General features: G+C 45.4%; 4 protein-coding genes across 5 annotated transcripts in view; 2 read left to right on the top strand and 2 right to left on the bottom strand.

Moving 5' to 3' along the window:
* The window catches only part of LOC120711261, a 6638-nt gene extending 1237 nt beyond the window's left edge, over positions 1-5401 (bottom strand). Inside the window, exons 1-5 of one of the 2 annotated variants that reach the window (XM_039996730.1) lie at positions 4966-5400; positions 4767-4862; positions 4335-4644; positions 3771-4049; positions 3543-3684 (exon numbers count right to left, since the gene is read on the bottom strand). In XM_039996730.1, coding sequence (XP_039852664.1) covers positions 3636-3684; positions 3771-4049; positions 4335-4644; positions 4767-4862; positions 4966-5398 — 1167 coding nt within the window. In that variant the 5' untranslated portion in view covers positions 5399-5400 and the 3' untranslated portion in view covers positions 3543-3635. Of the gene's footprint in view, positions 4050-4334; positions 4645-4766; positions 4863-4965 lie in introns of both variants that reach the window. The other variant, XR_005690221.1, reaches the window with a different exon arrangement.
* A 13621-nt stretch (positions 5402-19022) lies between these two features.
* LOC120639312 lies at positions 19023-19388 on the bottom strand. Its single transcript, XM_039915280.1, has one exon. The coding sequence runs from the start codon at positions 19386-19388 to the stop codon at positions 19023-19025; it is 366 nt and encodes a 121-aa protein (XP_039771214.1).
* Positions 19389-19892: 504 nt separating this feature from the next.
* Positions 19893-20312, top strand: LOC120639311 (glycine-rich RNA-binding protein 10-like). The gene has a single exon (XM_039915279.1). It carries the CDS (start codon positions 19893-19895, stop codon positions 20310-20312), a length of 420 nt encoding a protein of 139 aa, XP_039771213.1.
* A 34300-nt stretch (positions 20313-54612) lies between these two features.
* On the top strand, positions 54613-66434 carry LOC120639310. The gene is made up of 8 exons (XM_039915278.1): positions 54613-55017; positions 55089-55416; positions 55502-55582; positions 55652-55889; positions 63108-63403; positions 63493-64025; positions 64143-65720; positions 65889-66434. Exons 1-8 carry the CDS (start codon positions 54613-54615, stop codon positions 66432-66434), a joined length of 4005 nt encoding a protein of 1334 aa, XP_039771212.1.
* The last annotated feature ends 5398 nt before the right edge of the window (positions 66435-71832 follow it).

Below are 71832 nucleotides of genomic sequence, written 5' to 3'. Positions count from 1 at the left end.
TTAACAGGTTCTCCATATGAGGTAAGCCAGGGCACATGTATACTTTCAAGTACCTGAGACCTCTGAGGGATCGGAAGCCCTCCAGCGTGTCGAGCGATTCACAGCAGCAAATCACCAATTGTTCCAATGCTGTGCAGAAACGCAGCTGTAGCGATTTCAGCCTTGGGTTCCACTCCAGTTGTAATTTCCGGAGGCAGGTGAAGTTCCCCTCTAGGGCGATGAAGGCCTTACAATGTTGAACCGTCAACTCTTCGAGTGCTGTGCAAGAATACAGCTGTGGTGATTCCAACACTGAGCTGTCCTGCAACACTAATTTCTTGAGGCAGGTGAGATTCCCCGCCAGTGTGGCGAGGGATTCACAAGTAAGAATCTTCAACTCCTCCAGTGCTGTGCAGGAACGCAGCTGTAGCGATTTCAGCCTTGGGTTTTCCTCCAGTTGTAATTTCCGGAGGCAGGTGAAGTTCCCCTCTAGGGCGATGAGGGCTATACAATTTGCAACCGTCAACTCTTCGAGTGCTGTGCAAGAATACAGCTGTAAAATTTTCAAACTATGGCTGGAACATATGTCTAGCTCTCTGAGGCAGTTACGATCTTCGAGAAAGCAGGGCTGCAGCGTTTCTGGGGTATGGGAGATCTCAAGTATGCGGAGTGAATGCGGGAGAAGCCATCTCCCGTTTCCTTGGTCGTTGTTTTCATATTTCTGCATAAAAGACGGGATCAGCTTGGGGCATTTGAAAATTTTTAGCTTCTCGAGGGAGGTGAATCCAGAGAAGCCTTCCCTGTTCCCGTTAAATGTTAGATCATTGCACCATGTAATCATTATTTCCTTGAGAGAGGAGACGAGATTTGATGGGATGCGCAGGAGTCCCTCTGGAGTTGAGCTTGTCAGTGTGTCATCTGGATTTCCTGCTAGTGAAGCCTGTGTAGTACAGGTGTGATTTGATAAACTTCCCCCTTTCCCTTCAATCAGCAGTCCTGATATCCGGTCGCAATGTCTCAGATACAATTTCTCTAGGGCCGTTGCATGTTGCAGCATCATAGATAGCCACTTCCCAGTTATTCCACATGACCCAATCTCGAGATGCTCGAGAGATGGGAGGGCAATGGAACCTGCGTCTGCCATGTCCTCACCGGCATGCTCTGGCAGAACATCTGAAGCAAAAAGACCTTTGCAGAAATTTATTTCCAAACTCTTCAAGTTGATGAGCTGCCTTAAACCTCGGAGTGAAATACACGATAGATTCTGGCAGCCTCGTATTTTCAAGCGAGTTAGGCCCCTCAGATTATGGAATGACAAGATTTTGTCATCCAGTTTCGTCAGCTCATTGGAATCCTCATCACTGCAAGGGTAAGGCATTGGAACTTTAGCCATCCCAATTATCAGTTCTGCATTGGATGATGCCTCCATTGTTGGAAGGGTCGAAACTCTTGAAATGGATAACTCACGGGTGCTACTTGAAGGTGGCAGAGGATTTGATACTATTAACTGAGGACAATCATGGATGGTAAGCACGCTAAGATTGGATAACCATGACTTTTGCTCCATTATGAGTTTTTCACAGCTCTCAAAAAGAGGAAATACCTCCAACACACGGCATTCCTCAATCGTCAGTACTCTTAAGCTCGAGGTCAAGTCCCTCACTGAATTGCAGGAGCATCTCTCCAATTTTGGCATCTTAATCAACACCAGCTCCTCCAACGAAGGAAGTGTTACTTGTCTTACTTTCCACATGTTCCTTAACTTCAGCTTTGTAAGGAGTGGAAGCCTTTCTAGTGAGGGAAGTACCTGCAATTCTCTACAATCCTCTAAATGAAGTGTCTGCAAACAGGTGACTGAGACAGTTCTAACAAGCCAATCTGGGGAGGTACCGCTGCGATACCCAGAAATCTGAAGATGCTTTAGATTTGGATGTGGTTCAAGACCCTCAAGCACCTCTTTGCTTGTCTGTGTTTCTACTGCATCGAAAGAAGGCTCAGAGCTCATAATGTCATGTATATACCCTGACAAAGGCTCACAGCTCATAATGTCTGGCAAAGTATACTTCCATGACAAGTGCAACTTTTCTAAGTGACTTTTTTCTCTCAGTTTTGCTCCATATGCCTCCTCTCTAGTTACAACATTTTCAAGTTGAGAAACACCAAGCTGAGCAAGCTCACTCAAGGATTGAAGTTGTGCTATCTCCAAGCTGGTGCAATTGAAGTCATGTAGTTCCAGAAGAGAGGTCATTTTACCAATGTTCCTGATTGAAGAGTACACTGCCTTTGATGCAACAAGATGTCTTAGACTGATAAGATTATTCATACCATTAGATACAGTAGAACATCCATGCAAGTCTATATCTAATACTTGAAGATGATAGGATTTTGTCAGAGCTTCAGGCAAAGCTTGGTTGTCCTCTTTTGTCCTAAGTTTTAGATATCGAAAATGAGTGTTATTTATCAAATTGCACAAAGAATGACCAAATCCAGCATATGATGCAGAAATATGCAGCATTCGTAAATTTTGCGCCTTCTGGAATATGCCTTTTAAAGATCGGAATAAGAAGTAGTCATATGTCCCAATCAAGACCAATGTTCTCAATTTTTTTGTTGACTCGACTACTCTTCGCAATTTTCCTTCAAACTTCTCATTACGAGGTATGTTCCCATGTTGATCTTCATGGTATGCAGAAGAAGTTAGAATTGACAAATGGCGTACATTTGGGACTACTCTGCACGCAAGATCATCTATAGCAGCACATTCAGTTCTTGAAACGAGCCTGGCAAAGTCATGCATAAGAGGAGGCATAAAGTATAATGTTTTATTGCCTAGAATTGGATCTTTAGTTTCGACTTGCTCAAAGAATCCAGCGTTCAGCAAATCAGTAAGATAGTTGTGTCCTATCTCCTCCAATCTTTCAGTCGAATGGCTACATTTAACAAATCCCTGTGAGATCCAAATACAGACCAGCTCATTGCTAAGAAACTGATGATTATTGGGGAATATAGAACAATACAAGAAGCATTGTTGCAGATGGTAGGGCAGCTCATCATAGCTGAGTTTCAAAGCATGCATGATGCCTCCATTGAGTTGCAGGGATTTCCATTTTTCATTCTTTAGAATGTTACTCCAATGGTCAGTTGTAAGATGCTCTCTTAATAGCATCCCTGCAGTTTGTGCTGCTAGTGGGTTACCCTGTAAATTGTTTGCTATCTTCTGACCAATGATGGTTAGACTTGGGTGCTCTTTGCAAGTTTCATCACCAAATGCACATGCTTTAAAGAACAGCCAGAAATTATCATTCTGCAAAGGACCTAAATTGATGTGTTCGACTGTGCCTATCCTTTTTGCAACAGACAGTTTTCTAGTAGTCACTATAACCACATTACCCTTCGCATTGTCAGTCCTCAAAGGAGCCAACAGTTTATTCCATTGAAAATCATCGATGTCATCCCAGACATCATCCATAATAAGTAGAGTCCTCTTTGACGTGACGTAAGTCATCAAGATCTCCTGAAGTCTAGACAAGTTGGTTGTACCTACACACTTTTCTTGAGCAACAAAGTCTAACATCTCCATTGTAAGTTTCACTTCGTCCAAGTTGCTGGACACCCAAATCCATATCCTGTTATCAAATTCGTTTTTCGCAATTAGATCATTGTATATGACTTGAGCAAGAGCCGTCTTCCCAATACCTCCAATGCCTACAATAGGAAGAACAATTACACTGTCAGGGTTGTCTACTGTCATATGCTTTATGATGGAGTTCTTCTCATCAATTCTCCCATACATTTTGTGTTGCATGAGACTTGACGTTCTTCGGCATGAATCTGCAACTGTATTCTGACATAGATTTGTTGAACTTGCAATATAACCTGATTGAACCTCACTGATAGCCTTTTGCAACTGATGAGTTGTTTGTTGGATTCTATTGCAAATTTCTGCCTTGTCCCAGAGGATTGTGTTAGCTGCAATGTTGTGTGCTAAGATCTCATCACTTCTCATTCTTTTTCTTCTATCTGAATCATGAGTCGAAATGGCGGCACCATTTTGAGCACCATCGTCAGCACTGCAGGATGAAAAGGATAGTGGTCTGGTTATTGCAGGTTTATAAACTGTAATAATTTTTTTGTTAGATTTGTAACTGCAGTTGAGAACTATATCTGGCATAGTTTAAATAAAAAATACACACTGATTGTTTTTTGTTTGCGTATCATCATAAGGTTAAGGTGCTGTTTGGGAACATTGCAAGTTCAGTATTTTTGTCCACAACTAATCATAATTCGATATTGCAAAAGTGTGCCAATGCAAGGATATGCATTCCGCATGGATCCTCCTCAAGATAAATAGTTACCTTAAAGGGTTTGGCGTTTGTTCAATTGATGCACGTTTTCTCTTGCAGTTCTCACTCTTGAGATGATTGTGCAAAACTGATGTCCCTTTGGTAGTCTCGCATCTAACCTGTGTGCCACAGTGGATACACTCTGCTCTCACAGGCTTTCCATCAGCGTCTTCTTCTGTTATGCTGAATTCCTCCCATGCCTTGGACCGTTTCTTGCGATCGTTTCTATTCGGTATGCCAGAGTTGTCCCTCGTTCCATCAACTAGCTGTGCTCCGCCATTTACACCCGTGCCTTGGTGCTGATTATCCCAAGCAATCATACCTGAGCGAGCCATAACAAAATGGGACCAGCACATCAAAATTAATGCTGCCGCAAAGAGCTTTGTTATCTACCATCGAACAATACAAGCAACGATTTGCAGAGAATAGCGACATCACGCTTACCTCCCTCGACCTGGTGCTGGAGCCTGTAATTGTCCCTGGATCCATCTACTTGCTCTGCTCCATTCGTGCCATGGGGAGTAGCACAGCTAAATGTACCTGCCCCCAAGAGGAAACGTTACAAACGTACAAGGAAAAGTAATAAAGGTGTGTTACGAGAAGCTTAAACCATTACGAGATCTGCAAGAGTACACATCTATACCTCCTTGGACCTCATGGTGGAGCCTGCAGTAGTCGAGCTCGTCGACCAAGTCGTCGGCTTCATACAGGAGCTCCTTGAGACGAGAGAGCCGTAGGGCAAGCAGCCTGCTCCCGGCCGCCATCCCCTTGACGGAGGCAGCCAACGCCTCGACCTCCTCGACCGCATACTTGAGCTTCTCGATGTCGTCGGCGAGCCCAACATGGCGAAGCCATGCGTCGAGCTTGTCGAGCAGGAAATTTGCAAGGATGGTTTGCGCTAGCCATAGCATCGCGCCCTCGACGAGTGTGGCCTCTACCGCCTCCATCATCAGATCCAGATCGAAGGAGCAGTGCTCTGGCGATGGAGGAATCGAAAGACAAGTGGTGTGGGGGAGCAGAGCCGGTAAAGCTAGCCGAGCAAACAATATACAATGGCGCGGGAAGGTAGGCGGCATCGGGATGAGGGTGGGAGTGGGAGTGGGAGTGTGGGACAACGTTGAAAGTGAAACGCCTGTGCTCGCTTTCCGCTTGCTTTCCAGACGAGCACACCACTGACTGCACCATTAAACAAAGGAAAGGTGTCGAATCTTTAATCTTTAATCTTTAAAGGACGAAAGCTGACCCTGCTACCAGGCCGAAATCGAGCGCACATTAGTCCACGTCTACAATAAAATATTATCCGTGATCCAACTTATTTAATCGGACGGCCAAGCTACTGCAAGGACTCGGTTACAATAAAAAAATAATAAGGAGATGACACGCAATATCTATTTTGGAGGCATACATACATTTTCATGGTCGAGCGTATGACATGTGGGCCCCATCTCCCGTGATTCTAGAAGATCTTGGCTCAGCTCTTGCGTAGCTTCCACGAGAGAGCACCGAGGTTTGAACTAATTAATCTTGAATTATTAAAGATATGGCTTCTAGAAGGAGAAAACAAAATAGAGAGCCTATGTCTCACGAGATGGCAATGGGTGTGTTTGGAGAACTACCTCTTGGCTATTTGGGCTAGAGCTATTTAGCTCAAGCAAATAGTTCTCCAATAAAATAGCCCTTCACATGTTTGGATCCAAGGGCTATTTAGTCTTTACAGCACCATTTTCCAATCATTGGAGCCCCATTACCTCTCTTGTTGTGGTGGGCCCCATCTGAAATAGCCCAAATAATCACCACTTGGGTGGGATAGTTTTTTGGGTAGACTATTTGCAAATAGGCAAGAATTAGCCCTCATGTTTGGAAATTTTAGACTATTTTGGGCTAAAAAGGGGTGGGCTAGAAATAATCCCTAGAATCCAAACATGCTCAATATCTATCTTGTGGATATGGCTGGCTCATATACATGCGCAGCAGAAGCTAATTAATTAATCCGGTGGCCACTCAAGATGGCCCACCTATTATTTTCCATATGTGCTCTAGATTTACCGGGAACCATGAGCTGGTTAGTTTCATCGTAGCTATCCTGATCATGTAATTTGGAGATAAAGCCAGCAAGCAAGTTGGAGATAAGATCTTGATTGGTTCAAACAAATGAGTACGTGTACAACACGGAAACCACATCAGGTGCTGTACGCGAGTTGTTTGATATAGAGATAGAGTTAGTTTAAACTCCTTGGATTTTACTTGGCGAAGGGTCAAGAGGCCTCCTCCTCTGCCTATATAAATCCACCGAGACCCCTGGCTGGAGGACAGACGCACAATAATCTGCAGAGCAAGCCAGAGGCACGTAGCCACGTACACGCCGAGACGCACGCTGTAGCCTCGCTGTCGCAAGTTGCACTTGCACCTCGCCGCCGAGTATAAACCACAAGCCACGCCAACCCGCTGCACCTCGCCGTCGTCAAGAAGCAGACGCCGTCGTGCCGACAAGCAGCAGCCACTGACGTCAACAAGCAAGCAGCTAGCCGCCGGCGACGAGAAAACCACGCCGGCTGACGTCGTTCTACGTCGCGATGTGAGCATGCACCCCAGATGCGATGAGTATCTGCACAAAACTCTTTTCTTTTCTCCTCCTCGAGCGGTAGCTCAATAATCTATACTATGGCGGGTGCTCTCCAAGCTATACTTTAATGATCTATACTATGGTGGATGCCTCTCAGATTGCATAGCAACGGTGTCCTAGAAGGAAACGGCCACGTCCACACGCCCGATTTCCCTGGGATGACAAGCTATATTCAGATTGCATAGCGACGGTGTTCTCAAAAGGAAACGGCCACGTCTCACACGCCCGATTTTCCTGGGATGACAAGCTATATTCAGATTGCATGCCCGATTTTCCTGGGATGACAAGCTATATTCAGATTGCATAGCGACGGTGTTCTCAGAAGGAAACGGCCACGTCTCACATGCCCGATTTCTGGGATGACAAGCTATATTCAGATTGCATAGCGATGGTGTTCTCAAAAGGAAACGGCCACGTCTCACACGCCCGATTTCCCTGGGATGACAAGCTATATTCAGATTGCATAGCGACGGTGTCCTCGGAAGGAAACGGCCACGTCTCACACGCCCGATTTCCCGAGATGATACGGCTATAATTATTTCATGGAGGGATGACTATGGTTCTCTCAGATTATTTTCCTCATCAACGACCCGTTATTATACGGTAGCGAGAGAAGCAAATAAGTCCATGATGTCTACATGTACACACGAGATGTGCCGAGAAGCAAATAAAAAAAATTCCTGGCGAGCTGCGTGCATGCTGCCCATTCATGAAGAGGAATCCGTTAGTCTCTGATTATTTTGGCTAAGGCCTACCTCGAGGAGTTAAAAAGAGCACCGGAAGGCTGCCAAATTAGTTCATCTTACGAGCATCGTCCAAGCATGATCCTAATACCGCAATTGGGGTAGACTTTTACATGTCTAGTACCGACGAGGCTAGACAAATTTTTGGCTAAGTGCCGACGAGGCGAGGCCACGATTCCATCGACATGTCCCAAATGACGGGATTGGATACTATTTTGCCGGGTACCGACAACGCGAAGGCAATACACATATATCCATGTTGAATGAAGCTAGGCCATATGACTGGGCACCGACGAGGCAAAAGTCACCCCTTCATCAATATTTTCCGTCTATCACCGACATGGTGACATACTGTCGTGACCGGGTTTCGGCGAAACAAAGCCACCCATACTTTTTCTATGCTCCATATATTGTATATGGACGATGAGCAGATGATCTGATGATGACTATAAAAGCGCAGCTTAATCGGAGGTGTTCTGTAGACTCGCTTTACGGATGTAATTAACCGGACGCGCCCAATCGGCCCCGGGAATCGGCAAACTACGCAATCTCTGAGTTAGATATCTCCTTAGAAATCGACGCAGAAGACAGAAGACATGTATTTATGTATTTCGTAAAAGATCAAAATTAATGAAATATGTGTTCTCGTAAATTATGCATGTGTTCCTTGTGTGCAATTTATTATTTCCCTCATCGTTTTCGTTTTGTTTTCGCGAACACAGTCTCAAGCTGTCACGTGGCATCATTAATCTTAGAAAATTGTCCATTCCCACGGCGCGTTACTCGAGTCGCTCAGCACCAAAAATCTCAGGAACTCTTCCCCTAGGCAGCTGTAGTGATTTCTTTCTCCTACAATGCTTCTTAGAGCTTCCCATATTAAGTGAGGCTTAATATATCATCATTATTTGGAGCAGCAATTACGGTGATCAATTTGACGGCAACAATAGTAGGATTGTTCGGTTTACTTACAACTTATCATATGGTGCCCATGGGAATCGCTTAGGAGTAACGTGAATTAGGCACTCCATTTTGTAAAATGGAGATACGGAATACTCCCCCGTTCCAAATTATTAGTCGTTTTCATTTTTTATATACATCGATTTTGCTATGCACCTAGACAAGATATATATCTAGATACATAGCAAAATTGATGTATCTAGAAAAGCCAAAACGACTAATAATTTGGGACGGGGAGGTAACTGGCAACTCATTTTCTTTAACATTTCATATCTGAGATGTCATGCAAAAGCTGGAGCTAGGGTGTCACACCCTGAAATTTTTAGATTTCAAGATGTGATTAAAACAAAAATGAAGCAATAAATTTCTTATAATTTTAAAATTTTCCAACATTTATTTTTCTTCATAGGGAATTTAGTATAGAAGAAAATGTACTTTGGTTGTTTTCTAAATTAAATGAGATTGTTCTGTTTGTGTTGCATTCATATTGCTTTTGCATTATTTTATTGCTTGTTGTTCAATTTGAATTTGAATTCTCTGAATTTGAACTTGAATTGAATTGGTTTGGAGTCATTTTCAAAATGCCAAAACCTTTTACCTTTTCCTTTGGGCCCAGTCCAATCCCTCTCTCCTTTTCTCTTTTCTTTTCCTCCTCCTCTCCCTGCAAGCCCAGCCCAACGGCCCGTTACTCCCCTCTCCCAGCCCAGTCCGCTCCATCTCTCCCCTCCCTCCCTCTCTTTCACTGACGCGCAGGCCCCGCCCGTCAGCACCTTCTTCCTCCCGTGTCCGGGCAGGACTCGAGCCGAAGCCGAGTTCGGCCGTGGCACGCCGTCTCGCGCTACCTTCCCTTGGCCCGCACGCCAAGGCGCGCTCGTCCGGCCTATAAAAGGCGCACGTACCCCCCCTCTGACCCGCATCGAGCCACAATCGCAAACCCTAGCTCTCCAAAGCCGCCGCCGCTTGAGCTCTCTGCTCCGTCGCCGTTCCGCCGCTTTGCCGCCGCTCCCCGAAATCTGCGCCTCCCCGGAGCTTCATGTCGTGGTGAGCAACCTCGCCGCCCCGTTTTCCCTCTATGTTCTGCGTGGAGACGCTTGCCGGAAAAAATTCCGGTGGCCGAGCCGCCTCTCGCCGTCGCGCCACCTTCCCCGGCCTCTAAGCCTCGTCCCGAGCACCCCACCGAGTTCGCCGCACTGCGCTCTTGCTGCCTGTCCAACCCCGACTCAAAACGAGCCCCGGATGGCCGTTTTGGCCAACGCCGGCGAGCTCCGCGGCCGTGCGCGTTCGCCACCGGCAGCCAGCGCCGCCGCCCAAACTCCCTGAGCCGCTCGCAGCCGTCAGATGGAGATCCAGCGGTCCAGATCCAATCAACCCTAGGACGTTTTGCAAAGAAGCCCCTCAGTTTTGTGGAAATCAAGCCGCAGTCCGCTGCGGTTCAAATGTATTTACAAAACAGTCCTTTTTCTTTCATTTTAGCCCCTGTTCTTTTGTAAAATAGAACCAAGCATCCCTAGCCTTGATCTTTTTCAGATCTAACCCTAGCCTTTGCTAAATTTGCGAGCACTATTTGCTGTGTCTTGCAAAAATCTGCAGCTAGCCCCCTAAAGTCTATAGTTAATTACGTATAGGTCCCTTCAACCTTGTTTCTTCCGTAGTTTACACGTTTTAGCTCCGTTTCGACCCGTTCTTGTTGCGCTAGACTCGTTTTAGCGTAAGCTATCGTGTTGCAATGATGTTGTATCGTAAGTCATGTTCTTAAAATAAACATAGAATTAATCTGATTAATAACTAGTGAAACTAGCTTTTCTAATTAAAAGTAAAGTAGAGCTCTACACCGGTTTTCAAAAATAATACTAATTTTATTAAACCTCAATTTAAATATGTTTCTAAATAATTTGTTTAGTTCAACCACGGTATATAAAATTCGAAGCTAGTTGTTCTCACATGTCTTTTATTTGCTAGTTAAATAGTTAACTGGTTTAATTTATAATGAAAATTTATAAATAAAATTTGATTAAGTTCAACTTCGACTTTGCAAATAAAAACATAATATGAGTTACTTACAACCAAAGATATTTCTTTTTAAAATATATTTTACATGTGGTTTCTAATTAAAATAAATAAAGCTAATAGTTCTTTTGTTCAATAATAATACAAATCTTCCGATAGCTGTTTCTTTTCAACCCTAGTTCCATTTTCTGTGTTTCTTGCGCACTCGTTACCGTAGAATCGAGCCCTATCTTTTAGTACGCTCTTTTAAAGCTTTTGTTTTGTTTGGTGTATTGTTCTTAGTTGTACTTGTTGTATGCTTTGTATGTTGCTCGTTGATTGCTTCGAGTAGAAGGAGTGCTGTTCGAAGTTAAAGATCAAGTTGTCCAAGTGAAGAGCTGAAGAGCAGTAAGAGTAGCTTTTCGTTGGAGAAAGACATGTGACCCTAACCATACTTCTATCTATGCTTATTTACAAGAGTATTATGAATTAATTGGAACATGGAGAACCACCCAAGAAAACCGTACAACCACAATACCATATGGCTATAGTCTTGGCTAAGTAATTAGATGAACTATATGTTGTGCCTGGGGGCGTTGGCTTGGTAGATTATGGGTTTGTGTATTGATGGAGCAGGGGAAGGAAGCTTCGTCTTCTGAGGTACCGCAGAAAATCAGGGACCATCGCATACATATAGGGATTCCTTGGAAAAGCCTCGTAGCGTCCCTATGCAATCACACCTCAGAAGTGTGGTATTGTGCCTGATCAGCACATGCGTGGTTGGGTTCAAAGTTCTTCGGAAATTTTACGCGAATTGTGGTGAAAGTGTATAACCTCTGCAGAGTGTAAAATTGATATATCAGCCGTGCTCACGGTCAAGAGCGGCTTGGACCCTCACATGATTAATAAACATAAAGATGGATTTAAATCATATTCTGATTATTTCTTGTGGCCTTGCTGAGTACCGACCATAAGTGTACTCACCCTTTCTTATTGCTGCTCGGAAGAGAAAGTTGATGTGAATTCTTTTGAAGCTGATGCTGAGTTCTAGGCGTACGCAACCCCCAGTTGATTGCCTGTGAAGTTTGGAGTCTTTGTTTCCAGGATAAGCTGTATAACTCTGATAGTCTTATAGTTGTTGTAGTTCTCTTTTCATGATACAATTACTAATTTATTCACTTATGATGTCTCTATATGTATGAAATTTAATCCTGGCATACATATAGTTATGCATTCGATTTTGTCCTTAAAACCGGGTGTGACAGAAGTGGTATCAGAGCTGTATCGACTGTAGGACAAAAGTCTAAATAGCAATGGTCGCTTTCTAAGGTCTATTTTGTTATAAAAATAATTTCTACTTTATCCTTGATCATTTTGGTGAATATTGTCACTTCTTAACCTCTTTCCTTTCTCAATCTGCTTTCTCACCTGACTTTCTTTTCATTTGCATTCTCTTATTTGCAAACATAAAATCCTTGATCCTTGTATATTGACCTACTTTCTCCTTGATAAATGTTTTTTTCTTTATGATACTCGACCCTTGGTCAATTACCCTTTGTTGTTTCTCAACACCCTCAACCTTTGTCTACTTATTCTTCTCTCTCCTAGGTCACTCCTTGATTTTCTTAAAAACTTATCCTTGTGGATGTATCTTCTCTTTGTTTTATTTTCAATGTATCCAGCTTTTCCCATTGTGCCTCTCCTTTCTTTCCAAATAAATATCGCTTTGGATTCATCCCTTGACTTCGATTCCAAGGTATCTCTTCTAATTCAAAAATATTTAGATGATCCGTGCCCACGTATCCTAATGCCTGTCCAAGTCATCTGAAGAATGGAACCGCTAGTTCGTCATGAGGAGTCAAGTTGGAGCATTTGGAAACTGTATCACCTACCAAGACTCCAGCCTGAGCGAGATTATGACACTCACTTCGACTACAATCACGAAGGTGGAGTCAACGCTGAACAAATAGAAGGAGGCACGTGTCATCATTGACGAAGCTAGAAGATATAACCGTGTTTAGGAGTAGCCCTTCTAACTCTTTTAACAACATTTAGCATCGTCTTTGACTATGTTGACTGGTGGAATTTGGTGTTTGCATGATGATGCTTGACTTTATGATCTTGTCTTATTCGCTTCTTTGTAATGATTTGTTGGTGTATTGTGGATCTTCTACCTACAATAACATCAGTTGCTTAGATGGGTTCTTCTTTTGGACCCCCCACCTCCTTGTTATCCTCCGTCTTTCTACCTAATCCTTTAGAGGACATCAAGAAGGAAGTTCAAGGCAACACTGACAATAAAAACCTACAAGCATCTGCAATGGTCGATGAATGAAAGAAGCTAAAGCCAAGAATGCTCTTTTCCTTTTGCTACCCCCATGTCATTCTCCTCTACACCCTGTTTTTATTTAAGTCACAACCACCAAGGATTGGTGAAGATGATATCGTGGACTTTACCTTGTTACTCGACCCTTCTTCTCTCTACTAACCTTATTCCTACCACCCAACCAGATGGTGAGTCCCAACACGAATCAAGAAGATAGAGTCAATAAAGGAGACCTCAACATTCCTGCACAAACTCAGGAAATACAAGCAATGGTTCCAGTCATGGTCAAAACTCAATAGCATATTGCAGAGCAAGCCCCATTCCCTAGGAACGACAACCCTGTTAGTAGTAATAACCATCAAATCCCAACCGATCTGCCACCATTTGATAAAGAGAAGCTATTAGCTATGAAAGCTCAAGTCTTGCAAGGAAGGATGCAGTCCAATACAATATCACCTCATCACATAGTGTTGACCAAAGCAGAGATTCCTACCGGACCAGTGAAGAGGCAAGTCGCCAAAGCATGGAATCATCAAAGCAATAAGAGAAGATGTGAAACACCAGAGCTAGAAATGGAGAGACAATATAAAGATATTAAGAGCCCAGGAACATGTCAGTGCTGTGGGCATTATGGTCATCTGTGTCTCCAAGAAGATAGCTTAATGACAACAGAAGCAAGACAATGTTACCAGTCAGATATCAATAGGAAGTTATCTACCCAAGATCCAGTCCTTGGAGGAGTTGCCCGAGATGAAGATAGAACTCAAACTTTAAACCTCGAGGATTTGAGTATCTCTTTCAAAGAATTTCAGCCTAAAAGAAGCAAGCAACCTAAGAAAAGAATTAGTGAAGCAAGCCAAGAGAATATTGAGTTACCACAACTATTGGCAAATAGAGGTGTTCAACTTAGTTCCAACCAACCACAGCCTAAAGTTGTTCAACCTCCACATGACAACTCTATCAAGAAGAATCCTGATGCACAAGCCGTTCCACCAAGAGTTGAGGTGGAGCAGAAAGAAGGTCGAGACAAACGTATTAAAAGAATAGTGTGCTTTAGATGTGGTGAAAGAGGCCACTATGCCAATAGATGTCCAACAAAGCGTAAGAAGATGGACACCTTGCCAGTTAGTGTGAGAAAGAGGATGATGATCAACCCCCGGGCCACACTTGCTCAGACATCATCAGTTAACCTCCTTGCCAAGCAGGATGATCAAGATACCTCAGCCGGACAAGAATGCCATCCATCCGTAATGTCCAATTCTCATGTCACATCAAGTAGCCAAGATACTAAAGTGAGAAAAGCATGTTTCCACAGTGCATCACATGCTTGAGGATGTTTGGGAAGATCTGAATGTTTTTTTTATGGTTGGTTTGTCTTCGTAACTTTACTTGAAGGTTAAGTAATGTGTATAAGGAAAGGTGATACCAGACACTCAAGCCAAAGAAAAGCAATCCAGTTATATTCAAATCACTTTATCAAGCCACAAAGGAGTTTTTTCAACAGATGGGCCAATGAAGCTGAGGAAAGAATTGATAGTTAGAGGTGGAATTAGACTAAGTGTCTGTGAAGTACTTTGTGTGAGTTACCAAGAATCAAGAAGCATGTTTAAGGATATATTGTAAGGATGAACGACCCGGAAGAAAGTTAATATGTGTTGGATGCTACCCACCTAAACCTTTGTCTCTTGCTAGCAATGTGAATCTCAGGACGAGATTTCTTCTAAGGGGGGTAGTTCTGTCACACCCTGAAATTTTTAGATTTCAGGATGTGATTAAAACTAAAAATAAAGCAATAATTTTCATTTTCTTATAATTTTAAAATTTTCCAACATTTATTTTTCTTCATAGGGAATTTAGTATAGAAGAAAATGTACTTTGGTTGTTTTCTAAATTAAATGAGGTTGTTCTGTTTGTGTTGCACTCATATTGCTTTTGCATTGTTTTATTGCTTGTTGTTCAATTTTAATTTGAATTCTCTGAATTTGAACTTAAATTGTATTGGTTTGGAGTCATTTTCAAAATGCCAAAACCTTTTACCTTTTCCTTTGGGCCTAGTCCAATCCCTCTCTCCTTTTCTCTTTTCTTTTCCTCCTTCTCTCCCTGCAAGCTCAGCCCAACGGCCCGTTACTCCCCTCGCCCGGCCCAGTCCACTACTCCATCTCTCCCCTTCATCCCTCTCTTTCACTGACGTGCGAGCCCCGCCCGTCAGCACCTTCTTCCTCCCGTGTCCGGGCAGGACTCGAGCCGAAGCCGAGTTCCGCCGTGGCACGACGCCTCGCGCTACCTTCCCTTGGCCCACACGCCAAGGCGCGCTCGTCCGGCCTATAAAATGCGCACGTACCCCCCCCTCTGACCCACATCGAGCCGCAATTGCTAACCCTAGCTCTCCAAAGCCGCCGCCGCTTGATCTCTCTGCTCCACCACCGTTCCGCTGCTTTGCCGCCGCTCCCCAAAATCTGCGCCTCCCCGGAGCTTCGTGTCGTGGTGAGCAACCTCGCCGCCCCATTTTCCCTCTCTGTTCTGCGTGGAGACGCTTGCTGGAGCAAATTCCGGTGGCCGAGCCGCCTCTCACCGTCGTGCCGCCTTGCCCGGCCTCTAAGCCTCTCAGTTTTGTGGAAATCAAGCCGCAGTCCGCTGCAGTTCAAATGTATTTACAAAACAGTCCTTTTTCTTTCGTTTTAGCCCCTGTTCTTTTGTAAAATAGAACCAAGCGTCCCTAGCCTTGATCTTTTCAGATCTAACCCTAGCCTTTGCTAAATTTGCGAGCACTATTTGCTGTGTCTTGCAAAAATCTGCATCTAGCCCCCTAAAGTCTATAGTTAATTACGTATAGGTCCCTTCAACCTTGTTTCTTCTGTAGTTTACGCGTTTTAGCTCCGTTTCGACCCGTTCTTGTTGCGCTAGACTCGTTTTAGCGTAAGCTATCGTGTTGCAATGATGTTGTATTGTAGTTCATGTTCTTAAAGTAAACTTGGAATTAATCTGATTAATAACTAGTGAAACTAGCTTTTCTAATTAAAGGTAAAGTAGAGCTCTACACCGGTTTTCAAAAATAATACTAATTTTATTAAACCTCAATTTAAATATGTTTCTAAATAATTTGTTTAGTTCAACCATGGTATATAAAATTCAACGCTAGTTGTTCTCACATGTCTTTTATTTGCTAGTTAAATAGTTAACTGGTTTAATTTATACTGTAACTTTATAAATAAAACTTGATTAAGTTCAACTTCGACTTTGCAAATAAAAACATAATATGAGTTACTTACAACCAAAGATATTTCTTTTTAAAATATCTTTTACATGTGGTTTCTAATTAAAATAAATAAAGCTAATAGTTCTTTTGTTCAATAATAATACAAATCTTCCGATAGCTGTTTCTTTTCAACCCTATTTTCGTTTTCTGCGTTTCTTGCACTCTCGTAACCGTAGAATCGAGCCCTATCTTTTAGTACGCTCTTTTAAAGCTTTTGTTTTGTTTGGTGTATTATTCTTAGTTGTACTTGTTGTTTGCTTTGTGTTGCTCATTGATTTCTTCGAGTAGAAGAAGTGCTGTTCGAAGTTAAAGATCAAGTTGTCCAAGTGAAGAGCTAAAGAGCAGTAAGAGTAGCTTTTCATTGGAGAAAGACATGTGACCCTAACCATACTTCTATCTATGCTTATTTACAAGAGTATTATGAATTAATTGGAACATGGAGAACCACCCAAGAAAACCATACAACCACAATATCATATGGCTCTGGTCTTGGCTAAGTAATTAGATGAACTATATGTTGTGCCTGGGGCTTGGCTTGGTGGATTATGGGTTTGTGTATTGATGGAGCGGGGGAAGGAAGCTTCGTCTTCTGAGGTACCGCAGAAAATCAGGGACCATCGCATACATATAGGGATTCCTTGGAAAAGCCTCGTAGCGTCCCTATGCAATCACACATCGGAAGTGTGGTATTGTGCCTGATCAGCACATGCGTGGTTGGGTTCGAAGTTCTTCAGAATTTTTACGCGAATTGTGGTGAAATTGTACAACCTCTACAGAGTGTAAAACTGATATATTAGCCGTGCTCACGGTTAAGAGCGGCTTGGACCCTCACATGATTAATAAACTTAAAGATGGATTTAAATCATATTCTAGTTATTTCTTGTGGGCTTGCTGAGTACCAACCATAAGTGTACTCACACTTGCTTATTGCTTCTACAGAGTGTAAAACTGATATATCAGCCGTGCTCACGGTCAAGAGCGGCTTGGACTCTCACATGATTAATAAACTTAAAGATGAATTTAAATCATATTCTAGTTATTTCTTGTGGGCTTACTGAGTACCAACCATAAGTGTACTCACACTTGCTTATTGCTGCTCATAAGAGAAAGTTGATGTGAAGTCTTTTGAAGATGATGCTGAGTTCTAGGCGTACGCAGCCCCCAGTCGATTGCCTATGAAGTTTGGAGTCTTCATTTTCAGGATAAGTTGTATAACTCTGATAGTTTTATAGCTGTTGTAATTCTCTTTTCGTGATACAATTACTGATTTATTTACTTATGATGTCTCTATATGTATAAAATTTGATCCTGGCCTACATATAGTTATACATTCGGTTTTGTCTTTAAAACCGAGTGTAACAGAAGTGGTATCAGAGCTATATCGATTGTAGGACGAAAGTCTAGATAGCAATAGTCGCTTCCTAAGGTCTATTTCAGGTTGGTATATAGGTCTGGCCCAGTTGTCCTAAACTATTGGGCCTTCCTACTCGTCTGGAAGCCCAACTCCGCTGGGCTGTGCGAGCTGAAGCCCATCCATCGCCGCTAGCCCGCTACCAACCTCAAAAAATTCAGCATGTTCTTCGTTTGAAGGACTGCATGCTACCAAGTTGTCAGTCGGTGACCTTTAATGTAAATTTTATGAGCGTGTTCAAGTAATGTGTGTGATAGGGCCATAGAGGAAGAAATGTAAGTGTGGGTCTTTAAAAAAACGTAAGTATCCCTGTTGCTATTAGCCTTTGTATAGCAAGTAAATGTAGAATGCACCCAATATAAATAACAACATACTGCGGCAACAAAGGTGCACTTAATTTAATTTCAAGATTACTCTTACACGAATATATTCGTTAGTAAAATGTAGATAGTGTCGTTCCATGACTATGCCAAATGTAATTGTTCTTTTCCTATCCTTCTATAGCGCTGCTGTTCTGGGCAGTACTCTTAGGCCGTGTTTAGATGTTTGGCCAAAAATTTTTTGGCATGGAATCTTACTAATTTGAAGTACTAAATGAAGTCTATTTACTAAATCTTTTGCACAGATGGGTTGTAAATCACGAGACGAATGTAATGATGGTAATTAATCTATAATTAGAGGATTGTTACTGTAGCTTCACTGTTGCAAATCATGGATTAAGTAGTCTCATTAGATTCATCTCGCGATTTACAGCCCATCCGTGCAGAAAATTTTGTAAATAGACTTCATTTAGTACCCCATACATGTGTCCAAATATTCGATGTGATATTTTTTGGGTAAAATTTTTGGATCTAAACAGACCCTTAGATTGAAGCAGAGTACTCGCCTATGCTTTCTATTCTCGTTTCAGACAGTATTCTATGGTCAGTATTCAGGTGGCGCCCAATTCAGAAACATTCAGCTTTTGTATCCTGCCTCGGTTTGCACGAGATATGGTTTCCTTTTGTCTGTAAAAGAAATTAGCTGAGTTGCTCTTGATTACGTTGTTGTTTCTGTTATGGTAACATGAGGTACAAGAACAGAACGAAGATGCAACTGCTGCATTTTTTTTTAGAACGAAAAACTGCTGCATTTTTATGCTCACAGAAGAGACGAATGCATTATTTCTGATTACAGAGATGCAGACACAAGATAACCTACATCAGATCCACACCTTGAACCTCCATCCAAAAAGGGAAAAAAAAACCTCACCCTCTTGAAGAATTGCAGCATAGCGACCCAAACCTCACAGTGCAAACACCTAAACCATCATGCTGCATAGATGAACTACATTGCACACTGACAAAATTGTGGAAAATCAAGATACCACAGGGGCTGCTGCAAGCTTGCAGTTAGTCACTATTTCATGATCATGAAGCCTCCGAGCCCAGCAAAAAGGACGAGAGGTAAGATGGATATCCACATGATGGTCTTCCCAACGACGCGCCGATGCCAATTGTTCAGGTCGCCGGACACCCAGAAGTCCACGGATGCCTCCACGAACCCAAAGGTCCCCACGCCGATGAGAACGCCGTAGTACAAGTAGAAGAGCCCCTTGCCATTGTGAAGAAAAATACCTGTGGGAGCCTTGAAGACGGCGAGTGCAAGATCCGCAGCGGCTTGGACGCCGCCGCCTGAGATCAGCGCCGCCGGGAGCTTCTCGACGTTGCGGAGGGCCTCGGAGATCAAGCTCACCATCTTCATGAGCGCAGCTAGGAGCTCCATTTCTGGTGTCAAGTTCGTGTGCTTTGGCTTGGTTTGAGCTCGGGGAGTGGTGGTGTTACCGACGCTTTTGTCGGTAAGGTTTAACGCCGTCGTAAGCCTCCTGGCAAGAAGAGAGGGCCGGCAGCAGAGAATTAGGAGGGAAATAGATTAGTTTCTTTATTTCCTTTTGAGAGAGTGTGTTAGCTTTTGAAAATAGCCTAATCTATAAAGGCCCGTGTAATCAGACTCTAGAAAGTTATCAAAGGTATAGACTCTCCCGAGGTGGGCGAGGTCTGTTCGACCATGGCGAGGAGAGGTTCCTCTGCCACCAGCGATCTGTCCTCGTCTGCACCTATTCCTCGCTATTCCTTACGCTCTTTGCCTTCCGATCAGCAAGCACTAGTTTTTCCCCTGCGTACTCCCCGTCGTCCAAGGCGAGGCTGTATCAATTTGGTATTAGGGACAGCGGCAGGTGCATCGTCATCGTCATCGGCGACCAGGACCGGCCCCCAGGATCATGAGCCCATGCTTCGTGAGTTGGGCGCCAACATGCAAGACCTTGGCGCCAAATTAGATCGCGTGCTCGGCCAAATCTCCACCATCAACAACCGGCTGGACACCCATGACCGGCGCATTGCCCGCACGGAGAAGTTCCAGGTCGACGCAGATCTCGACGACTGCTTCGAGGAGGAACCACCGCGGACCGAGTGCGGCGGGGGCAGTGGTTTTGGCGGCGGCGGTTATGGTGGTGGCCCTGGTGGCGGTGGATATGGCGGGCACTACGGCGGCGGGTTTGCCGGCGGTGATTTCCGTGGCCGCTTCGGTGGTTATGGTGGTGGCCCTGGTGGCGGTGGATATGGCGGGCACTACGGCGGTGGGTTTGCCGGCGGTGATTTCCGTGGCGGCTTCGGCGGCGGTGGATTTGGCGGGTACCCCCGCGACTAGCGAGACCACCATGCATATGGCGGCGGCGGTGGTGGCGGTGGCGGAGATGATGGCGGCAGCGGAGGTGATTGGTTTGGTGGCGGCTTCTGCCGCGACCAGCGGGATCGCCGCGAATTTCGCGATGGCGGCGACGGCTATGGTGCAGGAGGCTTCTACCAGCGGGGCGACGATGGCTGGCGCCGCCCACGGCGACCCAAGCTTTCCTTCCCCACTACGACGGTGAGACCGACCCCCTGACGTGGCTCAACAAATGTGACCTCTACTTCAGGGGCGCCAGCATCATGGATGAGGAGAAAGTCTGGACCGCGACACTCCATCTGGACGGGACAGCAGCAGTGGTATTTCCAGCTAGAGCGGGAGCATGGCCTTGTTTCCTGGGCACAGTTTGTTGAGTACCTGAACCTGAGCTTTGGGCCACCAATCCGCTCAAATTCACTGGGTGAATTGAAAGTGTTGCAGCGGACTTCATCCGTGGAGGACTACCAGAGACAATTTTGGCGCTCCTGTGTCGCTACGATGGTCTCACTCCACAGCACCAGATTGACCTCTTCACTGCAGGACTGGGGCAGTCACTGAGTTCGGATGTGGAGATGCAGTGGCCCACAAGTCTCCAGTCCGCCATGAGCCTCGCTCGGGCTTACGAGCGACAGACAGCGAGCATGCCTCAGCCATCGAAGCCGGCCTTCTGACCCAGGCAGTTCGCAGCGCCGGGTTTTTTTGCAGCTCCGGCCTTGGCCGGCAAGGCGTCCAAGACGGAGACGGCGAAGCCCCGCTTTCGCCATCTGTCTCCAGAAGAAATTGCAGAGAAGATGGCCAGCAGGCAGTGCTATTTTTCCCAGAAAATTTTTCCAAGGATCACAAGTGCGCCACAAAAGGGGTTTTCCTGTTGGCCATGGAACCGAACGACGATAGTATACCTACAGAGGAAGATATTGCAATTTCTTTGGCAGCCATCACTGGAATTAACACAGAGGATACCCTGCGGTTGAATGTTGTTATCAATGGTATGACCCTGCAGGCTCTAGTTGACACGGGCTCCACTCACACATTTATTCATGATGAGCTCGCCCGGAATTTGGGACTGCACATCACCCGGCAGCCTGGGCTATCTGTCAAGGTGGCCAATGGGGAACGGGTCATGAGCCCGGGGGTGTGTCGTGCCACTCCTGTTCACATTGGTCAGGAGGCATTTGCGATTGATTGCTTCGCCTTGAGCCTCGATGGTTTCGATCTGGTCCTGGGAGTCAAGTGGCTCAAAACCTTGGGAGCAGTCAGTTTTGACTTTGGTGTGCCGTGGATGGCATTTTGGCGGGATGGCCGGCCAATCTGTTGGCACGACATTGGGGCCAAGCAGCAGACAACAATGGGCATGGCAGCAGCAACAACTGAGGATCTCATAGCGGTTTTTCTATCGGAGTTTGCAGATATTTTTACAGAACCGCGTGGGTTACCTCCTCTGCGCCATCATGATCACAGGATACACTTATTGCCTGATACAGTCCCTGTTGCGGTTCACCCTTATCGCTACCCGCAGTTGCTCAAGGATGAATTAGAGAAGCAATGTGCTGATATGTTGGCACAAGGTATTATCAGGCCATCAACCTCCCCATTTTCTTCCCCGGTATTGTTGGTAAAAAAGGCAGATGGTAGTTGGCGCTTCTGTGTGGATTATCGTGCTTTGAATGATCGCACCGTGAAAAACAAGTTTCCGATTCCAGTGGTGGACGAGCTGTTAGACGAGTTGAAAGGAGCCAAATGTTTCACTAAAATTGATTCACGTAGTGGCTATCATCAGGTCCGGATGCATGTGGATGATATTCTGAAGGCTTCCGTACACACCAAGGCCTTTTTGAGTTTCTGGTAATGCCATTTGGGTTGACCAATGCCCCAGCAACCTTTCAGGCTCTTATGAATGAAGTCTTGGGATCCTTCATTCGCCGGTTTGTGTAGGTATTTTTTGATGATATTCTTATTTACAGTTCCTCCTGGTCTGACCATCTCAAACATGTCAAGGCAGTATTTCAGCTTCGTCGGCAGCATCAACTTCGGGTTAAGCGCTCCAAATGATTTTTTGGCGCCACCTCGGTTGGATATTTGGGACATATTATATCGGAGCAGGGAGTCGCCATGGACCCCAGCAAGGTCGCCGCTGTGGAGGCTTGGCCGCGGCCGCGTACAGTACGTGCCCTCCGGGGATTTCTGGGCCTCACCGGATATTATCGTAAGTTTATCGCTTCCTATGGTGTAGTGGCTGGGCCACTTACAGCATTGCTGAAACACGAGGCATTCTCTTGGTCTGATGAGGCCGAGCGCGCGTTCTTGGATCTCAAGCATGCATTGATTGTGATGCTTCGGGATCTGGTTTTGGGGCTGTGTTACATCAGGGTGATGGGGCGATTGCTTTTTTCAGTAGGGTGGTCGCTCCACAACATGCTAAATTACCCGCTTATGAACGGGAGTTAATTGGCCTGGTTAAAGCTGTAAAGAATTGGCGGCTGTATGTTTGGGCCGAACATTCACTGTTCAGACTGACCATTGGAATTTGAAATTTTTGTTGGACCAGCGCCTGACTACCATACCTCAGCACACATGGGTGAGTAAGCTGTTTGGATATGATTTTGCAGTGGTGTATCGGCCCGGCAAGCAAATTGTAGCGGCCGATGCTCTGTCTCGGCGTGATGAGGAGTCGCTTGCTGTCCATGCCATATCAGTACCACAATTTTCTATTTTTGATGACTTGCGGGCTGAGTTGGCTAATCATTGCAAAGCTCGTGAGTTGAGGTAACAGCTGGGGGTTGGTACTGCTCCTTCTGGGTGGTCTGAAGTGGATGGTCTTCTATTATTCCAGGGCAAGGTTTTTCTCCCTGATGATTCCAAGCTATGGCAACGTTTGTTGCAGGATGCCCATGAGATGGGCCATGAAGGCGCAGAAAAGACACTCCATCGCCTTCGGTCTTCCTTTTATAATGCTCATATGACTCGGCGTGTTCGTGAATTTGTAAAAGGGTGCTCCAATTGTCAGCGCAACAAGTCTGAACACCTCCATCCAGCTGGATTACTGCAGCCGCTGCCTATTCCACATAATGTGTGGAGTGATATAGCCATGGATTTTGTTGTGGGTCTTCCTAAGGTGGGTGGAAAATCCGTTATTCTCACCGTTGTTGACGGTTTTCTAAGTTTGCTCACTTTATTGCACTCAGTCACCCTTACTCGGCAAATTCAGTTGCAAGGGCCTTCTTTGACAATATTGTGCGGCTCCATGGTTTCCCATGTTCTATTGTCAGTGATCGCGACCCGGTTTTCACTAGTAATTTTTGGTCAGAACTGTTTTGTTTGGCGGGTGTGAAGCTTCATTTGAGTTCAGCATTTCATCCTCAAACGGATGGTCAGTCAGAGATTTCAAATCGCATTATTGTTATGTATTTGCGATGCCTGGTGGGGGATCGTCCGCATTCCTGGCTCCAATAGCTTCCTTGGGCAGAATATTGCTTCAACACTTCGTATCAGACATCTCTTAAGGCCACTCCATTTCAGGTTGTTTATGGCCGTGACCCTCCCTCATTAATTCATTACAAGCCTGGGTCGGCCCGGGTTGCTGCAGTGGATCGACAGCTCAAAGACAGGGATGAATTTCTGACTAAGATTCGTGAACGTTTACAGCTAGCACAAGATGTAATGAAAGTTACTCATGATCAGTCTCAGCGTAAGTTGGAGTTTGCTGTGGGAGAGTGGCCTTGGTTACGGTTGCATCGTCGCTCGGCCTCCGGTATCACTCCTTCCAATCCGTCCAAGCTTGCTTCTCGTTTCTAGGGGCCGTTTCAGGTTGTTGCACGGGTTGGGCCTGTGGCTTATCGGCTCCGCCTCCCGGATAATGCGAAGATTCGCGACGTTTTTCATGTGGAGCTTTTGAAGAAACTTGTGGGTACTCCTCCGACATAATTGGTGCAGCTACCGGCCATTGTTCGTGGATGGATCGTACCGACACCGCAGCATGTCATTCGTGCTTGTCTCAACCGTGGAGTCTGGGAGTTATTGATTCATTGGACTGGTTCAGATCCTGCAGAAGCTACCTGGGAGTCACTGCTTTCTTTCGTCGCGACGTGTCCTGCATTTCAGCTCGTGGACGCGCTGTTTCTCGGCGAGGGGTAATGTTACCGACGCTTTTGTCGGTAAGGTTTATCGCCGTCGTAAGCCTCCTGGCGAGAAGAGAGGGCCGGCAGCAGAGAATTACGAGGGAAATAGATTAGTTTCTTTATTTCCTTTTGAGAGAGTTTGTTAGCTTTTGGAAATAGTCTAATCTATAAAGGCCCGTGTAATCAGACTTTGGAAAGTTATCAAAGGAATAGACTCTCCCGAGGTGGGCGAGGTCTGTTCAACCGTGGCGAGGAGAGGTTCCTCTGCCGCCGGCGATCTACGCTCGTCTGCACCTATTCCTTGCTATTCCTTACGCTCTTTGCCTTCCAATCAGCAAGCACTAGTTTCTCCCCTGCGTACTCCCCATCGTCCAAGGCGAGGCCGTATCAGGTGGTCGGAGTGGCCGCGGATGCAGCTGGGAGAGGGGGAATATATAGCACAGTTCAACCCGAGGGGAAAAACCCGAACCGAACTGAGAAACCGGTTCTCAATCACAGTCACATGGGGATGAATATTATAGTCAAGCTATGTTGCTGACTGCCTGTGGCCAACACCCACATCACACCAGACATCCAAATTCTCTTCTTTCCAGCCGCGTAACCCGAACCGAACCGAAACCCCAACACGCATCGGTTTTCAACTAATCTGGTTGTTTCAACTTTCATGGCTCTGGGCCCTATAGGCATGGCCCACCGCACAAAAGGAGAACTGTGTCATTCTTAGGGGAATTTTTTTTAACCAACATCGCTGGGAAGTGGGAACATAAATCATAATCGAGCATCGACTCTAAGGCCAGTCTCAATGGGAGTGTCGTAAAAGTGTCATGAGCATTAAATTTGCTGACGTGACATAGTTATTGTGAAGAGAGAGGATGGAGAGTGTCATAGGATGTGAGAAGAGTGTCATCACCATGACACTATTCTGGCTCAATTATCTAGTTCACGGTCTTGGTAACTGTGCCGATGACACTCCTACTGAAATTGGCCGAACATATATGAACTATGAAGCCCAATTTAACTTAATCAGCGTCTAGTTTTCACAATAAGTTCTATAGACCTTCGTGTTGCGCTATTTGAAGTGGAGAAAAAACTGTACCAAACGTGAAACGTGCCACACGATTTTTTTTCCTTTTCTTTTTCTGAACCGGCTTGTAGCCCAGTGGCAAACCTGCAAGGTTGGAGGCAAGTTGGCGCCTGGCCTCCTTAAGAAGGGCCGCGTAAGGGTTCTGTTAAAAAAATATATTTTTTGTGTCAGTCAAATAACACCTGATCTCTCTGCTTTATTAAACCAAACACCCACCTCCCTCTCGAGTCTCATGAAGTATAATGATCAACAGATTGATGTCATGTCAACACATATAAATGTTGAGCTTGCTATTTCGAATTGTTGAAATAGGTTTAGGCCCTTAAAAATCCCTTCATTTAGAGGAATAGAAATCTACTTGATAAAGTATGCTATTTGTCTTGGAATATGGAATTCCACAACTTTCCAAAGTATACATACAAGCTTATCTTAAATTCATAGGGGTGGGAGATGGAAATTGATTCTACAAATCCTTATGCTATATTTCTATTGCGTAATTTATAGCACACTCTTCGACTCGCTTCCCTATAGCATAAGTGCAGTACATAAACATACACAAATATATTCCATATACAACTACATTAGCTTAATTAAGTTATGCCTAAATTATTAGAATGGAACTCAATTCCAAGGATCCATACGGGGCCTTAACATATTATTAAAAATTTAAAATATGAAATTAGGTATTCCATGTGTTGCGTAATCAGTCCTATCGAATTGGTGGACTGAGTGAAATGTACCACTCCTTAAACTTTGTCATGGAGTGTTTAGAGTTCTTGGCCCCAAGGTTCATGGACCGGATGATACGTTATGACAGGTTTGACAGCAACACATCCATTTTACTTTGGTTGCATATATATAAAGTAAAAGTTAAAATTTTAAATACAGATGATTTTTTTACATACTATGTACAATAATATCCTACACCCAGCATGTACCACTGGTGAATTGACTATCGAACCATGTTGGGGTGGATCCGTAGTGATGGTAGTAATATTTTCTTCAATAGATTACCCAAGTTGTAAATGTAAATCACATGGATTAAACTGCACACTCAATAAAGAAAAAAACAAAAGAACAAGAGGAATAAATCAGAAAAACGCCGGCCTGCCTATGACCCCTCTTCTATCGTCGTACTGGGCCTTATACCATTCTTCTTCACGAAAAAAGTGCGGCCCATAAAAGCTACAAGCCCACCATGCCTCGCTCTCCTTTCTTCCCCAACGGCCAGCGCGATGTCCTGCCGCTGCCAGCGTCTCTGCCTCCGGCGTTTAGCACGAGGGAGGAGAGCAGAGGGCGTGTAGGGACTAGGAGAGGCACCGATGGCCACCCTATCCTACCACATTGTGATGGCCTCCGCCTCCCTTTACAGACCAAGCAAGTTACTGTGTCCGAGTAGCAGCTGACAGAGCTGGAGCAATACATGGAGTTCCGGTTCCTAAACTGCAGAGGCTCCAGCTGCAACCATGCAATCAAAATCAAGCAAAGAACAGGCACAGGAATCAGGAATGCAAGTATTTCCTCAAAATCAACAGCATAACAATAATCGAACCGACAAGATTACAGCAGAAAACTGCAGAGCCCAGCTGACAACACTGAAATTCTGATCAACTACGGATACTTGTGCTCCCAGGCAGCTATTGGCCTATTGCAAAACATGGAGGATCACGTACACCTAAGCAGCTGCTACTTTGGCGGCGCAGAAGAAAAGCCTCCAAGCGCGGCAATGATGATAACAAACAGAATGGAGAACCACAGCACGATCACCCCGACGGTGCGCCGCCCGGCCGGGTCCCCTGACACCCAGAACCCCGTGAACGCTTCGGCGATCCCGAACACCACCGCGGCGACGAGGACGCCGTAGTAGGCGTAGACGAGCGCCTTGTCGCCGTGGTGGAGGAGCACTCCGCCGGGCACCCTGAAGAAGATGAGGGAGAGCGCCGCCCCGGCTTCGAGGACGCCGCACAGGATCAGCGCCTCCGGCAGCTTCTCGGGGTCGCGCAGGGCGTCGGAGATGGCGCGCGCGATCCTGCCGAGGACGTCCATCTGCGCGCACTGCAAGGTGAGCGCTGCGCGAATGGCGATCGGGCGATCGGGAGGTGGGAGAGTGTGCTTGCTTTCCGAGCTTGGATGGAGGAGGAAGAGGCGGTGGGGAGTGTGGACGAAGGCAGCTTCGTGGTGAGTGTATTTATTAGCGCAGAGCAGGGAATGGACCGAGCTCGGTTAACCGAATCCGAAACCTAAACCGAAACCGCGGATGATCATCCGAACCGAATCGAGCTGCGAGTGACCCAACTCGGTTTCCCTCGACGTGGTCGTTGCCAAGTAATGCATGGTGTCGTGTCGTCAGCCTCCGACCCTCCGTAAGCATGTGCTCTTTGCTTTAATAAACTGCAATTGGATATTTCTGAAAATCCGTGTACTAGTATTGCTGTTCTGAGGTACGTAGCAGTAGCACTGATCACTCTTATGACCAAACAGACAGCAATCCATGTATTTTTGAAACAAAGAGAATCCTTGTATTTCTGAAACAAAGAGAAGAACCGGCCCACAGAGCTTAATAGGTAGTAAATCAAGAGCCAAGACACGACAGTGTGTTCCAGGGGTCAAAACCTGCAACGATGATTTTACTTGTTCCTAAGCCATCTCACGGTCGATTTTTCCACTGCCCACAACGCTCAGAGGTGATCACATGATGGACTCTATTATCATCCCTATTCTCTTTCCTTCCCGTTTCCTTCCATCCTTCTCTCTTTCTCTTTTCGTCTCCATCCCTCTCCCTTTTTTTTTGGTGCTGCATCCCGCGCGGCCAAGCTAGGCGGAGCGGCGGCTGCAGGCCGGAGCAGCGCGGCGCGGAGGCGCGGCGGCGGAGCGGGCGTGGTGGCCGCGGGGGAGGCGCGGCCGCGGCTGGAGCTCCGCGCCCACCCCCCATGTTTTTTTTCTTTTTTGATTTTTTGTGATACAAAAATATTTTTCTCATTAACTTTTTTTTCATCTCTCCAAATTTTTACTTAAAATTTTTTTCTGTCTTCTCGCTCAACAATTTTTTTCTTGAAAATTTTTTTCCTTAAATTTTTTATCACAAAACGATAAAATAAAATTTTTAGAAAGAAAAAAAAACAGTCGGAGGATCGACCCTACGCTTCCGTACTAGCGGTGACCTCAACAAATTTGAGACACGCAAGTGCAGCGAAAACAAAAAAACAAATGATAGGCTAGCAGCGGACTCGACTAATGGTCTAACGATGGATCGTCTCGTCTTTCCATCCTATGCAACAAACCGAACCCGAACCCGACCAGAAAGTGACCACAGTGCAGTCCTCTCTTTATGCTACCTGCTCTGTTATATTCTTCTCCCTGCTGCTCTCTCCTGATCGGAAAGGTTGGCATCTATCATGACTCTCCTTTTCATTTTACACTCCGTTCAACGCCAGGAAGCAAGAAGACGCGCATGGCCACTCTAGGGTCCGAAAATCCGAAGACTAAACCGATCGCAGGCAAGGGCAACTCTGGGGGCGGTGACAAATGGACGAAAAGGAGCATCAGCTAACTGGTCACGTGGATTCTTAACAGGTGATGCTACCCAATAGACGACTGATGGTGATTGCCACGAAACCGAACCCGCCTTGAGGCTCGGTTTCACTCTGTCCGTGTGGATGCTGCTGTGCCCTATGGGGTCGCCATTTATGGCCTCTGAGCAGTGAGCGCTACAGCATAGGTGTCTGCAGATTGCATAGGTGCACAAATGATGGGTCAGGTTCTGTTTAGTTTCAAAAATTTTACCTCCAAAAACATTACATCGAATATTTGGATACATGCATGAAGTACTAAATGAAGTCTATTTATAAAACTTTTTGCACAGATGAGTTGTAAATCGCGAGATGAATCTAACGAGCCTACTTAATCTATAATTTGCAACAGTGTTGCTACAGTAACTGTCCACTAATCATGAATTAATCTGATTAAGTAGGCTCATTAGATTCATTTCGCGATTTACAACCCATCCGTGCAAAAAGTTTTGTAAATAGATTTTATTTAGTACTCTAAAATAATAAGATTCCCTTTCAAATTTTTTTGGCAAAATGATCTAAATACGGCTTCAGACAAGTTTTCACAGTTGAATATCTCCACTTCCTCCAACAGTGTTACAATAATGCACCTGCAGAGATATCAATCTTGGCTGTCCGACTTAATTAGTTCGCCCATAAGTACAGCAATAGCTCCACACGTAACAACTAAAACTGCACTTTAGTCCTCATGTTTTGCCTTCTGGCTCGTTTAGCTTGCGAGCTGGCTCGAGCCATCTTATTAACGAAATGAGCAAAAATAGGTGCTTGGCTCCTTAAAAACTCCAACGAGTCAGGCCGAGCCGAGTTATGATTGACCTAAGCCAGCTCGTGCATTTGGACTACAAGAAATGATTGGATCTCCTATCAAATTCAACCTGCAGTGAATGGTTGCAAGGCAAAGTTCAAGCATGAATTCATGATGTTTATGCATCGTGCAAAGAAGAGCTACTTGATTTCACCTTGTAGCTTGTTCTTTTGTTTTCCATGTGTTTTAATTTTTTTCGGTTTGTTCTTTATAGTTTGTGTTCTTTTTTCTTATTATATAACCAGTAGGAGCCCCTCTTGCTCTTTCAAAAAAATGTCACTAAAAAAAATGCTCAAAAAGATGTCCCTATTATGCTCGAAGCCCCCAAGACAAAAGACAGCCACGCGCGACTATATAACAATATTGTAACGTCCAGATATTTATCCACTCTAATTAAATTAATCACGACTCTTAGTTTCAAGTTAGAAGCCATAAGTTAGAAGTTTCTTTATCAGTCTGGCTGGACCGGTCTAACCGGTCGGAGCAACCGGTTTGACCGGTTGAACCGGTTTCAACTGTTTTGGGCCCCACATCATTTAAATCACACTCTCTCTCCCAACAACTCACTCATCCTCACCACCCCGTGCTCAGCTCGCCCCTCCCGAGCTCTCCCTCCCTCCAAGCCCAAATCCACCAATCCACCTTTTCCACTTAATTCCAAGTCCAAGGAAGGATCAAATCAGCGTGGTGGGTCACAAGCACCACGATTCCCTCCCTAGGGTGCCTGGGATTCAAGTTCTTGTGCACAAAGGAGCTCACTCAAGGTATAAACGTTTGTGCTGGCCGATCTCCTTTTCTAGATAGTTTTAGGTGATTTCCTCTGGTAAAAAACCTCTAAAGGTATACCTGAACTAGTGTCTAGAAGGCTTTAAGGATTCGTGGGCGATTTTCGCCGCGCCAAGGATTCTAGGTTTTGATCTGGGCAGGACCGGTCTGACCGGTTTGACCGATGGGGATCCGGACAGTCCGGCCATTGGTTCGGATACTCCGGGTTTGTGGTGGTTTAGACATTCCGGGTTTAGGTCCGGATTCTCCGGACTTGAGAGTCCGGATACTCCGAGAATATGTCCAGATACTCCGGATTTTTGGTCTCGAGTGGCACACAGGCCAGACCGGTTGGGTATACCGGTCTGACCGGTGCTAGCAGGGCTGGGAGGGTTAAATTAGGGTTAGTTGGTGCAATTAGATAGAAATTGATTTGGTTATTGGTTACTTGTATTTTTTATAAATCATGCATGCATTCTCTCATGTCATATGCATATGCATACGTGTAGCAGCCGCGGCGGAGGAAACTGTGTATGAGGTGGTTGCGGAGCCACAGGATTCACAGGGGCAAGTCCTGCAGCAGGAGGATCGTGAGGAGCCAGCCCAAGGCCCAATTCACCCTAGCACTGAGCAGCAGATGCAAGGCAAGCCCCGGTGCACATCCTTTTATTTTAAATTATGACACTTGTATACATAACTATTACTTGTGCATTAGGTTTAGGAATTGTTTGGAACCCTAGTTGCATGATCCCTAGGATTCCCTGAGTTATACTAGTATGTATAGGACAATAGAAGTGCTATGCCTAATGGTTTTCCGGTAGAAGACGAGTGATCTCTTGCACTCGTGAGATATAGGATGTTTAGAAGTCGAGTAATTTCCGGTTACTCGCGAGATATGAGATATAATTATATTCCAGTATATGAGATGTTGAATTTGATATGGAATAAAGGGAGAATTTAGACCGGACCAGAAATGATGAGGATACATAGGTATGGCAGTAGGACATGGTTCCTAGGTGTCTTAGTCCCGTATGTGTCGGTTAAGGACCGGTCGTTGTCGGCAGTGCTGATCGGGGATGGAACTGTACTAACCGCATGCCGGGAGTAGGAGGTAGTCAAAACCGGTAAGCCAAGTACTACTTTGCTTCGAAAGTACAAAACTTCTACCCACCCCTTAGGGCGAGTCGAGTGGCCGCGGAGAATTGTGATGCATGAGTTACTTTTGGTGGTCTCTCGTAGGGCTCGGCTGACCATATGCAGGTGGGGCGGTTCTGTAGTTCGAGGCGGGGAGGGGAAAGGTTGGTGCGTGGGGTCCGACGGGCCTTTGCGTGCCGTGTTGGTTAGGTCCACATTGCAAGGTTTAATCGGATCGATTCGCCATGTCTCGCGGTTATGAGGGCCTTAATCTCTTTGCTGCATCGTAGCAAAATGTTAGAATGTGAGCCATTTGTATATAGTGTTGAACATATTGAATCATTTTGATTGCACCACCATGTTTGTAATAGTTGGTTCGTGCAAATATTAGATTAGAGTTAATTTAAATATAGAATTTGAGGCTAAAATAATGAAAGTAAGGAATTACTGTAGTTGCTTTTCTGTAAAATAACCACCAGCCAAATGCCTTGCATGTCTAGGTATGTAGGCTAAGTTATACCCACTAGTCGGGTAAGTCTTGCTGAGTATTAGTTGCTCAGGGTTTGTTGCTATCCAATTTGTTCCAGGACAGCCGGACGTGGATTTCTGCCCCTACTGTGTTAAATTTATCCGCAGAGATGCATAGGGGTGGGAAGTGGTGGAGCGAGACCCCTAGACTAGAGTTTTGGCGGGTTGCACCCTTGGGGGCTGGGTGTGCAGCCCCTCTGTTTTGCTGGGACCGGTCTGACCGGTCGGAGGGACCGGTCTGACCGGTATCTACGTGGGAAACCCATGCATACCGGTCTGACCGGTGGTGTCAGGCTGAACCTCTAGGGGTAGTGTAGTATAATCTTTTTCTTGGCATAAATTCTAGTTTTAATAGTTGGAAGACTTGTATATCAAGTATGTATTTAAACCCGGTTTGTAAAAATTATTGTTTTTAAAGTTGGTTTGTAAAAGTGTGTTTTATCCTATTATGTCACGTGTTGTATTTTCAAGTATTCGTTGTTCGTGTACCATCTGCACCCGCCTTCGCGTGGGACTACCGGTGTTGTTTTGATCGGGCCATAGGCTGAGAAAGGATCGCCAAATTAAGCCATTAAGCTAATGCGCCAGATGTGTTCAAATGACGGCCATTACGCTTAACTTAGAGTTTTAATTTGGCGGTTCCGTCACAGCTGGTATCAGAGCCGAAACGCACTGGGGGTGGTATGAGCATGACTAACTTCCACATATTACAAATTAAAAATAGATTTCTAATTTAGGATAAAAGTGGTTTAGCGATGTGGGTGGGAATTATGCGAACTAAGCCTTATATGTATTAAGTGCTAGAGTCGTAAGTAGATGTTTAAGTTTGGGTGGAGAGATTAACGTAGGACGTTCATGCATTATGTTCGTTATTTATTTTTATTTCATTTGAGGGCTTTGCATAGGAGTTTCTGCACCATGGCATGTATCATGGCATACATTAATTTCAATTGCATGTATGAGATTGGTTTAAGGGTTGTCACCCAAGTTTTAGAGTGAGGTTTAGTTTCAGGGTGGCGACCGGTCTGACCGGTCTTGTCTACCGGTCTGACCGGTTGGTCCACGTCGAGCCACACAGCGCCATGCAGACTGGTCTGACCAGTCCGTTGCACCGGTCTGACCGGTTGAGCGCAGACAGAGGCCTCTAAGTCGTGTTCAAATAATTTGTTCTCTGCGATTTCTTCCATGATTCGGATATTAGTTGCTGGCAGGATTATTTTTATGTAATCAGAAAAATGTGACTAATCCAATCATGGTTGAATGCAGAATGGCAGGGCCCCCGAACCCTCCCGATTTAGCTCAGGCCATTGCGGACATGCTCACCGGACGCGATGAGCAGACGGCACTCCTTCGGGAGATTGTGGAGCAGGGCAGAGCGCAGCGGCATGAACATCACCACCAGCCCGCTGTCCCTGGATACAAACAGTTTCTGAGCACTCAACCGCCACTGTTCCACAAAGCAGATGAGCCACTAGAAGCGGATAGCTGTCACTGGACCATTGAGTCCAAGTTCACTCTGCACCCGTACAATGATGGGGACAAGGCAGACTTTGCAACCCAGCAGCTCAAGGGTCCCGCACGTACCTGGTGGGACAATCACGTGGCCATGTTCCCTGAAGGTACCCGGTTCACCTGGACACAATTTAAAGAAGCATTCAAGGCGCATCACATCCTTGCAGGGGTGATCAGAAGGAAACTCATGGAGTTCTTAGCCTTGAAGCAGGGTAATAACTGTGTGATGCAGTATGCCCAGTCCTTCAACACACTGTCTCGGTACACCGGTTATCATGTAGATACTGATGAAAAGAAACAGGCGTGTTTCCGGCAGGGGCTTAGCAGCAAGCTCCAAGATCGCCTGGCCATGATCAAGTTTGACACTTTCATTGAGCTAGTCAATGGGGCTATCATTCAGGAGGATGCCCATCTAGCTCACAAGGTGGAGAAGAAGAGAAAGTCACCGGTAGTGGGGTCTTCTAGCAGTACTCCTCAGAGGTTCCGCCTGGTGCAATCGGGCCCACAGCGAGCCCCTTTCCAGCACCAGCCACAGCAGCAGTGGAGCTATCGGCCACCTCAGTACACACAGTCACTGGGGACCGTCAGGACTCTTGCTCCTCAGCAGAATGAGCAGAAGGTCTGGGTGCAGCAGCCGGGGGTGCGCCCCACTGTGTTTCCTTGTTACAACTGTGGGCAGCCTGGACACTTTGCACGTAACTGCCCGATGCCACCCAAGCAGGGTCAACAATTAAGTCAGCAGAGCCATAAGCAGAAAGTGGCTCATTTCAAGACAGGACAGGTGCACTATACCACCTTCGAGGCCATCCCTGAGGGAGCACCAGTGATGTCGGGTACGTTTTCCATTAACGGGCACCCCATTACTGTGCTATTTGATTCTGGTGCCTCTCACACATTTATTAGCAAGGAATGTGTAAGTAGATTGGGATTGGAAGTGGAAACCATATCCAGGCCATATAATATTCACTCACCCGGGGGGCACTTAGTTACTAACCAACTTGTTAGACAAGTACCCTTGTAGTTACAGGGGAGGATTTTTGCCACCCAGCTTATAGTGTTGCCATCGCAGAAGATGGGTATTATTCTCGGCATGAATTGGATGGGAGTTCACGGAGTCGTTCTTAACATTGTTTCTCAATCTGTGCACAACAATTCTCCTATACATGGTTCAATGACCTTGGGTCTTATGAGCTCCACCCCGTTGGTCCATATGGTGAACCACGCCGAGGGCAAGGAGCTAGCAGATATACCAGTGGTATGCGAATATCCGGACGTCTTTCCGGATAATTTGCCTGAAATGCCACCAGATTGCAATGTGGAGTTTGCCATTGAATTGCAACCGGGAACGGCACCAATTTTCCGAAGACCTTATCGAATGCCACCCAATTAGTTGGCAGAATTAAAGAAGCAATTGCAAGAGCTGCTCGACAAAGGCTATATCTGTCCTAGCACTTCGCCTTGGAGCTGTCCTACACTCTTCGTTAAGAAGAAAGATCAAAGCCTCAGGTTGTGTGTGGACTATAGACTTTTGAATGCCGTCACCATCAAGAATAAATACCCACTTCCCCGGATTGACATCCTGTTTGATCAGCTATTCGGGGCCCGGGTATTTTAAAAAATTGATCTCCGCTCTGGTTATTATCAGATAAAAATTAGAGCTGAGGATATTCCCAAGACGGCCTTTTCCACCGGATATGGGCTCTATGAATACGTGGTCATGTCTTTCGGGCTAACAAATGCCCCTGCTCATTTCATGTATCTCATGAACTCGGTGTTTATGCCTGAGCTCGATAAGTTTGTCATGGTTTTCATCGACAACATTTTTATATTTTCCAAGAATAAAGGAGAGCATGCAGAGCATCTCCGCATCGTGCTTCAGCGCCTGCGGGAACACAAGCTGTATGCCAAATTCAGCAAATGTGATTTCTGGCTCAAGAAAGTCCAGTTCTTCGGCCATATCATCTCAGACAAGAGGATTTCTGTTGATCCTAGCAAGATTCAGGATGTCCTGAATTGGGAAGCTCCCACATCTGTTCCAGAGATCCGGAGTTTCCTTGGGCTAGTAGGGTATTATCGCCGGTTTGTACCGGACTTCTCAAAGATTGCTAGGCCCATGACTGAATTGCTTAAGAAGGGGGTAAGATTTAATTGGGACGACAAATGTGAGCAGGCTTTTCAGACTTTGAAAATGCTCTTAACGTCGGCCCCTATCTTGGCTCAGCCGGATATTACTCGGCCTTTTGATGTGTATTGCGATGCATCAGGTATGAGTTTTCGCTGCATTCTTATCTCTGTTTTGACCGACCTGCTATTATTTGGCCTTTGATGCTTATTGTAATGCATTAGGTACGGGTCTCGGCTGCGTCCTTATGCAAGATTAGCGGGTGATTGCTTATGCCTCCCGAGCACTTCGTCGGCATGAGGAAAATTATGCCACCCATGATTTGGAACTGGCAGCAGTGGTGCATGCATTAAAGATCTGGTGCCATTATCTTCTGGGCAATCCAGTGCATATATACTCAGACCACAAGAGTCTCAAGTATATTTTTACTCAGAATGAGCTGAACTTGCGCCAGAGACGGTGGTTGAAATTGATTAAGGACTATGATCTAGAGATTCATTATCACCCGGGCAAGGCTAATGTTGTAGCCGATGCCTTAAGTCGCAAAACCAGTTGCAGTTGCATCTCAGCCACAATGGTGTGTGCAACTTTATGTCAGGAAATGGAGAAATTAAATCTAGCTATTGTACCTGAAGGCACATTTGCCAATATCACCCTCACACCTACGCTATGAGATCAGATTGTTAGTGCACAGAAAAATAATGTAGGCATGGAGAAGATCAGACAAAGGCTTATGGAAAATGACCCTAGGGCTGCATGTTTTCACCCGGACAGTGAGGGTGTTTTGTGGTTTGACAATTGCTTGGTCATACCTAAAGCTTTAGAGCTACGGAAGCGAATTCTTCATGAAGCTCATCTCTCGAGGTATTCAATCCACCCAGGCAGTAATAAAATGTACCAAGATTTGAAGCAGCGCTTCTGGTGGACATGGATGAAGCGGGAAATCGCCAGATATCTGTCGGAGTGCGACACTTGTCAGAGGGTTAAGGCGATCCATTTGAGATCAGCCGGCCTTTTACAACCCTTGAGTATTCCATCCTGGAAGTGGGAGGATATTAGTATGGATTTTATTGTCGGCTTACCCAAAACTTCCAAGGGTTATGATTCAATATGGGTTATTGTGGATCGTCTCACCAAGTCGGCACATTTTCTGCCGGTAAAGACAACACATACGGCAAAACAATATGTCTAATTGTATATGGACCGTATTGTGAGTCACCACGGGGTTCCAAAGACAATCATTTCAGACCGGGGTACTCAGTTCATTGCCCGATTCTGGGAACACTTTCACGCCGCTCTTGGTACACAACTGATCCGCAGTTCAGCCTATCATCCTCAGACAGATGGCCAGACCGAGAGAATAAATCAGATTCTGGAAGATATGCTCAGAGCGTGTGCGCTCACCTATAGCCAGAAATGGGATGAATGTCTACCCTTAGCCGAATTTGCTTATAACAATAGTTATCAGAAGAGCTTCAGAATGGCTCATTTTGAGGCATTATATGGGCGAAGGTGTAGGACCCCATTGAACTAGTCAGAAGCCGGAGAAATGAACTTTTTCGGACCCGATATTGTTTGCGAAGCTGAAGAACAAGTCCGGCTTATTCAGGAAAATTTAAAGATTGCGAAATCCCGACAAAAGAGTTACGCGGATAAGAAACGTCGATCTGTCCTGTTTCAGGCGAGAGATTATGTTTACCTGCGAGTCTCTACAATGAAAGGGGTTCAGCGATTCGGCGTAAAAGGAAAACTTGCACCTCGCTACGTTGGGCCTTTTCTTATCATTGAGCAATGTGGGCCGGTAGTGTATTGTCTGGAACTTCCTACCCAATTATCCGCGGTTCATAATATATTTCATGTCTCTCAGCTTTGGAAATGTCTCCGTGTTCCAGAAAAGGTGGTTGACATAGAGAAATTGCAACTGGAGCCCGATCTTATCTATCCAGAGCATCCAGTAAAAATTATCGATCACAAGACTCGGGTCACTCGAAACCAAACCAGCAATTTTTATAAGGTGCAATGGAGCAACCACTCTGAGCGAGAAGCCACATGGGAAACTGAAGAGTTTCTCAGATCCAAATATCCGGAAATTTTACAAGCCTAATAAAGGTACCTAATTTCCTACATCCCTCTCCATTTAACGTCTCCATTAAATCTCGGGACGAGATTTCTTTTAGGGGGAAGGATTGTAACGTCCAGATATTTATCCACTCTAATTAAATTAATCACGACTCTTAGTTTCAAGTTTAAGCGACAAACCATAAGTTAGAAGTTTCTTTATCAGTCTGGTTGGACCGGTTTAACCGGTCGGAGCAACCGGTCTGACCGGTTGAACCGGTTTCAACTGTTTTGGGTCCCACATCATTTAAATCACTCTCTCTCTCTCTCTCAACAACTCACTCATCCTCACCACCCCGTGCTCAGCTTGCCCCTCCCAAGATCTCCCTCCCTCCAAGCCCAAATCCACCAATCCACCCTTTCCACTTGATTCCAAGTCCAAGGAATGATCAAATCAGTGTGGTGGGTCACAAGCACCACGATTCCCTCACTGGGGTGCCTGGGATTCAAGTTCTTGTGCACAAAGGAGCTCACTCAAGGTATAAACGCTTGTGCTAGCCGATCTCCTTTTCTAGATAGTTTTAGGTGATTTCCTCTGGTCAAAAACCTCTAAAGGTATACCTGAACTAGTGTCTAGAAGGGTTTAAGGATTCGTGGGTGATTTCGCCGTGCCAAGGATTCTGGGTTTTGATCTAGGCAGAACCGGTCTGACCGGTAGGGATCCAGACAGTCCGGCCATTGGTTCGGATACTCCGGGTTTGTGGTGGTTTAGACATTCCGGGTTTAGGTCCGGATTCTCCGGACTTGGGAGTCCAGATACTCCGAGAATACGTCCAGATACTCCGGATTTTTGGTCTCGAGTGGCACACAGGCCAGACCGATCTGACCGGTTGGGTATACCGGTCTGACCGGTGCTAGCAGGGCTAAGAGGGTTAAATTAGGGTTAGTTGGTGCAATTAGATAGAAATTGATTTGGTTATTGGTTACTTGTATTTTTTATAAATCATGCATGCATTCTCTCATGTCATATGCATATGCATACGTGTAGCAGCCACGGCGGAAAAAACTGTGTACGAGGTGGTTGCGGAGCTACAGGAGCCACAGGGGCAAGCCCTGCAGCAGGAGGATCGTGAGGAGCCGGCCCAAGGCCCAATTCACCCTAGCACTGAGCAGCAGACGCAAGGCAAGCCCCGGTGCACATCCATTTATTTTAAATTATGACACCTAGATACGTAACTATTACTTGTGCATTAGGTTTAAGAATTGTTTGGAACCCTAGTTGCATGATTCCTAGGATTCCCTGAGTTATACTAGTATGTATAGGACGATAGAAGTGCTATGCCTAATGGTTTTCCGGTAGAAGACGAGTGATCTCTTGCACTGGCAATATATAGGATGTTTAGAAGTCGAGTAATTTCCGGTTACTCGCGAGATATGAGATATAATTATATTCCAGTACATGAGATGTTGAATTTGATATGGAATAAAGGAAGAATTTAGACCGCATGCCTGGAGTAGGAGGTAGTCGAAACTGGTAAGCCGAGTACTACTTTGCTTCGAAAGTACAGAACTTCTACCCACCCCTAAGGGCGATTCGAGTGGCCGCGAAGAATTGTGATGCATGAGTTACTTTTGGTGGTCTCTCGTAGGGCTCGGCTGACTATATGCTAGTGGGGCGGTTCTGTAGTTCGAGGCTGGGAGGGGAAAGGTTGGTGCGTGGGGTCCGACGGAGCTTTTGCGTGTCATGTTGGTTAGGTCCACCTTGCAAGGTTAAATTGGATCGATTCGCCGTGTCTCGCGGTTATGAGGGCCTTGATCTCTTTGCTGCATCGTAGCAAAATGTTAGAATGTGAGCCATCTGTATATAGTGTTGAACATATTGAATCATTTTGATTGCACCACCATGTTTGTTATAGTTGGTTCGTGCAAATATTAGATTAGAGTTAATTTAAATATAGAATTTGAGGCTAAAATAATGAAAGTAAGGAATTACTGTAGTTGCTTTTCTGCAAAATAACCACCAGCCAAATGCCTTGCATGTCTAGGTATGTGGGCTAAGTTATACCCACTGGTCGGGTAAGTCTTGCTGAGTATTAGTTGCTCAGGGTTTGTTGCTATCCAATTTGTTCCAAGACACTCGGACGTGGATTTCTGCCCCTGCTGCGTTAAATTTATCCGCAGAGATGCAGAGGGGTGGGAAGTGGAGGAGCGAGACCCCTAGACTAGAGTTTTGGCGGGTTGCACCCTTGGGGGCTGACTGTGTAGCCCCTCTGTTTTGCTGGGACCGGTCTGACAGGTCGGAGGCACCGGTCTGACCGGTATCTACGTGGGGAACCCATGCATACCGGTCTGACCGGTGGGATGCACCGGTCTGACCGGTGGTGTCAGGCTGAACCTCTCGGGGTAGTGTAGTATAGTCTTTTCCTTGGCATAAATTCTAGTTTTAATAGTTAGAAGACTTGTATATCAAGTATGTATTTAAACCCGGTTTGTAAAAATTATTGTATTCAAAGTTGGTTTGTAAAAGTGTGTTTTATCCTATTATGTCACGTGTTATATTTTCAAGTATTCATTGTGCTTGTACCATTTGCACCCGCCTTCGCGTGGGACTACCGGTGTTGTTTCGATCGGGCCGTGAGTTGAGAAAGGATCGCTAAATTAAGCTATTAAGTTAATGCGCCCGATGTGTTCAAATGACGGCCATTACGCTTAACTTAGAGTTTTAATTTGGCGGTTCCGTCACAAATATTAAATAGAGTAAGCATATAGTACTATCAACAAACAGACATAAGTAATTAGGACGCCTTTTGTCCATGTGCTGAGATCGAAACCGAACCCGGACCCGATCACCTCAACCAGTTTTCCAATTCAGTGCGCATAGCTCTGAACTCAACCTATTGTTGATGCCCTACTGCTATCAGCTTTCGTGGGAGTCTGAGCTCAGTTATTAAAATTACCAACCAGGAAGCAACGACGGCAATGACAACTCGAGTGTAATATTGAGTTTGGCAATGACAACTCCATTTCTAGAAGATGCTAGATCGTGGGTGTATCAGAGAGCTGCTTCCATTTGGTATGAGCTTGGGAACAGGGGGTGCAAGAAGCAGGGAGCCTGCTGCCTTACCTTCATGGAAGTTGGTGCTCTTCACCGCCAAACCCGAAGAACAAACCGAAACCGAACGGTGGCATCTGGCGTTTAGACAAGTAGGACTGATGGAGAAGGATATTATAGTGAAAGCAACTGAATGTCTGAATTCAATGATAATGACATGACCATGTGTACGTCTTTGCTTAAACCGAACCGAACCCGAGAAATCTCATGCGGTTTTGCTCCTGTCGTCCAAATAATAGAACCTACGAAGGTCAAAGGGGACACATGAGTTCTGCGACAACAAATCATAATCAAAGCACTAGTGGCCGCAGGATTAGTGCTTAGCTGTCTCTTCTCTTCATCACACAGAAACCGAATCCGAAGCGTTCTTTTTCATCCTCTCATAACATATAAACTTGTTATGGGGATGAAACAGAAGGGAGAAAAAAATACAAAGTATAATTAGCTTTATTCTAAGAAGGAAAATTTCCAGTTTTCAAGTAATTTAAGCGTTGGCTGTGGTCTACTTTCAACAAAAAAAATGAAGGAAAAAAACCTTTAAATTTGATCACAACTTTCAGAGGAATTAGGATGCGAATAACGACAGTGAGTACAAATTAATATCCGAATACCAAAACCATTTATTGTCGGATTCCCTAACAGTTGTTTAGCGGGTTCTTACATGCTAGATGCCTTTTCTAAGCAAGAGACGCAAATTAAAGGTGGGTGCAAACTAGAAAATAGTCGACGACTGAGCCGATGCAATACAACAGCCACAGCATCAGTGCATCAGTGTCACTGCCAATTGGACCGACGCGCTCGCGGATCGCTCGGTTTCCAGGTGTGGATGCCATGCTGTCAGCTCATGGGAGGATATATGTGTTTGCTTTCTAGGATTAGGAAGAGGTGGTGTGGACTGTGGACCAAGAAGGCAGCTTCGTGATTATCCGAATCTGAAACCGAACCGAACTGAGCTACGAATCCAACTCTTTTTCCCTCAACATGGTCGTTGTGCTCCGATCCCAACTCCCAAGTGATGGATCGGTGTCCACCTTGGTTTTTGCTTTCTTCTCTCAAATGCGTTCGATCCAGGGGTCAAAAGCTCGTCAGTCACGCAAATGCAGCGCAAACAATGAAATTAAATGATATAGGCTAGCTGCAGACTCGACTGATGGATCGTCTCCTCTTTCCTTCCTCTGCGATACACCAAACCCGAACCCGGTTCCGAACCTGAAAGCGATCACAGTACATTCCCTTCCTAGCTAGGTTAATTGTTGCAGACGTGTGAGCCCATGCAATGATTATCCACAATCTTTAAAATGCCCATGCAGTGATTATTCACAATCTCGCCAACAATTCGTTAGAAGGAAGGAGTGCAGTGTGGTAGTCCACGTCTACTGTGTACAGGAAATTAATAAACTATATATATCCGAGAATTTTTACAATAATTGAAAAAATAAGATCCGTCCATCTGATATAATCGTATGGTGGTTAAGGTAGAAAGTATCTGAAAGTACCCAAACTAAAGTACCTGATGGTATAAAAATATGGGACCAAGTACCAAAAAGTGTGACCGAATACTAATTTAATTTTTACTTTCCATTGATCAACGGCTAAAAAAATTGTCAAGGCAAAAGTAGCTGAAAGTACCCATTGGTATTTTACAATCATTGTATCAAAGCTCTATATATCCTATCGAAAATTGCTAACTGATGATAGAATGAAAATTATGTACTATATGTACTAACTCGATCTGGATATCTCCCTCTCTTCTATTCTTCTCCCTACCGCTCTCCCTTGATCAGTGCATGTGCATAGTTGGCATTACGCTCTTTTCATTTGAGATCTTTTACGGTGCACAATACGACTATATACTACAGTTCGAGAAGGGCTCGTATGTAAACATTGGACGGTTGAGATTTCTATACCACTGAAATATTGATGAGTTGTATGGGGTAGTATATCTAGATAGTATATGTAGTATAAAGGTAATATGGGAAAGATGATTATTGATACCAATTCATTTATATTAATTTTGTCTCTCTTTCTTTTCTTTTTCATTTTTTGTTTCGTCTCTATCCTTTCCCCCATCTCACGAGCTCTTCCTAGCAGACTGTCGCCTAAGGTTTCCATGGCCGGTGGCCGGCGACGAGTCCTTCGCTCCCTCCCTGGAGGCTACTCACGCGTCACGCCACGCCCTATGCAAGGCGCATGGGAGGAGGGCGGGCAGCGGATAACCCCGAAGGGGAGTCGACCTGCGCATGACCGGTGCTCGCCCCTGCTCGGTCGTGGACTCCTTGGCGGCGGTGGCCCTAGCGACCCATGTCCAGGACAGCTGCGGTCGTGCCCTAGCGCGCCGAGGAGTGGCACGTCGATGGGAGCAAGCCCTCCACCGCCGCACCGGGCCGGCGGCGCGCCAGCCTCACTGCCATGCCTCCGCTCCCCTTCCCTGCACCTCGGTACGGAGACGTCGCATCACATGTAGGGACTTTTTTTTAGTTCTACGGACTTGTCCAGTGTGCCCGGCCTCTCATTTTACAGTTACCAGTCGATTGCATCATTCCGACATGTGATGTTTCTTTTCACTAATTTTAGATAGCGTAATGACAAGTTAATGTGCCAATGCTTTTATCAGAAGCTTCATATATTGTAGTCCAATGGACATTGCTTAGGAAATGGAATTTTGACACACATCTTTTATTCACTAGTATAGTTCTAGAAGGCAGTTGAAGCCACAGGATTTCTATCCACGGTGCACACAGAGGGGACCGGCGCCTCAAACCCGGGACATCCCGCCCAAGAGAGGTAGGTTACTTGCTGACATTTTCAATTTTAAGAGAAACTCCCAAAGAAATGTTGGTTTAAGAGCAATTCCCAACTTTAGTTCTCCCTTTGCTAAGGAAATGCATGTGTTTGTTTGGCACCTGCCTTGTACACTACGGGAAAGATCACATTTGCCGTGCGCCATAATATTTGCCATGTGTCCAATGTCGGGCACACGGCAAAAGTATTGTTTGCCGTGTGCCGCATATTAAGCACATGGCAAACTTAGGGCACACAGTAAAATTTGTGTTTGCCGTGTGTAGTTTAAAAAGACACACGGCAAACTTAAAACACACGGCAAAATTTTCAATCCCGTTACACCTGTCTCACCTTTGCCGTGTGCTTACGGATTAAACCCACGGCACAATTTAAACACTCGGCAAACATTTGAAACACATAACGGGAAAAAAGTTTGCCGTGTGCCACCCCTTGGCACTCGGCAAACAGACACTTTTGCCGTGTGTTTTTCTTGTTTGCCGTGAGTCTTGGCCGTAGCACACGGCAAACTATTAATAAAAATGTGAAATTAGCACTCCCAAATTTTTCAGGAATACACTTATTGTGTATGGACCGAGATGTTAACATCTGGTATTTTTCCAATTCTCTTTGCTATATTTAATCATTTAAATTCATTAACCACATTTCTTAGATTTAAGTCATATTTGCACTGCTAGTGACTTGAGCAATGTAGAAAAAATCATCCAAAAATCATATTCTTGTTTTTGAGTCCAATATGAGGCAATATCCATAAAATCAGAGGCAATATCTATTACTGTAAGCATCTAGGCCCTCTAGGTATGTTTCGGTGATTAATGACAACCATTATTGTGACTAATGAGTTTGTGCAGCTTAATGTAACATTATCGCTCATTTGGTCATATGTCAAAGAGGCCCCTCAATTTCGTTATTCAAAAAAGCGATCTCGGTATTCAACCCAAATATATAACAAGACTAAGAATCTTTCTAGTCCTAAGTATCGCAAGGTTGAGAAGGACACTTAGATTAGTATAGGTTTTATAGTTTTGTAGAGGTCGCACTATTAAGAGGGGTTAAGGCCAAGTAACTTGAGCATGGACATAGTCAATCAAAAATGGATGCACACTATGGTCACTCAGGTTTCTAGAAGTTCAAATAAGTGGTTTTTCAACTTATATCTCAAGAATATTTGGATTTCATTCAAGACTCAAATAAGAAAAGGCAAAATCAGAAAAAGTATATACACCGGTTTAACCGACGACTCAACTTTTCTATACGTTGGTTAAACGCAGTTATCAGAGTCTGGACAGGTTCTATACACCGGTTAAACCGACGATGTTTGAAATTAACGTCGGTGCATTAGTCCAGAGAGTTGGTTTTTCCAGGGTGTTTCAAGTTCTATACACCGGTTAAACCGACGATGTTTGAAATTAAACGTCGGTGCAATTGACCAGTGAGTTGGTTTTTCCAGGGATTTCAGAAGTTATACTCACCGGTTAAACCGACGATGGATTTGAGTTAACGTCGGTGCAGTTGTCCAGAGAGTTGGTTTTTCAGTTGATCAGTGGACAACTACACTCACCAGTTAAACCGATGATACGTCGGTTAATCTGCCCAAGTTGTAACGGCTAGTTTTCCAAATGGGCAGTTTACATTCATCGGTTAAACCGACGCTGGCTATTGGAGGTTCGTCGGATTAACCGGCGTTAAGTACTTTTCTGGCAGCTTTTCTCCAATGACTCTATTCGTGTGAGCTGCCTATATATACCCCTCCAATGGGTCATTTTGAGATCTCTTGATACCAGGTAACATTCATACACTCATACTATAGTTGAGAGCCACCTTGAGCTTCATCTTCCACACATTTGTTCATTCAATCATTCAAGAAGCAAGACTAAGGACTTGAGTAGAGAGAAGCTTGTGTGCATCCGTTCTTGGTGATCGGTTCTTGCTCAAGTGAAGGCCCTAGCTTGTTACTCTTGGTGATTGGCAGCACCTAGGCAATCTTGGTGATTGAAGGTATTTCTTCCGGAGCTTGCCAAGGATTGTGGGAGCCCGAAGAAGTTTGTACGTGGCTTGAGCTCCACCACGCCGGGATGGTGAACGGAGACTCTTAGTGAGCGCCCTCGTCTCGGTGACATGGGAGGTGACAAGACTCTTAGTGAGTGTCACAACGTGGATTAGGGGTGTGTGCCAACACATCGACACCACGGGAAAAAAATCCGGTTGTCTCTTGCCCACTCTTTACTTTCAAGCACTTACTTTCATTCAATTATTCATGTGCTTGACCTTAGAGATCATAACTTAGCTCTACCTTGCTTAGTTTCATATCTTGTTGTATTCTTTATAGCTTGTGTAGTTTGCTTAGTTAGCCGGTTGGTGAATTGAGTCTTACTAGCTTTGCATAGGTTAAGGTTGCTTTAATTTGTTTTAGAAATTTGAAAAATGCTCAATTCACCTCCCCTCTTGGTCCATCGATCCTTACAACTACCCTTTATCCCGAACCTTGACCGGTAACATGAGGCCGAATCATTTTAAAATTTTATAAATAGCATATGAAGTCTGGAAATCGTAAAAATTTTCATGATAGAATAATTTCCCGTGCTTAGGCTATGGTAAAAAATTGAGTAGATTTCTCGCATGTTTGACGTACACTCCTTAATAACCGAAGCATATGAGGAGAAGATTCATAGTGGTTTAGAACGGGATCGTTCATATTTCAAGTGAAAGTGATGGTCGAGATAGATTTTCACATTAAAAAATTTCTATATGCAATATGGTATTTAGATTCCTTAATGCCAAATTATAAGTTATCTAATTTGAGATTGTTTAATACTTCAAAATATCATTATAAGTTATCTAATTTGAAATTATAAATGTTAAAATTTCCAAATGACTTCGGATGTAAATAAGTTCTATACCAAAGTTGTAGAGCTCGACGAGATTTAAAAATTTGTAGTTTACAACTTTTTCATTTGAACTCATTTGCTTGTATTAAAATGCATTGAAATGCCGTTAAAGAAAGGCACGTCACGTCATCAATCCAAGACTTCAAAATGAAGCTTTCCCATTGGTCCAAACATTTGGAGCCGGATCATCCCCCTCCCTTTCCCAAGTCAAAACTGGCGGCTTCCTCCTCTCTCTCTCATCTCTATCATTCACGCTCTCTCCCTCTCTCTCTTTCACGGCCTCCTCAACGACGATGATGCGAGCGGCAGCGACGGCCGGCGACAGCTCCTCCCCGGCCACCTCCCTCTCGCTGCTCCTCTCCTCCCCCCTCCGCTCACCCCTCACCGGAATAGATCGACCGGTGACGAGGGGTGGCGGGGCGAGGAGCGGCGGCCGCGGCCAGCTAGCAGGAGCAGAGCAGCTCGCAGCGCGGCGAAGGCGAGCGGAAGAGGAGCGGAGGCGGCGCGTGGGTGCAAAGTGCGTGGGCGCGTGCAGGCAAGCGCCGCGGACCAGGGGCCGGAGCGCACGGACCGGAGCGCGGCGGGCGCGTCATCATTGAAGCCGGCGTCGAGGAGGTCGAGGAAGGGGTGGGACGCGGGGGCCTCGCCATCGGCGTCGACGTCAGCGGAGGGGCCAGCGGCGCGGATCAGAGCAGCGTGGGCGAGCTGGTGGCCGCAGTGGCGGCCGGCCGGCACGGACCAGAGCAGCGGTGCGGACCAGAGCGCGGCGGGCACGTCGTCATTGAAGCCGGCGTCAAGGAGGTCGAGGAAGGGTTGGGACGCGAGGGCCTCGCTGTCGGCATCGGCAGAGCGGCCAGCGGCGCGTGCGGGCGAGCGGCGCAGACCAGAGCAGCGGTGGCGAGCTGGCGGCGGTGGCCGGCCCCTCTTTTTTTGATTTTTTTATGTTTCCTAATAATGTGTTGCCAAGTGTGCCAGGACCAGGGCACACGGCAAATATTTGCCGTGTGCCGAGCCGTTACGGCACACGGCAAACAGCCTATTCAACAGGTTTGCCACCGATACACTTTATTTTGCCGTGTGCCCAGAATTACACTCGGTAAAGTGTTTGCCGTGTCCTCAAAATGTAGCACATGGCAAACAAGCTTTTTGCCGGCCGTTGTATGCCGTGAGCTATTTACCGTATGTTACACTCGGCAAACACTTTGCCGAGTGTAAACCGGCCTTTGCCGTGTGTCCTTGGCACACGGCAAACATGCACAGTCCTGTAGTGATAGACACTGGTATTGCTAGTGAGAAGGAATGGGGGGATCAACTTGCTGGATGAAGCAGTCAAGGAGTCTGGAACAAATGAAGATGGGAGCACTTGGTACAAGGAGAGCGGAGAGGATCTTGGCGAGAATGAGTTCCGGTGCCGATGGGCAAGAATGGGAGGACAGAGCCATGATGGTTCCACTAAATGGAAAGAGACTGTATGTTTTTGGCTCTTTACTTATCCTAACAGTCCATATTCCTGTCCTCCGTGCAATTGCCTTTGCAACATGCTTGCTGATAGGATCGGCTATCCTACCGCGGCTCCGAAGGGCGTACGGGAAGGGGACAGGAGGCCGAGGCTTGATTCCTTGGCGTCGGAGGGGCGCCGTCGTGGAGGGACGCAAGGAGGAGCGGTGCTGGAATAGGGAGTCGGCGCAGGGAAGGGAGTCACGAGAGAGAGAGAGGGAGTTGCGGGAGCGGTGGTGGCCACGTGAGGCCGGCAATTAGGGTAATTGCCTGCTTGATTGATTTGCCAAGAGTCTATGGATATTTATCCTCTCCTTATAAAAATAGTTCAGCTATCTTATGAAAATCAAATACTGTGGCCCTAGCCACTCGTGTGCCGCCGCCGGCGTTGATACGTCATCCACGCCGGGGCTGGCGCGCCCTCTTGGGCTGGCTGGGCGTAACATCTCTCCCCTCCTGGGCAAATAGCTCATCCTTGAGTTGAAAGTCGGGGTAGCGCTTCTTGAAGCCCTGCCGTGGTTCCCATGTCGCGTCGTTGGCGGGCGGGCTGTGCCACTCCACTAGGATGTCCCAGGCGCCGTCTCCGAGGCGGGCGTGATGGACCCGAGCCGGCGCGAGGGCCACACAGCCATCCTGAACTAGCGGTAGAGGCAGCGTAGATGAGGGTGGCTCCCCATGGAACGGCTTGAGCAGCCCCACGTGGAATACATCATGGAGACATGCGCCCTCCGGTAATTGTAGACGATAAGCCACCTGCCCAATGCGCTCCAGCACCTAGAATGGCCCCGCATAACGAGGCCCCAGCTTGCCCTTGGGCCTGCTGCGCTCCAGGGAGTGGGTCGGTCGGTGTAGAAGGCAAAGCCACACCCAATCACCCACCGCATATTGTAGAATGGAGAGACGTCCCTCCACAAGATGGGGTACTAGCCCCCTAAATTGCTCTCTCTATGTTGCTCGTGTTATTAAAATCGGGAACATATATCTAACAATATTAAAAAGGATAGGGGCAGAGGACCTTCTTGTCTCAAACTTTTTTTGTTTGAAAGAAATGTCATATCTCATAATTTATCTGGACCCCACACTTCCTCCTGTGATAATGTTCACAATCCATTTGCACCATTTTTGAGAAAAACCCTTCATTCTTAAACCTTGTTGTAGAAACTCCCAATTTACTTTATCATATGCTTTCTCAAAGTCTAGTTTCAAAATTATCCTATTTTGTTTTTTCCTTTTGAGTTCATGGATAGTTTCATGAAGAATGACTACTCCCTCCATAATATACCTTCCTGTCATGAATTTTGTTTGAGTCGGTTTGATAATTTTATCTACCACGATATTCAACCGGTTGGCCAACACCTTTGTGAAAATTTTGAAACTGATATTTAACATGCAAATTGGCCTGTATTGCTGAATCATCTTTGCTTCTTTCAATTTTGGGATTAACTATAAAATCTCAAAGTTGAGGCTAAAGATCGGTAGATTACCCTTGTGAAAATCTTTAAACATGGCCATTAGGTCATGTTTTATGTGACCAAAAAAATCTAATAGAATTCTGCTGGAAAGCGGTCTGGTCCGGTGCTTTATTATGTTTCATTTGAAAGATAGCCTCTTTTACTTCATTTTCAGTAAAATCTGCTGTTAAAAGTTCGTTTTTCTGATCTGTTACCTGGGAAATATCCCCTATCTCCCATAAGCAATTTAGTGGAATCTTACAAAGTCGTCCTGCATGCTCTCGTGGATGAAGCAGAGTGTGATTCCATAAATGGTCCAATATTGGGGGTCTATGTGCCTGATTTTCCTATTTTTTATGTCGAGTGTGCTATTTCAGATCATGTGGATAGGCTGTCATCCATGGTGGCATCCAGCGACGATTTTCTCGAATTGAAGAATACATCGACAGAACAAATTCTGATGACAATCAGGTTGTACCAACTCTCACCTATGTGGCTTTGTGGACACCGTGCTTCACTCCATTGCTCAATGCCTTCTTCCAGATGCAAATTTCACTGACCACATTTTCTGGGTCGGCCTAGCACACGGGGAGGCGTGCGAGCGGGCCAGGCCAGGAAAGGCAGCCCACACACGCGGCCAGCCCAGCTAGCGGCTGGGCAACAGGGCCACCTGCGTGGGGCAGCAAGAGAGTTTTTTTTTATTTTTATATTAATTTTTTTTCGATTTTTTAAAAATATATGTCGTGATTTTTTTTTTCAAAAATGTCACCCAGCCGCCGGTTCATCCGGCGGAAGGTTGTTATCACCGTTTGAACCGGCGGTAGGCTCGTACCGCCGTGGGCCGTGGTGGGCCGGACCTTACCGCCGGTTGAAACGGCGGTAGGTGGAACCTACCGCCGGATGATCCGGCGGTAAGTACCTACCGCCGTTTCAACCGGCGGTAAAGTCCTGCGTATTAAATCCGCGCGCGCCCGCTCCCCCAGCGCCGCCGCCCGCCCGCTCCTCCCACGCCGCCACCCGCTCGCTGCCCCGCGCCGCCGCACGCCCACTCCGCCAGCCGCGCGCACGCCCGGCCCGCGCGTGCCGGGCTTCGGCTGGCGGCGCGGCTCGCCGGCGCTCCCCCGGCCGCCGCAACGAGGCGGCGCTCGGCACTCGGATCGCAGGTAAATTTTAAAATTTAATTTTAGTAATAATAGTTGGTAGATTAGAATTAGAAATATTAGTGATTTGAATATAGTTTTATGCGTAGAAATAGTTTTACTAAATATTAGTGATTTGAAAATAAGTTATTTTGATACAAAATCGTAGAACATGTAATTGAAAATATTAGTTTACATACGAATATAATTGAAAATATTAATGAGTTCAAACAGACATATTAGTCTCATAAAAATATTATTAATTAATATTATATTACAGAAAAATAGAAATTGTTGTCAGTAATAGAAATTGTAGAGAAATAATTAAGATAGATGTAAAAATAGCAGAAATATTTTTTAGCGTTGATTAAATTCTAAGGACGAGTTATTATTGTCGTAAATATTGGCAGGCATGTCAGATGATTTGTATTTTCAAGTGTTTTATGGGTTAGGAGAAGTTAGATATGGTCCTGAAGGGGTAGATTTGTCAGAGTTTAGCTCGACCACAAAAAAATACCCCGAGCTAGAGACAGGACTTGGATTTCAATATCCAATTGGCTATTTAAAGCTTTCGGCCTTAGTCGAGATGAACATGAGATCTCTGTCATGGCAGTGGTCAGTCGAAGGGAACCAATATTTTGGGAGTTATTGCCGCTTCAAGGGACGCAAAATTGGAGGAACTATGTCAATATAAGTAGTAGCCGAGGCTTACCGCTTGTGTTGTTTGTGCAAGCATTCGAGAAGATTAGTTCGGAAACTGAAGCGGGTGGAGATCATGAAGGGCAGGGAGATATAGTATCGGAAGAAACCGAAACGATGGATGAACCTCATGAAGTAGGTGGTGAACTCGAGATTTTAGAAGATGATAGACATGCTGCACACGAATCTCGTCAAGCAACTGGTGAGGCTGATGAAGGGGAAAACATTCCTGAGATAGTTGAAGAGTTTCAGATTGAGGGTGAACAACAGCACAATACAATGAATGATGACTCCTCGAATGATGATGATGATGACGATGATTATCATGTCCCACACAACTGGTCCGGGTATGATTTTTCAAAATTAAGTGTAAATAAAGGTGAAGCGATCCCTTGGGAGTACAGGCAAAATGAGGTATGCATCGGTTTGGTGTATGCCAACAGTGACAATATGAAGGAAGCTATAAAATGTTGGTCGACTCTCTCTTTGCAAAGACAGTTCAAAGTTGTTAAGAGCAGTCCGAGAACATATGACGTACGTTGTGTGAGAAGTGAATGTCCTTTCAGGGTGTATGCTTCTATGGGCAAGTGGCAGGATTTCTGGGAGGTCAAAAAAATTGTGGAGCACACATGCCTGCTTGAGCAATTAGAACCACAGCACCGCAACCTCAGTGCAGGTTTCATAGCTAACTACATGTACCCTTTGATCGTGGACAATCCTAGTTATGAATCTAAGTCAATCATTTGTGCTGTTGAGGAGGAGTTTAAACATAAAATTAGCTACAACAAAACTTACAGAGCGAAACAGAAAGCGCTGCAGATGAGGTGGGGGACGTATGAAGCTTCGTATCACAATATGCCGGCATTGCTGCACAATATATGTCTTAGAAATCCTGGTAGCTACTACGACTTGAAAACGTATCCATGTGCCCAGAAGCCTGGAAAGCAGGTACTCCAACGGTTGTTCTTGGCCTTGGGCACTTGCATTGAGGCGTTTCCGCACTGCCGGCCAGTCATTTGTATAGATGGGACATTTTTGACAGGAAGGTATAAAGGCACAATCCTCACAGCTGTTGCAGCTGATGGTAACAGACAATTGTTGCCTTTGGCAATTGCCTTTGTGGAGAAAGAATCAGGGGATACTTGGTATTGGTTTTTGCAGAGGGTGAAGCAAATGATTGTCAAAGATATAGAGAACGTGTGTTTGATTCATGATCGGCACAAGGGTATATTACAAGCAATCGATGACATACAGAATGGTTGTACTGAGCGTAGTAGGACTGCACTTTGGCCGGACCTAAAGAGTAGGTGGTGCATGAGGCATATGGGGGCAAACTTTCATAGCCAGTTCAAGAACAAAACTCTTATGAAGCTATTCAAGCGGTTATGCAGCCAGAATCAGGAAAGGAAATTCAACTTCCTATGGAAAAAATTGGATGAGCTAACAAAAAAGCAAACGGCGGAGCTAGCAAAGAGATCTGTCAATACAGAGGTGGACGACCAGGTCTCACTTGAAGACGTGGGCTTGGACGGTCCAAATGTCAGGCGCAAAAGGAGAAGGGCAATTAAGACATTCTCGGAGTGGATTGAGCACGAACCAAAAGAGAAATGGGCTTTACTGTTTGATGAAGGAGGTGCTAGGTACGGTTTAATGATTACGAACCTAGCCGAGGTATACAATTGGGTGCTGCATGGTGTAAGATCATTGCCTCTTGTTGGGATCGTGGAGTTCTTCTTGTATCGCACTTGCGAGTACTTTAGGGACCGTTATGCTGTGGCACAGAAAGATATGGTCGATAATCGCAAAGTTTACGGATACAAGGTTACGGAGTATATGGAGGAAGCTTTCAAAAAGTCCCGTTTACATCGGGTGACTCCAGTTGGCTCTATGGAACGTCGGTACGAGGTGTGTGTAGGGACAAAGGCCGAATTGGGGGCCGGCGTGAGAAGCATGTGCAGGAGTGTGTTCTCCGTCCTGATGCTTGTATTTGCTCATGTCATAAGCCAAAGCTGCTGTACATGCCGTGCACACATGTCATTGCTGCCTGTTTTGAAGCTGGTGGACTACAGCCTCGTATGTTTGTCTCAAATTACTTCATGAAGGAAACTATTTGGATGACTTGGAGGCACGAGATTTATGGGTTCTGCATCCTGGGAGACTTCATAACTGATCCTGGACCCAATGCAACTTACATTCCGGATCCAGATCCGGAAATGTTTCAAGGGGTGGGCCGACGCAAGAAGAAACGCATTAGAAATAACATGGATCGATCGGAGGCTGGTCGAGACGTCCGCCTCTGCTCGAAGTGCCATGAGACGGGTCATACGTACAAGGATTGTACGGCATTGAGTTATGGTGTCCGCACAGATGGAGCGGGCCCATCAGAAGCAGCTCCAAATCTGGCAACACAGGCAACGGGTCGTCGTGGCCGCCGTCCGAACAACGAAGGCCTTATGTGATCGATGACGATTGTAAACTGTGTCATTCGATATTGAATCATGTTCGATATTAAATTATGTAATATTAAGAACTAATATGTCGTAAACTGATTTCGTCTTGCCGTACGAATATTTGTTGTAATGTGTGGAGCAAACGTATGTTCAACTTTGTTGCTGTAATTGAAAATTGAAGTTATATGGTATGTAATTTGTTGTGCATCATTTATTAGTTTATTACGTTATGTTTTATTTAGTATTTTATTACGTATTTGTTGTATTACTTAATGTTATTATGCTTAATATTGTTATTTATGTTCTGAAATTTTTTCTAATAAATCTTATTATACAGATATGGCGCACGAGGAAGGAGCCACCCCTGAGTTGCTCGATGCTCTTGTCGACAAGCGCCACCGGTCGTACATGTCTGCAGTCCGTGGCATAAGCTTAGGGACGTTTCGGGCACGTGTGCCCATGTCGACGATGCCGATACACCGTCGTTGGGTTCCTAGGTACGGGTTACATTTGGCACATATTTTAATTGTTTCCGTAACCGTTTGTTCTAACTTGATGTTTCATTTTCGCGATGTAGGCTATGCGCTTCAGGTCTTCTCTCGATTGCGCGACTTGTGGAGGGAGATATGGCCGACCCTGCACGTCGACCTCGGGACAGGGCTCCACGGTTTCAGTTCGACATGTCCCTCCTCGCGGCACTTCTGGACACGTCAGGGCCAGCCACCAGGCTCGTGGTGGGCCGACAAGGTCCGTCCTTACGTCGACTCTTGGACCGCGGCCCTCGACGACGTCGTTTTCAAGGATCGGCCGCACAGCGACGAGGCGTTCACGGACTATCTACGGTGGTACCTGCCAAGGACGCGCACACATGTCGTGCACGTTCCACCAGAGGCTCGGATCGAGGCCGCAAGGGTGTCCGAGACGTACCCCGTAGTTCGAGACCAGAACTTCGCCATAGCGGTACGTTTCTCTGATTGATTTTGCAGTATACAAAACTGGTTGCATATGATGTTACTACTTTCTCGGTACAGTACGATGTCATACGAGTGATTGAGTCCGAGGCTTCGTCGAGTATGGGCCAGTACCATGACATGATGCCCGCCCAGCACCAGAGCACGCTGCAGAAGATCGTCGATATGTGCAAGCGATTCCGACGAGCCGTGACCTATCGTGAGGACGACACCTTCCTCCCACCTCGCAGTTCGGGGCCAGTGCCTGTGCCCGGTCCATCGTCACGACGGTCTGCACCCGCGGCACAGTCAGGTCCACCGCCACCGCCACCTGACACGATGGCGACACCTTCGGGTTCTGCAGTTCGGCCCACGTACGTGCCGCGACCGGCACATTTGTACTCGGCAGGTAAATCGTACTCTAACCTCGTGTCACTTACAATACCGTATCATGTAAAACTTTATTCATTAACTTGTACTTCTTATTCGTGTAGCGCCCGGCTCGTCGTTATTTCCGTCGATAGATCCCTACGGCGCCAGATCTTCGTCTCTTCATCGTCCAATACACGATTTAGGTACGTCTCTTCATGCGATAACAAGTACATTTTTAATTGAATATTGATGGATGGAAGCTTGTGAATCAGAGTACCGGCAGGTGGGAGGGACAGACGACGATGAGGAGATTCAGGAGGTGGACGACCTCACGCAGATGGTGAGGGTGAACACGTTCTTCTCTTTTGCACCAACGCAGGAGGTCGTCGGCACTTCACAGCTGGGGGGTGCCCCACTCGCGACGCAGGACTACAGTCAGGTGGAGCAGATGCCTGTTCCTGAGCAGGGTCGTCGGTCCACTCGCCAGACCATCCCGCTGGAGCCACTGACGTACTCGCAGCACGACACTAGGGCGGGCCAGGCTGCAGAGCGACGTGGCAGGAAGAGAGGGGGCAAGCGCGGACGCATCTAGTTTACAAGTTGTAGCTTGTTAATTACTTTGTTCCGTCATACTATGTTATGTAGGCCTGTGCAGACTATGATTGGATGTGTCCATTACGTACCATTATAATGAGTAGGCCGGTGCAGTGTTTCGGGCGATGGTATATGTCCGTGCAGTGAAATTATGACGATTAGGCCGGTGCCATGCAGTGTTCCGGGCGATGGGATATGTCGCGGCAGTGCAATAATCACGAGTGAGCGCTGTGGGATATCCTCGAAAACGACGTCATCGAGGGCCGCGGCCCAAGAGTCGATGTAAGGACGGACCTTGTCGGCCCACCGCGAGCCTGGTGGCTGGCTCTGACGTGTCCACCTATAATAGAAAGCTTGAGCGATTCAATGCTAAATGGTAGGTTATAAAAAAAGATGAATTATTAACAGAACTGAAATGAGCCCGGTACTAAATGAGCCAGTTTAGTACCGGTCCGTGTCTGCGGCCGGTACTAAACTGCCCCGATGCCAGTTTATTACCGGGAGTAGACAAGGACCGGTACTAAACTGGCAATCCTATATATATGCCAACACTTGGATTTCGATCTCCAGTTCTTCATTCTCGTCGTCATCGTCCCGGCCCGCTGCGCCGCCGCTCCTCCTCCGCGCCGTCGACGTCGCCCCACCTCCGCGCCGCTCCTCCTCTGTGCCGTGGGTCCGCCTCTACGGAGGACGCCACTCCTCCCCTGCGTGGCGCGCATTCCTTCCTGCGCACAGCTCCACCCCGCGGCGCCGCCGCCCCTCGGCCTCCCGACGCCCGCACCCAGATCCTCCTCGGCGCCGCCCTCCTCCACCCGTACAGGCACGCCTCGGCGCCCCGGATCCGCCGCCTCTCCCCGCCGAGCTCGCGCGCGCTTGCCTTGTCGTCCTCGCCCCCGGCCGGCTTGCCGCCGTCATCCTCGTCGCCATCGGCCCAGCCACCGCGCCCTCCTCCTTCACGCGCCTCCGCCTCAATATCCGTGCCACCGTCCGGCCGCTGCGCCCTCGTCCTCCACCTCCGCCTCGATCCGTGCCGCCGGCCGCCGCCACGCCGGACCTATCGCCGGCCGTAAGCCCTGGAATAAGGTGACGTCAGCACACCCGGGTGCTGACGTCACCTTTTTTTTATTTTTTAGGTACTTCTATAAAATTGTAGAAAAATTTAGAAAAAATAGTATACAAACTTAGAGAAATGGTAGAAAATCTTGGAAAGCTTTAGTAATTCTATGAATGGTAGAAAAATTGGTTTTGTTAGAAAATTTGACGAAAATGTTAGAAAAACTTAGAAACCTTTAGTAATTCTATAAATGGTAGAAACATTCGTGAGAAAAATTATGAAAATAGTAGAAAATCTTAGAAACTGGTTATCAAAATGTAAAAGGTTCCATGGCACTTTTTTTTACAGGCAAACTTATGGAAATTATGAAAATAGCTGAAAATGTATATGAAAATTATGGAAAATGTAGAGAATTATAAATATAGCTGAAAATAGTATTATGGTTTTAGAAACATTATAGAAAATAGAAAATTATTGCTTAGGTATATTGTAGAGAACTATGTCTTTATATCTTGTAGTAATTATGGATATTGTACAAAAATCATGTATATTGTAGAAAACTTCATGACTTTACGGGCTTCACATTTATTGTTTTATTTGGTATTGTTGAATTGTGTATTTTATGAAATGTATATGATGTAAATTTTGTCTTGTATAGCTTTATCTATTGAATTTGTAATTTTCTTTGTAAATTTTAGGTTGCTATATTATAAACAGGTGAAATCAGTAGAAAATATTAGAAATTGGTGAAAATAGTAGAAAAATAGTTGAAAATCTTAGAAAATTCAGGGCACATTTTATAAAATTCCACGGGACATTTTATAAAATTATTGCTTAGGTATATTGTACAGAAGTATGTCTTTATATCTTGTAGTAATTATGGATATTGTACAAAAATCTTGTATATTATAGAAAACTTCATGTCTTTACGGGCTTCACATTTATTGTTTTATTTGGTATTGTTGAATTGTGTGTGTTATGAAATGTATCTGATGTAAATTTTGTCTTGTACAGCCTTATCTATTGAATTTCTAATTTTTTGTAAATTTTAGTTTGCTATACTATAAACATGTGTAATTAGTAGAAAATATTAGAAAATTCAGGGCATATTTTATAAAATTCCAGGGGAAATGTAAATAAGATGTATATGATGTAAATTTTAGAAATTTTGTCCATGTATGCATTGTACGGATTTATCGAAGGTGCACTTGTAATTTTTTTATACATTGTCAATTAGTACAAAATTGCATATCAAACATATGTTGATTCACATAGGAAACGAAATGGAACTCTTTCGCCGTGATGATGACGTGGCATTTCTTGCGGACATAATTGGTACGGGCACGCGCCACTATGAAGAGGATGCTGCCGAGGATGATGGCAGCCAATACCTTAACGATACTGGCGATGACGATGATAACCAGCCAGAACAAACGACTGTGCAAGATGATAGCGCAGAGGTATATACAATTCGTGCTTATATATATAAACATATGCATTAATTCTGTATGTAAGTACAATGCGTACTAAATACATATTTTTTAGGCATCTGGATTGACTAGGAAACCAAAATAGAAATGAGGGTCGAAGAAAATCATGGAGGGGCACACTATTATCACTTCATTGCAACCTGACGGTGAACCAAAGTCTCCGAAGGGTGTGAAGACGACGGTGGTGAATCAATGTGGATGTTATGTCAGGGACCACATTCCCATTAGCTTCAAGCTATGGAAGAAAAACAAAGCCATAGATATCGATGCTGACATCGTCCCCGAGACCAAGAAAGAAATGTTATGGGCAGATGTGAAACGACACTTCACCTTTTCGGAGGACAAAGAACAGCTACTTAAGGATTGGGTCATGAAGAAGATGGCTATTGCTTTTCAGACGTTCAAGAAAAATTTGAACAAAGACTATGTTAAAAAGGGACTCACGCCGGACTTCGAGAAAAACTTCAAGAATCAACGTCCTTATTGGGAGGCATTCATGTAGTACTAGTCGTCCGAGTATAGCGAGAAGAAGACAACCCAGGACAAAGAAAATGCGAGCAAAAAGAAGCACTTCCATCATCTTGGGCAAGGAGGATATGCGTCGGCGATTCCGAAATGGCAGAAGATGGAAGATGATCTCGTTGCCAGAGGAATCATACCGGCGACTTTGAACTGGCCGTTGCGAGCAAAATATTACTTCTACGCTCATGGAGGCTCATTGAATATGGAAGATGGGTCGTTCGTCACTAGCGATGCCATAAGGGAAGCGGCCGACAGGCTCGATGTGGCACTAAAGGCGTCTGAAGGCAGCTTCAAGTCGGACAGAGAGAAAGACGAGCTGACGTACGCTCTTGGCACACCGGAACACACAGGACGTGTGCGAGGCATGGGCGTAGTTCCATGGAAGCATGGCTTTAGTGGCGACATAGAGACGTATCGAAGCCGGCAGAGAAACAAGGCTGAAGTAGCAGAGAAGGTGCGTGCCCTAGAAGAACGGTTTGCTTCGATCGAAGGTGCACTTGGAACTAGCCAGCAGCAGCCACCAGAAGCCAGATCTGTGGCTCAGTTGGAGACTAGCCCCGTCGGCTCGCAGCGTCGCTTCAACGAAACACCCAGCTGCAGATCGAGAGGAAACGGTTGCGGAACACTACCCCGTGGACGACATCACTGTGAGGACCTCCTGTGAGCTTCTATTTCCGCTAAGGAAAAAATTGAAAGTAGTCGCTCAAGGGGTAACTGAAGTCCCTGTTCAAGGCAGGACAATCCATGACATGACAATTCCAGAAGGATATGCTAGAGTCATGGTTGACCGTGTCGAGAAAGGATGGGAAGACCTCGACCTCGAGATCCCTGGAGGTGATGGAGAAGAGGAACTAGGACAGGCCCTCCACACTTGGATCTGTTGGAAAAAACAGTACATAAAAATTGCAGGAAGGGACCCTAGCCCGTCTCCGAGGTCACCGCCAGCTGCTCAAGGGTCTTCGAGGCCTAGTGTGGATCGACCGTCACTGCCCGCAGCCCAAGACCCCAGTGTTAGTCCATCGCCGTCACCGGCCGCTTCCGGGGAGCCCAGTGTTAGTCCGCCTCCGCCATCTCCTCCCCCCGCAAAGAAGAAGAAATCTGCTTGGGTGCCGCCACCGCCACCTCCAAGGCCGAAGAAGACTCAAGAACGAAAGAAGAAAGAGAAGCCCGCGCCAGAGAAGTCAGGTTACAAAATGACTCCAGAGGAATTGGATGCTTGGGTGCAAGAAGACGTGCACAAGCAGTTGAAGACAAAGAAGCCTCTGCCAAAGGAACCAGTGGATCCGGCAGGGAAGAAATTCTATCTATCCATGATGTGCCAACCAAAGCCTCCACTGATGTCGGACTACGACCGCTCGATTACAAAATCATGGGAGAAGAAGAGTAATCGGAGGTACAACCAAGTCCCCCAGCTCGGCGAACAACCCAAAAAAAGCGTACCCCCTCTAGTAGTGCTTTCAAAAGAGGATGAAGCTACTGCTGAGTTTGTTAAGGAAACGAACCTCACAAAAGCTCAGCTCCTAGGTCATGAAAAAATCCCGGTTCACCAAGGGGCAGGAAGAAAGCCATTTGTACTGGGGGAACCTCTGATGTGGCCAGAGTTGATTGACACCCTACCAACAAGAATACGTGAGTTCCATCAGTGGTACTTGAAAGCATGTGCAGAGGGGTATATAATGCTAGCTACTCGAATTAAACATACCCATTTCTATCGGGGAATGGATGACATTTGTATCGATTTTGACCATTTTTGGTTTCTATTCCATCAAGACGCCCTAGACAAGTCCCTCGTCAGTGTATGGTCTATGTAAGTGTTTCCTGTCAATTGTATACTCTAGCCCTACTAAGTCGTTTAGATTTCTCATTCCCTCCTTTTATTTGTAATCGTGCAGGATGAAAATTCAAGAATGCCGGAAGAGCGGGATTTACAACGTTGGCTTCATCGATCCGAATGTTATACATGAGGAGAGTGTACGCCAATATCCTAATCAGACCGAGAATAATTTAGTCATGTCCTTGGAAGGTTAGCACAATCGTACATTCATTCTGTTTCCGTACAACTTCAAGTGAGTCCTTTCACTTTTTGAGTCACTTCAACTAGCCAATAAGTGTATATATCTAACATTTCTTGTATCCATATGTATGTATCCACAGTTTCCACTGGATCCTACTTGTGATCGAAATCGATCGGTCCCGAGTTACTGTGTGGGACTCCTTGAAGAAGCCACCAGAATTATATCAAAATCTCGTAGACATCATGCAAAGGGCATGGTCTCGGTTCCTCAAAACACAATTAGGAGTCACGTCAACACCGACTGAACTTGAATTCAACCATAACAAGCCGGTACGAATATCGCACATCTACTTTCATATATTCAAACAGCATGAATATTTCATAACATGTAGTGTTTGAGACAGAACCGAGAAACCAACCTCTGCGGATACTACGTATGTGAGCACATGTACTTTTTTTGCAGAGATACCAAGAGGGTGACACAAGAAAACTTCGAAGTACGTATAACATTAGTAACAATTTCTTGTATCTAATTCCATGCATGTACTAAATTAAACTATTGGTGTTTATTTGTTGTTGACAGATTTGGAATATGAAAGAGAACCTCATCGAACCGGAAAGAATCAGGGCAATTCAAGAAGCACTCTGTGGATTCCTATTGGATGAGGTGATAAATCCAAAAGGTGAATTTCATTCCGATCCAAGGATAAGTGTGGCTCGAGCTGATCAACTCAGCAAACGCCGCAAGAAGGATGCCGGTGCCGATGGTGATGCAGATGATTAGAATTACTGAAGAATTTATCGGAAAAAACTTATGAGAATTCATACTTGTAAATATTATTGTCTTTTATCCATGTATGCATATAATTTCTAACATTTCTTTTATCCATGTATGTATATAATTTCTTTTATTTGCTTTGCTCCATATACAAATACGAATTCTAGATACGAGTATGAGTACGAATACACAAACCGCTGCGACTACGACTACTAATACTAATCAATTGAAATTGAAAGCAAAAGAGAACAAATATAAAGGATCAAAAAGAAAAAAAATTCTTTTAGTACCGGTTGGTAACTGCTCGGCCTAACTGCTGGCCACGCCAGCAGTTTAGTACCGGTTGGTATTACCAACGGTACTAAATAGGCCGTTTAGTACCGGGCCAGCTGACCGGTACTAAGTGTGCGCGCACTTAGTACCGGAGGAGCGGTACCGGTCGGGTAACCGGTACAAACTGGGGTTCCCGACCGGTACTAATGAGAGATTTTCTAGTAGTGTGTGTGGCACTACTAGAAAAAGAGTTATCCATCCACCATAAAAATACCGGTGGGAATTAGACCCATACTAACTAATAATATTAGTACCGGTCCAATTCGGTCCAATTCCTAGTATAGGTCTAATTCCCACCGGTATTTTTTATGTCGAGGAAAGGTCATGGAGGTCTTTCGTACATGGTGATGATCAATTATGCAACCCAATGCTGAATATCTAAGCTCAGCCCTCTTCAAGCTAGTGCACGATCCACAAGACCACAACTATATAGAGGACTCGGGATATCTATTCTTGCAAAAGCTCAGTAGAAAAGGAAAAAGTTCAATTTAATATCTTCAAGTATAACCAAAGTCTGAATAACCCTCTAAACTATAATTTGGTTCAATTTGCCCCCTAAACTATGCTATTTAATTTATTTTACCTCATAAATCCATACACAAGTTAAATTTTAATTTTAAATTATTAAAAAATTAATATAATTTTTCATATAATTTTGAACTCCAATGATTAATTTGTTATTAAATATCCTACCCTATGAAAATGATTATAAAAAAATATGATATGTTTTATCTAACATGTGTTATGATGTATACTATCATTTTGTAAAATTTCAACTTAAAACTCCACCAATGCATAGAGAAATGAAAAGGACAAATTGTACTAGGGGTAATTATAACCAAAGGGCATAGTTTAGGGGGTATCCAATTTTGATTATAGGTGAGAGGAGTAATTTAGATATTTTCCAATAGAAAATTTAATAACTATAGCTGCTTCTTGACAGAAGTCAAGGGACCGAAGCTGGAAGTCTGAATGCATCTGGACCGCTCTACGAACGAGAAGCACAAGAGGAGACGGCGCTGCACGGAGCAGTGAGGCAGCGTAGTAGAGAATTAATTAGACAAGGAAATTTGCGTGAGGATAAACAGAACATCAACGGCATGCCTCCGCTATATCTCGCCATCTTCCTGGGATACAGCGACATCGCTATGGATCTCATTGCAACCTTTGGTGACTCTCTGTCGTACGGTGGACCAGATGGGCAAAATGCGCTGCACATCGCTGCTCTTCGGAGTAAAGGTAAATAAGATCAGATGCTTCTTAATTTGTTGGTACTATAAGCAGACAGACTACTGATACTAAGAAATTAAACGCTTGATGGCATGCAGATCTTACCCAGATAGTTATAGATGAGAGACCAGATCTGAGGAATGCACCTGATAATTCTGGAAGCATACCTCTTCACTTTGCAGCATCGGCTGGAGTCGAGGGTGTAACAAGGCTTCTTCTGCTTGGAGAAGGCAGTACTGGCATAAACATGGCAGATGACAACGGGATGCGCCCCATCCACGTAGCTGCTTCTGTTGGTGCAATGGATGCAGTACGCGCATTGCTCGACGGAGACAACCATCCAACCCCACGGGACAACAGGGGCAGGACATTCCTCCATGTCGCCGTTGAGAACAAGAAGACAGACGTGGTCAAGTTCGTGTGCGGAAACCCGACGTTTACCAACATTCTTAATATGAAGGACAATGACGGAAATACTGCGCTACATCAGGCAGTCAAGAACAGGGACGAGTCCATTTTCGGCCATCTCGTGGGGAACAGGGATGTGGAGCTCAACCTTTTCAACGGGGTCGGCTACACACCGCTTGATCTTGCAAGCAAGATAAAGATAGAAAAAGCTTTTTCTCCCCAGGTATATCTATACGCAGAAAGTTATCTCGCAAGTTTCGTATTAACAACAATGAGCATCAGCTAGCGGCGGCAGCTTCTTTTAATTTATTTTGATTTATTTGTTGTATGTATGCTGCAGAACCCGACAGAGTGGATGATCAGGGTACTGGCTCACTCCGGAGCTTACTTCAGTGCCCGAAGGCGTGACTTGAGATTCGGAACAACAGAAAACAATCAGCAAGTGCTGCCCTTAGCTCCGACTACGAAAGAAAATAGTGTTCTGGTTGCATCGTCGCTGATCGCGACTGTGACTTTCGCCGCCGCATTCACCATGCCTGGGTCGTACAAAATAGGAGGCGACCCCATGGCGGGCACGCCGGAGTTGGGCAGACGCTACGGCTTCAAGGTTTTCCTCGTCGCTGACATACTGGCTTTCTACTGCTCGGTGGCGGCCACCTTCAGCCTCGCCGAGTACGGGGACCGGGATGACGTCGACCCCCTGGTCCGCCACATCTACGCGAGGCGCGCCGTGTGGCTCTTCCACATCGCTCTCAGGAGCGTCATCGTCGCCTTCGCGCTAGGGGTCAGCGTGGTGATGTGGGACATTTCTGTCATGACCACCGTCATCGTCGGAATAGCCGCTCCTGGTTTGGTGGTCTACGGGAACGAAGCACTTGCCCACGATCTCAGGTTTATAAGGGTGATGTATTGCAGGTTTGGCTTCTCACCTGCGTGGAACCTGTATCCGTCGACGAGTTCATATCTGGAATGGACCACCCGGCGGCTCAAAAGCTTTTCATGGACGCTCGTCTCGGACATGTTCAAGCTTTTCTGGACCTATGTCTTGATATTTGCGGTTGCCATCTATGCCATGGAGATTGTGCAGTGCTGCCACAAACGGAAGGTGCCGACACTCGTGCTCAAGCTTGATTTCGCCAAAGCCTTCGACACAGTCATCTGGGACAGCCTGCAAACAATTATGCGCGCGCGCGGTTTCCCTGACCGTTGGTGCGCCTGGATCAACAGCCTGCTCAGCTCGTCACGGACCGCCGTGCTGGTCAATGGAACTCCGGGGCCGTGGTTTACCTGCAGAAAAGGTCTACGCCAAGGAGACCCGCTGTCCCCCTACCTGTTTTTGCTTGTCGCCGATGTGCTCCAACAAATGATTCAGAAAGACCCCGTGATCAAACATCCCATCTCCTCCAACCAGCCGTGCCCGGTGCTCCAATATGCAGACTACACTCTGATCCTGGTGAGCGCAGATGCAGCATCTGTGCAACGCCTAAAAGACCTCCTCGACGCTTTTGCACTTGCGACTGGCCTGCACATCAATTTTCATAAGAGCACCGTGGTACCGATGCATGTCGAGAGCTCAATCCTTCAGCAATGCATCTCCATCTTGGGCTGCCGGCAAGAGCAATTCCCTCAATCATACCTTGGCCTCCCCTTGTCACATGAGAAACTGAAGCAGGCTTCATTTACTCCAATGATCAGCAAAGCCGACAAATACTTGTCAGGGTGGAAGGCCTCCCTGCTGAACACGATGGGGCGCGCAGTTCTTGCGGATTCTGTGCTTGGCAACCTGCTCGTTTATGCAATGGGGGCGCTTAGACTGCCAAAAGGGACACTTGCAGCATTAGAAGGGAAACGCAGAACTTTTGTTTGGACAGGCTCTGAACATGCCAGCGGTGCGCACTGCCTTTTTGCGTGGGAACAGGTGTGTGTGCCAAAGGAACTTGGAGGGCTAGGCCTGAAAAACCTGAGTGTTCAAAACCAGTGTTTGCTACTCAAGCTGATCCACAGACTGCACCACCCCGGTGCTTCCTCCTGGGCGCGATGGGCGCGACAGCATGTCTGCCTTGCGTCGCTCGATGGTGAAGTTTAGGGCAATCACTGGGACATGCTAAGGGAGCTCCTTCCTCTGTACCGAGTCATCACAACTGTTCGGGTGCACAATGGCCGATCCACATCCTTCTGGGACGACTCATGGCTGGGGGACGAACCGCTGTCTGAAATTCACCCTGCACTGCACAACCACGCAACCAAGCCACATGCCACGGTCGCAGAAGTGCTGCAGCTTGGGATCGACCAATTCCTCCAGTCCAGAAGAACAAGAGCCACTACAGCTGACTACACTGCCTTGGCCCCGCTCCTCGCCACTGTGCTACCTGGCAGCGGCGAGGATGAGAGGATCTGCAAATTCCAGAAGCCCGACGGGAGCTTGAACACTTCGTCGCTGTACAAGGCGCTCATGGCTGCCCACACTCCATCCTGTGAGTTCGCTAGCTTCGTTTGGAAGAACCGGGCACCGCCCAGAGTCCAGATCTTCGTGTGGCTACTCATGCAACGACGCATCCAGAGCCGGAGCAACCTCCTCAAGAAGTCTATCATCACGGATGACACTTTGCGAGCTGTGCAAAGATCACCCTGAGACAGTGGACCACATCGTCTTCCACTGCCCAGTGGCGGCGGCCTTCTGGCGACAAGTTGGTTTCGAGCTAAATGCACATGCAACCGACGAAGCACTACAATATCTCACAGCATCAAGCCCCGCCCCGAATCCCCACGGGTCGGTTTTCCTCTTCCTATGCTGCTGGAACATCTGGAAGCACCGCAACCGGGTTGTGTTCGACGGCGCCGAGCCTTGCCTACAACGACTCTTGCGCAACTGCAACGAAGATGCGCGCCTCTGGGCATGGCGCCTGCCTAGGGCGGACGCTGGAGTAATCGAGTCCTGGTATAACGTGTTTTCCCCCATGTAACAAACTATAACAGATTCCCCCCCCCCCGATACCCCCATTTCTTCTGTACAATCTGACTCATGAGTCAAATGAATGAAATATGAAAAATCAGGTGGGGAAACTCCCCCCCCCCCACCCGTTTGGCTGTCAAAAAATATTTGCGGTTGCTTACATTGCAACACTGAAGCAGAAAGATGGCCATTAATCGGTAGGGCTCGATCGGCCCTCCTGTTTCGTTATTAGGGGGGGAATCATCTCCGAAACCATCCGGATTGCAGTATTATCGTGGTGTGCTACTCGATCTGCGAGCATTTGTGTTGCATTGAGTTTCTGACCTTATTAATTATCAAGTTATTGTCCGGGTGATCACTACTAGTCAGTGATGCCAAGTATGTTTGTGTGAGCCATCAGCTAGCTTTTGATATTTTCATTACTTCACCTGAAAAATCTCTACTACTAAAAAGTTATAGTGTCATCGTCTCCGCACCATGGCTCTGCCGGCAGAACACGGGCGGGGGCGGGGGCGGGGAGCGCGTCGACTGGTGGGCCCACTCGCTCCCTCCCTCGTGCTTGCCCCCTCCTATCCTCAACCGCAAGCCAGGCCCGTATAAAGCATAACGCAAGTGGCGCGACCGCACAGGGCCCTCAACCCTCAAATTTAAAGAGTCCCATAATTAGCAATTGCTCCACCTATGCATCAGTTACTTTTCATGAATCCACTTCAACATGCACCTAAGCATCAGTTACTTCCCACGAATCCACTTCCACATGCACCAAAATCTTGCAGACTAATGTGGTGCGATTCAAAGCTTTGTCTTCGTGGTTTTGATGTAGAATGGATGATGCGATCGACATAATTTGATCACAAGGAGAGCAAATTGTCCACTAAAAATCATGAACTTTATCTTTGTTCTTAATTTAGCTTTATTCTATTTGTGAATTACTTTGTGAATTTGGATTTCTAGATGTGGAGGCCACATTTTATATTTCATACCAGGGTCTAAAAAACTTTGGTACGGCCCCTATCCGGGCATCTGCGTCTTGCTCCCGGAGCGGCGGAGACAGGTAGATGCCGGAGTAGAGGAGGTCATCCGTGGAGCGAACCTCGAGTCCAGCAAGCCCCCCGCCACCGCGTTCCCTGCTCGTGGCCTGGGTCCTCCTCCGCAAGCATGGGGAGAGGGCAGATATTTTCTTGCAAAATCTGGTCTGGTACATATATGTGGTGCACTTATGTGCACTGTAGATATGATTTCGGCTTCAGATTTTTCTATGATGTACAAAAAAAAATATGCGGCTTTGAAGGGCAAAATTATAGGTTGAAGTATTATATGAGTAATATTGGTAAGAAAATTAATATCCAATTTGTACAGTGGACAAAATACACACTCTCTTGTTATTTTGACCCGTCAGATTGTCATTTTACATTAGGTAAATGACATCAACTATATTTTTTTAAAAAAATTAACTAAGTGAGCATTTACGTCAAATTAAGCATTTTGTGTATTTTCTTGTTTGTTTTGACATAATTATAAAATTGTCGCTACTATACTTAATTTATGTGGCTCAAAATATGATGTTGTAAAGATTGGATACAATATATATAATGCGTTCTCAAAGCACCATGTTTCTTTCATGCTTCTCTTATTGGTTGAAAAATTTTCAATTCCTGTGATATTGCATGGGAAAATGGATATGAAAGAAGGAAGCGATCTACCATCATACGGAAAGAACCATACGAACACGGCATATCTTAAGTTTACGATATTATATTATTGCTTGCTACATTAACCTCAGAAGTAAAAAATTCCCAACTGTTGCCGTATTCTCATGCCAAAAGAATTATACTAAAATCTAAGTTCAAGATATTTGGCATATTAGATACCCCTTATTTCTACTCTATATTATCTTTTTTATTATTTTTAGAATAATATTGTTTTGTTTAATTTTTTTGTGCCCGTAGCAATGCATGGGCTATTACCTAGTTAGTAATGTACAAGACCGTGTGTTACAGTACCCTTCAGCTATTATATATATTATTCGTTCCCTATTGTTTGTCCTAAATCATGACTGAACAGGACTACTACTATTTGTTATATTTCCATCTTCCTAATAACCCTATACTAATCATAGGCGGACTGTGTTCTAATGGTTTTGATTAGTACATGTCTAAGATCCAATGAAAGTTTTACTCTCAATAAATAATATATAGAATGTCATGTGAGCATTTTTTATGAGCTGGCAAAGAAATAATGAAGAGCTAGAGAGAACAAATAATGATGTGTTATCTAGATGAAACTACATGTGAACTGTTTCCAATACAAGTACTCTTGCTTACTACTATGCAACAACAGAAATACAAAAAAATTAAATGTACGTACCACCTTCCGGACATAATCAATCCAATTTCAGCAGTGCACACGCTCTCCTCGCTATATTATTGTAAATTTTCATTCATGGCAGGAAACTAAACAAATGAATATTCTAATCACTAACAATTTGAATTTCTTTGGATACCTTTTTAGATGCTATTAGAAGTCCGTTGCCTTTTTGGTTGAATCTGAGTTCATGATGAAAGTCTGAATTTTGATGCTTAGCATCTCCAAGAGTTCTCAATATTTTCTTTCCAAAACTTGTTATTTGCCAACTCCCCAAATAGGCATAGTGAGGTAAAAAAGAGTTTATCTCCAATAGTTCCCCATTTTTACTCCTAAAAATAAGAAGTTGTTCCAAAAAATGAGAAAATGTGGCCCCACAAAGATAATTCCACGATAAAACGCCGTGGGGGAGGGGCGATCGGGAGGGGAGAAGGGGTGCGTATTTTTACGCACAATGGAGGTCAATTTGCCAATTGTTAGGAGATGAGAAACTAGAATGGGGAACTATTGAAGAGTGTTTTTTTTCTCTTTTTTAAAAAAAACAAGGATGAGGAAGAGTGATTGAAAACTGTTAGAGATGCTCAGTGCGTTGCTAGACTGCGATAATGGAAGCACTGCGATAATGCAGTAGTATAGATGGACATGAACCAACAAAATCTGGTGACGAAATTGATGCCCCTCTTTCTTTTTTTTTAGGAAAAAACAGCAGGTGCTCTGCTCTTGCATTAAAAGCGGGAGAAAGAAGTCAAATATTTACAGCGAGAAGATAAAATAAAACAAAACAGTAAGGACAATTACAACGCCCAAATGCACAGCTTTGTTAGTGCTAGAACTAGCCAACTGCTCCTAGCTAGCAACGTACCTCATACCTCATGAGTCATGACGCCGGAATTAAGCTACAGACCAAAATTGGCACGCCTGTGCAGATCGGTCTGACCGGTATGCATAGACCGGTCAGACTGATTAAGGTGATTTTGTCAAAATACAAATTTAACTTCACCATTGCATAGCTCTCGTCGAGACGATCGAAATGTATATATAGAACGTCCGATTTGGACTTCGGGTGCGAGAGTTATGACTTCGGAAAAACTTGACCCAAACCGAGACCGGTCAAACCGGTTGGTCAGGGCGGTCAGACCGGTCTGGACAGCCCAGTTCTGAGTTAGGAGTTGTATTTTGATAGAAAATTAATTAGGGTTTCAACTTCTAATAGGATAAGACCCCCTCCATATAAATATAAAGGGTCACGGCCGATTGAGGGTATCCAATCGATCAAATATACAACTTTTATCTTTTGGCATAGCTTTTCCAATCTACTATTTATTGTTCCTCCTTCGTCTCTACGTTGATTGAGGGCATTCTAGGTGGTCTGCCAACCCTAGAGCAACCCTGCGTGCGCCTACCCTGATAGGTCCTGCCGGGCGAGTGTTCATTGGTTTGTCGCCGGTTTGCTCTGGTGATAACCGGTCTAACCGGTCTAAGTATCGGCAATGCAACGTGTGCCTTTGCTCGTTGCACACGCTAGTGCATCTCGTGTGTTGGCCCTAAATTTGCGCCAACACATTTTGACGACTCTGCTGGGGACAGGAAAAAATCAATCGGCTACCATGGCCGGTAAAATACCTAAACTTGGTGAGATTGATGGCGACAACATCCGAAGGTCGACTTTTGAGCAACTCTCGGCCGAGCATGAGAAGGTTATTGATGAAATCCAGAAGAAGATCAAAGAGGTGCATGAGCAAGAGATCAAAAGAAAGGATGAGGAAGCTATGAAGTATTATATGTCACACTTCTCCATCAATTGACAAGGAAAGGTCACGAAGCTCAAAGAGGTCACCTTTGATTCTTCACAATTTGAGGTAAAAACTGATAAACAGCCTGCTCTTGATTTAGAGATTGCTAATATGGTAGATGGTGCTGTAGTTTCTCATTTAAATAATAAGTTGGAATTCATGGGTCAAAATTTGCATAGTATGTTTGATGCTCGATTTGGTCGAATAGAGGTCCATCTTGGTATGAGTTTATCGGTGATGATAAAAATGCATCTACTTCTAACGCCGATAAAACCATGGGTAATTTGGCTAATGCTGGAATTCCAACTAATGCTATGGTGATAGGTTCGGCCAAACAATCATCCGACTGAATTAATGAAACAGCGCCGCATCATAAAGCATTATATAGCTCAACACCCAATGCAAATGTACCACCACATGGGGCGGCGAGTTCGTTGCGACATGTTTCTATACCGCCGAACTTTGCTCAACCTAATAGTACACCGACTGCAAATCAGCCTAGCGCCAATGATTTTGGGTCAGGTAGTATTAAAGAGGAGGTGATTAAGATATTTCAGCAAACTTTTGGTATAGAACCTAAAGTCAAATGCCGAATTTATAAAAGACCATACCCTGAGAATTACGATTATGTTGCATATCCTTAAGGGTTTAAAATTCCTGAATTTGTTAAATTCACTAGTGATGATAGTAGAACTACATTGGAGTATATATGTCAATTTATTATACAATATGGTGAAGCTAGCACTAATGACATTTACAAATTAAGGTTGTTTCCTTTATCTCTATCAGGTGTTGCATTTACTTGGTTTATTTCATTGCCACCCAATTTAGTTTTCACCTAGGCTAATTTAGAGCAGAAATTTCATGATTATTTCTTTACTGGTGAAACTGAATTGAAATTGTCACATCTTACATCAGTT

Source organism: Panicum virgatum, chromosome 6K (genome assembly GCF_016808335.1).
Source record: "Panicum virgatum strain AP13 chromosome 6K, P.virgatum_v5, whole genome shotgun sequence".
NCBI lineage: Eukaryota > Viridiplantae > Streptophyta > Magnoliopsida > Poales > Poaceae > Panicum > Panicum virgatum.
Note: the sequence above shows the minus strand (reverse complement) of the source record. Positions and strands in the feature narration are given on the sequence as shown.

Excerpts from the sequence above, each read along its gene's own strand:
- LOC120639312 (XM_039915280.1), bottom strand. The coding sequence starts at position 19,388 with ATGGAGCTCCTAGCTGCGCTCATGAAGATGGTGAGCTTGATCTCCGAG.
- LOC120639311 (XM_039915279.1), top strand. The coding sequence starts at position 19,893 with ATGCTTCGTGAGTTGGGCGCCAACATGCAAGACCTTGGCGCCAAATTA.
- LOC120639310 (XM_039915278.1), top strand. The coding sequence starts at position 54,613 with ATGTTTCATTTTCGCGATGTAGGCTATGCGCTTCAGGTCTTCTCTCGA. Across the intron at positions 63,404-63,492 it reads CGCTGCTCTTCGGAGTAAAG|ATCTTACCCAGATAGTTATA; the intron begins GTAAATAAGATC and ends GATGGCATGCAG. Across the intron at positions 65,721-65,888 it reads GCCTTTTTGCGTGGGAACAG|GGCAATCACTGGGACATGCT; the intron begins GTGTGTGTGCCA and ends GGTGAAGTTTAG.